Source organism: Stenella coeruleoalba (genome assembly GCF_951394435.1).
Source record: "Stenella coeruleoalba genome assembly, chromosome: 16".
Classification (NCBI taxonomy): domain Eukaryota; kingdom Metazoa; phylum Chordata; class Mammalia; order Artiodactyla; family Delphinidae; genus Stenella; species Stenella coeruleoalba.
Genome location: NC_137162.1, coordinates 67,701,681 through 67,770,053, shown reverse-complemented (window position 1 = coordinate 67,770,053; position 68,373 = coordinate 67,701,681).

Genomic DNA, 68,373 nt, shown 5'->3' with positions numbered 1-68,373 from the left:
TCAGGCTTCGGGGAAGGGTTAGGGTTAGGGTTCGGGCTAGGGTTAGTGTTAGGGGACGGGGACGGTTTAGGGTCCAGGTGACGGTATGACAACGCTTTAGGGGGAGCGTACGTGTGAGGGCGCGGGTTAGCGTTAGCGTACGGGTTAGGATTAGGGGACGGGTGAGGGTCAGGCTTCGGGGAAGGGTTAGGGTTAGGGTTCCGGCTAGGGTTAGGGTTCGGGGACGGAGACAGTTTAGGGTCCAGGTGAGGGTACGACAACGCTTTAGGGGGAGCGTACGTGTGAGGGCGTGGGTTAGCGTTAGCGTACGGTTTAGGATTAGGGGACGGGTGAGGGTCAGGCTTCGGGGAAGGGTTAGGGTTAGGGTTCGGGCTAGGGCTAGGGTTAGGGGACGGGGACGGTTTAGGGTCCAGGTGAGGGTACGACAACGCTTTAGGGGGAGCGCACGTGTGAGGGCATGGGTTAGCGTTAGGGTATGGGATAGGATTAGGGGACGGGTGAGGGTCAGGCTTCGGGGAAGGGTTAGGGTTAGGGTTCGGGCTAGGGTTAGGGTTAGGGGACGGGGACGGTTTAGGGTCCAGGTGAGGGTACGACAACGCTTTAGGGGGAGCGTACGTGTGAGAGCGCGGGTTAGCGTTAGCGTACGGGTTAAGATTAGGGGACGGGTGAGGGTCAGGCTTCGGGGAAGGGTTAGGGTTAGGGTTCGGGCTAGGGTTAGGGTTAGGGGACGGGGACGGTTTAGGGTCCAGGTGAGGGTACGACAACGCTTTAGGGGCAGCGTACGTGTGAGGGCGCGGGTTAGCGTTAGCGTACGGGTTAAGATTAGGGGACGGGTGAGGGTCAGGCTTCGGGGAAGGGTTAGGGTTAGGGTTCGGGCTAGGGTTAGGGTTAGGGGACGGGGACGGTTTAGGGTCCAGGTGAGGGTACGACAACGCTTTAGGGGGAGCGTACGTGTGAGGGCGCGGGTTAGCGTTAGCGTACGGGTTAGGATTAGGGGACGGGTGAGGGTCAGGCTTCGGGGTAGGGTTAGGGTTAGGGTTCGGGCTAGGGTTAGGGTTAGGGGACGGGGACGGTTTAGGGTCCAGGTGAGGGTACGACAACGCTTTAGGGGGAGCGTACATGTCAGGGCGCGGGGTAGCGTTAGTGTACGGGTTAGGATTAGGGGACGGGTGAGGGTCAGGCTTCGGGTAAGGGTTAGGGTTAGGGTTCGGGCTAGGGTTAGGGTTAGGGGACGGGGACGGTTTAGGGTCCAGGTGAGGGTACGACAACGCTTTGGGGGAGCGTACGTGTGAGGGCGCGGGTTAGCGTTAGCGTACGGGTTAGGATTAGGGGACGGGTGAGGGTCAGGCTTCGGGGAAGGGTTAGGGTTAGGGTACGGGCTAGGGTTAGGGTTAGAGGACGGGGACGGTTTAGGGTCCATGTGAGGGTACGACAACGCTTTAGGGGGAGCGTACGTGTTAGGGCGCGGGTTAGCGTTAGCGTACGGGTTAGGATTAGGGGACGGGTGAGGGTCAGGCTTCGGGGAAGGGTTAGGGTTAGGGTTCGGGCTAGGGTTAGGGTTAGGGGACGGGGACGGTTTAGGGTCCAGGTGAGGGTACGACAACACTTTAAGTGTTGCCTACGTGTGAGGGCGCGGGTTAGCCTTAGCGTACGATTTAGGATTAGGGTACGGGTGAGGGTCAGGCTTCGGGGAAGGGTTAGGGTTTGGGTTCGGGCTAGGGTTAGGGTTAGGGGACGGGGACGGTTTAGGGTCCAGGTGAGGGTACGACAACGCTTTGGGGGAGCGTACGTGTGAGGGCGCAGGTTAGCGTTAGCGTACGGGTTAGGATTAGGGGACAGGTGAGGGTCAGGCTTCGGGGAAGGGTTAGGGTTAGGGTTCGGGCTAGGGTTAGGGTTAGGGGACGGGGACGGTTTAGGGTCCAGGTGAGGGTACGACAACGCTTTAGGGGGAGCGTACGTGTGAGGGCGCGGGTTAGCGTTAGCGTACGGGTTAGGATTAGGGGACGGGTGAGGGTCAGGCTTCGGGGAAGGGTTAGGGTTAGGGTTCGGGCTAGGGTTAGGGTTAGGGGACGGGGACGGTTTAGGGTCCAGGTGAGGGTACGACAACGCTTTAGGGGGAGCGTACATGTGAAGGCGCGGGTTAGCGTTAGCGTACGGGTTAGGATTAGGGGAAGGGTGAGGGTCAGGCTTCGGGGAAGGGTTAGGGTTAGGGTTCGGGCTAGGGTTAGGGTTAGGGGACGGGGACGGTTTAGGGTCCAGGTGAGGGTACGACAACGCTTTAGGGGGAGCGTACGTGTGAGGGCGCGGGGTAGCGTTAGCGTACGGGTTAGGATTAGGGGACGGGTGAGGTTCAGGCTTCGGAGAAGGGTTAGGGTTAGGGTTTGGGCTAGGGTTAGGGTTAGGGGACGGGGACGGTTTAGGGTCCAGGTGAGGGTACGACAACACTTTAAGGGTTGCCTACGTGTGAGGGCGCGGGTTAGACTTAGCGTATGATTTAGGATTAGGGTACGGGTGAGGCTCAGGCTTCGGGGAAGGGTTAGGGTTTGGGTTCGGGCTAGGGTTAGGGTTAGGGGACGGGGACGGTTTAGGGTCCAGGTGAGGGTACGACAACGCTTTGGGGGAGCGTACGTGTGAGGGCGCAGGTTAGCGTTAGCGTACGGGTTAGGATTAGGGGACAGGTGAGGGTCAGGCTTCGGGGAAGGGTTAGGGTTAGGGTTCGGGCTAGGGTTAGGGTTAGGGGACGGGGACGGTTTAGGGTCCAGGTGAGGGTACAACAACGCTTTAGGGGGAGCGTACGTGTGAGGGCGCGGGTTAGCGTTAGCGTACGGGTTAGGATTAGGGGACGGGTGAGGGTCAGGCTTCGGGGAAGGGTTAGGGTTAGGGTTTGGGCTAGGGTTAGGTTTAGGGGACGGGGACGGTTTAGGGTCCAGGTGAGGGTACGACAACGCTTTAGGGGGAGCGTACGTGTGAGGGCGCGGGTTAGCGTTAGCGTACGGGTTAGGATTAGGGGACGGGTGAGGGTCAGGCTTCGGGGAAGGGTTAGGGTTAGGGTTCGGGCTAGGGTTAGGGTTAGGGGACGGGGACGGTTTAGGGTCCAGGTGAGGGTACGACAACGCTTTAGGGGGAGCGTACGTGTGAGGGCGCGGTTTAGCGTTACCGTACGGGTTAGGATTAGGGGACGGGTGAGGGTCAGGCTTCGGGGAAGGGTTAGGGTTAGGGTTCGGGCTAGGGTTAGGGTTAGGGGACGGGGACGGTTTAGGGTCCAGGTGAGGGTACGACAACGCTTTAGTGGGAGCGTACATGTGAGGGCGCGGGTTAGCGTTAGCGTACGGGTTAGGATTAGGGGACGGGTGAGGGTCAGGCTTCGGGGAAGGGTTAGGGTTAGGGTTCGGGCTAGGGTTAGGGTTAGGGGACGGGGACGGTTTAGGGTACAGGTGAGGGTACGACAACGCTTTAGGGGGAGCGTACGTGTGAGGGCGCGGGGTAGCGTTAGCGTACGGGTTAGGATTAGGGGACGGGTGAGGGTCAGGCTTCGGGGAAGGGTTAGGGTTAGGGTTCGGGCTAGGGTTAGGGTTAGGGGACTAGTACCGTTTAGGGTCCAGGTGAGGGTACGACAACGCTTTAGGGGGAACGTATGTGTGAGGGCGCGGGTTAGCGTTAGCGTACGGTTTAGGATTAGGGGACGGGTGAGTGTCAGGCTTCGGGGAAGGGTTAGGGTTAGGGTTCGGGCTAGGGTTAGTGTTAGGGGACGGGGACGGTTTAGGGTCCAGGTGACGGTATGACAACGCTTTAGGGGGAGCGTACGTGTGAGGGCGCGGGTTAGCGTTAGCGTACGGGTTAGGATTAGGGGACGGGTGAGGGTCAGGCTTCGGGGAAGGGTTAGGGTTAGGGTTCCGGCTAGGGTTAGGGTTCGGGGACGGAGACAGTTTAGGGTCCAGGTGAGGGTACGACAACGCTTTAGGGGGAGCGTACGTGTGAGGGCGCGGGTTAGCGTTAGCGTACGGTTTAGGATTAGGGGACGGGTGAGGGTCAGGCTTCGGGGAAGGGTTAGGGTTAGGGTTCGGGCTAGGGCTAGGGTTAGGGGACGGGGACGGTTTAGGGTCCAGGTGAGGGTACGACAACGCTTTAGGGGGAGCGCACGTGTGAGGGCATGGGTTAGCGTTAGGGTATGGGATAGGATTAGGGGACGGGTGAGGGTCAGGCTTCGGGGAAGGGTTAGGGTTAGGGTTCGGGCTAGGGTTAGGGTTAGGGGACGGGGACGGTTTAGGGTCCAGGTGAGGGTACGACAACGCTTTAGGGGGAGCGTACGTGTGAGAGCGCGGGTTAGCGTTAGCGTACGGGTTAGGATTAGGGGACGGGTGAGGGTCAGGGTTCGGGGAAGGGTTAGGGTTAGGGTTCGGGCTAGGGTTAGGGTTAGGGGACGGGGACGGTTTAGGGTCCAGGTGAGGGTACGACAACGCTTTAGGGGCAGCGTACGTGTGAGGGCGCGGGTTAGCGTTAGCGTACGGGTTAAGATTAGGGGACGGGTGAGGGTCAGGCTTCGGGGAAGGGTTAGGGTTAGGGTTCGGGCTAGGGTTAGGGTTAGGGGACGGGGACGGTTTAGGGTCCAGGTGAGGGTACGACAACGCTTTAGGGGGAGCGTACGTGTGAGGGCGCGGGTTAGCGTTAGCGTACGGGTTAGGATTAGGGGACGGGTGAGGGTCAGGCTTCGGGGTAGGGTTAGGGTTAGGGTTCGGGCTAGGGTTAGGGTTAGGGGACGGGGACGGTTTAGGGTCCAGGTGAGGGTACGACAACGCTTTAGGGGGAGCGTACATGTCAGGGCGCGGGGTAGCGTTAGTGTACGGGTTAGGATTAGGGGACGGGTGAGGGTCAGGCTTCGGGTAAGGGTTAGGGTTAGGGTTCGGGCTAGGGTTAGGGTTAGGGGACGGGGACGGTTTAGGGTCCAGGTGAGGGTACGACAACGCTTTGGGGGAGCGTACGTGTGAGGGCGCGGGTTAGCGTTAGCGTACGGGTTAGGATTAGGGGACGGGTGAGGGTCAGGCTTCGGGGAAGGGTTAGGGTTAGGGTACGGGCTAGGGTTAGGGTTAGAGGACGGGGACGGTTTAGGGTCCATGTGAGGGTACGACAACGCTTTAGGGGGAGCGTACGTGTGAGGGCGCGGGTTAGCGTTAGCGTACGGGTTAGGATTAGGGGACGGGTGAGGGTCAGGCTTCGGGGAAGGGTTAGGGTTAGGGTTCGGGCTAGGGTTAGGGTTAGGGGACGGGGACGGTTTAGGGTCCAGGTGAGGGTACGACAACACTTTAAGTGTTGCCTACGTGTGAGGGCGCGGGTTAGCCTTAGCGTACGATTTAGGATTAGGGTACGGGTGAGGGTCAGGCTTCGGGGAAGGGTTAGGGTTTGGGTTCGGGCTAGGGTTAGGGTTAGGGGACGGGGACGGTTTAGGGTCCAGGTGAGGGTACGACAACGCTTTGGGGGAGCGTACGTGTGAGGGCGCAGGTTAGCGTTAGCGTACGGGTTAGGATTAGGGGACAGGTGAGGGTCAGGCTTCGGGGAAGGGTTAGGGTTAGGGTTCGGGCTAGGGTTAGGGTTAGGGGACGGGGACGGTTTAGGGTCCAGGTGAGGGTACGACAACGCTTTAGGGGGAGCGTACGTGTGAGGGCGCGGGTTAGCGTTAGCGTACGGGTTAGGATTAGGGGACGGGTGAGGGTCAGGCTTCGGGGAAGGGTTAGGGTTAGGGTTCGGGCTAGGGTTAGGGTTAGGGGACGGGGACGGTTTAGGGTCCAGGTGAGGGTACGACAACACTTTTGGGGGAGCGTACGTGTGAAGGCGCGGGTTAGCGTTAGCGTACGGGTTAGGATTAGGGGACGGGTGAGGGTCAGGCTTCGGGGAAGGGTTAGGGTTAGGGTTCGGGCTAGGGTTAGGGTTAGGGGACGGGGACGGTTTAGGGTCCAGGTGAGGGTACGACAACGCTTTAGGGGGAGCGTACGTGTGAGGGCGCGGGGTAGCGTTAGCGTACGGGTTAGGATTAGGGGACGGGTGAGGTTCAGGCTTCGGAGAAGGGTTAGGGTTAGGGTTTGGGCTAGGGTTAGGGTTAGGGGACGGGGACGGTTTAGGGTCCACGTGAGGGTACGACAACACTTTAAGGGTTGCCTACGTGTGAGGGCGCGGGTTAGCCTTAGCGTACGATTTAGGATTAGGGTACGGGTGAGGGTCAGGCTTCGGGGAAGGGTTAGGGTTTGGGTTCGGGCTAGGGTTAGGGTTAGGGGACGGGGACGGTTTAGGGTCCAGGTGAGGGTACGACAACGCTTTGGGGGAGCGTACGTGTGAGGGCGCAGGTTAGCGTTAACGTACGGGTTAGGATTAGGGGACAGGTGAGGGTCAGGCTTCGGGGAAGGGTTAGGGTTAGGGTTCGGGCTAGGGTTAGGGTTAGGGGACGGGGACGGTTTAGGGTCCAGGTGAGGGTACAACAACGCTTTAGGGGGAGCGTACGTGTGAGGGCGCGGGTTAGCGTTAGCGTACGGGTTAGGATTAGGGGACGGGTGAGGGTCAGGCTTCGGGGAAGGGTTAGGGTTAGGGTTCGGGCTAGGGTTAGGGTTAGGGGACGGGGACGGTTTAGTGTCCAGGTGAGGGTACGACAACGCTTTAGGGGGAGCGTACGTGTGAGGGCGCGGGTTAGCGTTAGCGTACGGGTTAGGATTAGGGGACGGGTGAGGGTCAGGCTTCGGGGAAGGGTTAGGGTTAGGGTTCGGGCTAGGGTTAGGGTTAGGGGATGGGGACGGTTTAGGGTCCAGGTGAGGGTACGACAACGCTTTAGGGGGAGCGTACGTGTGAGGGCGCGGTTTAGCGTTACCGTACGGGTTAGGATTAGGGGACGGGTGAGGGTCAGGCTTCGGGGAAGGGTTAGGGTTAGGGTTCGGGCTAGGGTTAGGGTTAGGGGACGGGGACGGTTTAGGGTCCAGGTGAGGGTACGACAACGCTTTAGTGGGAGCGTACATGTGAGGGCGCGGGTTAGCGTTAGCGTACGGGTTAGGATTAGGGGACGGGTGAGGGTCAGGCTTCGGGGAAGGGTTAGGGTTAGGGTTCAGGCTAGGGTTAGGGTTAGGGGACGGGGACGGTTTAGGGTCCAGGTGAGGGTACGACAACGCTTTAGGGGGAGCGTACGTGTGAGAGCGCGGGTTAGCGTTAGCGTACGGGTTAGGATTAGGGGACGGGTGAGGGTCAGGCTTCGGGGAAGGGTTAGGGTTAGGGTTCGGGCTAGGGTTAGGGTTAGGGGACGGGGACGGTTTAGGGTCCAGGTGAGGGTACGACAACGCTTTAGGGGGAGCGTACGTGTGAGGGCGCGGGTTAGCGTTAGCGTACGGGTTAAGATTAGGGGACGGGTGAGGGTCAGGCTGCGGGGAAGGGTTAGGGTTAGGGTTCGGGCTAGGGTTAGGGTTAGGGGACAGGGACGGTTTAGGGTCCAGGTGAGGGTACGACAACGCTTTAGGGGGAGCGTACGTGTCAGGGCGCGGGGTAGCGTTAGCGTACGGGTTAGGATTAGGGGACGGGTGAGGGTCAGGCTTCGGGTAAGTGTTAGGGTTAGGGTTCGGGCTAGGGTTAGGGTTAGGGGACGGGGACGGTTTAGGGTCCAGGTGAGGGTACGACAACGCTTTAGGGGGAGCGTACGTGTGAGGGCGCAGGTTAGCGTTAGCGTACGGGTTAGGATTAGGGGACGGGTGAGGGTCAGGCTTCGGGGAAGGGTTAGGGTTAGGGTTCGGGCTAGGGTTAGGGTTAGGGGATGGGGACGGTTTAGGGTCCAGGTGAGGGTACGACAACGCTTTAGGGGGAGCGTACGTGTGAGGGCGCGGGTTAGCGTTACCGTACGGGTTAGGATTAGGGGACGGGTGAGGGTAAGGCTTCGGGGAAGGGTTAGGGTTAGGGTTCGGGCTAGGGTTAGGGTTAGGGGACGGGGACGGTTTAGGGTCCAGGTGAGGGTACGACAACGCTTTAGGGGGAGCGTACGTGTGAGGGCGCGGGTTAGTGTTAGCGTACGGGTTAGGATTAGGGGACGGGTGAGGGTCAGGCTTCGGGGAAGGGTTAGGGTTAGGGTTCGGGCTAGGGTTAGGGTTAGGGGACGGGGACGATTTAGGGTCCAGGTGAGGGTACGACAACGCTTTAGGGGGAGCGTACGTGTGAGAGCGCGGGTTAGCGTTAGCGTACGGGATAGGATTACGGGACGGGTGAGGGTCAGGCTTCGGGGAAGGGTTAGGGTTAGGGTTCGGGCTAGGGTTAGGGTTAGGGGACTAGTACCGTTTAGGGTCCAGGTGAGGGTACGACAACGCTTTAGGGGGAACGTATGTGTGAGGGCGCGGGTTAGCGTTAGCGTACGGTTTAGGATTAGGGGACGGGTGAGTGTCAGGCTTCGGGGAAGGGTTAGGGTTAGGGTTCGGGCTAGGGTTAGTGTTAGGGGACGGGGACGGTTTAGGGTCCAGGTGACGGTATGACAACGCTTTAGGGGGAGCGTACGTGTGAGGGCGCGGGTTAGCGTTAGCGTACGGGTTAGGATTAGGGGACGGGTGAGGGTCAGGCTTCGGGGAAGGGATAGGGTTAGGGTTCCGGCTAGGGTTAGGGTTCGGGGACGGAGACAGTTTAGGGTCCAGGTGAGGGTACGACAACGCTTTAGGGGGAGCGTACGTGTGAGGGCGCGGGTTAGCGTTAGCGTACGGTTTAGGATTAGGGGACGGGTGAGGGTCAGGCTTCGGGGAAGGGTTAGGGTTAGGGTTCGGGCTAGGGCTAGGGTTACGGGACGGGGACGGTTTAGGGTCCAGGTGAGGGTACGACAACGCTTTAGGGGGAGCGCACGTGTGAGGGCATGGGTTAGCGTTAGGGTATGGGATAGGATTAGGGGACGGGTGAGGGTCAGGCTTCGGGGAAGGGTTAGGGTTAGGGTTCAGGCTAGGGTTAGGGTTAGGGGACGGGGACAGTTTAGGGTCCAGGTGAGGGTACGACAACGCTTTAGGGGGAGCGTACGTGTGAGAGCGCGGGTTAGTGTTAGCGTACGGGTTAGGATTAGGGGACGGGTGAGGGTCAGGCTTCGGGGAAGGGTTAGGGTTAGGGTTCGGGCTAGGGTTAGGGTTAGGGGACGGGGACGGTTTAGGGTCCAGGTGAGGGTACGACAACGCTTTAGGGGGAGCGTACGTGTGAGGGCGCGGGTTAGCGTTAGCGTACGGGTTAAGATTAGGGGACGGTTGAGGGTCAGGCTGCGGGGAAGGGTTAGGGTTAGGGTTCGGGCTAGGGTTAGGGTTAGGGGACGGGGACGGTTTAGGGTCCAGGTGAGGGTACGACAACGCTTTAGGGGGAGCGTACGTGTGAGGGCGCGGGTTAGCGTTAGCGTACGGGTTAGGATTAGGGGACGGGTGAGGGTCAGGCTTCGGGGAAGGGTTAGGGTTAGGGTTCGGGCTAGGGTTAGGGTTAGGGGACGGGGACGGTTTAGGGTCCAGGTGAGGGTACGACAACGCTTTAGGGGGAGCGTACGTTTCAGGGCGCGGGGTAGCGTTAGCGTACGGGTTAGGATTAGGGGACGGGTGAGGGTCAGGCTTCGGGTAAGTGTTAGGGTTAGGGTTCGGGCTAGGGTTAGGGTTAGGGGACGGGGACGGTTTAGGGTCCAGGTGAGGGTACGACAACGCTTTAGGGGGAGCGTACGTGTGAGGGCGCGGGTTAGTGTTAGCGTACGGGTTAGGATTAGGGGACGGGTGAGGGTCAGGCTTCGGGGAAGGGTTAGGGTTAGGGTTCGGGCTAGGGTTAGGGTTAGGGGACGGGGACGATTTAGGGTCCAGGTGAGGGTACGACAACGCTTTAGGGGGAGCGTACGTGTGAGGGCGCGTGTTAGCGTTAGCGTACGGGATAGGATTACGGGACCGGTGAGGGTCAGGCTTTGGGGAAGGGTTAGGGTTAGGGTTCGGGCTAGGGTTAGGGTTAGGGGACTAGTACCGTTTAGGGTCCAGGTGAGGGTACGACAACGCTTTAGGGAGAACGTATGTGTGAGGGCGCGGGTTAGCGTTAGCGTACGGTTTAGGATTAGGGGACGGGTGAGTGTCAGGCTTCGGGGAAGTGTTAGGGTTAGGGTTCGGGCTAGGGTTAGTGTTAGGGGACGGGGACGGTTTAGGGTCCAGGTGACGGTATGACAACGCTTTAGGGGGAGCGTACGTGTGAGGGCGCGGGTTAGCGTTAGCGTACGGGTTAGGATTAGGGGACGGGTGAGGGTCAGGCTTCGGGGAAGGGTTAGGGTTAGGGTTCCGGATAGGGTTAGGGTTCGGGGACGGAGACGGTTTAGGGTCCAGGTGAGCGTACGACAACGCTTTAGGGGGAGCGTACGTGTGAGGGCGCGGGTTAGCGTTAGCGTACGGTTTAGGATTAGGGGACGGGTGAGGGTCAGGCTTCGGGGAAGTGTTAGGGTTAGGGTTCGGGCTAGGGCTAGGGTTAGGGGACGGGGACGGTTTAGGGTCCAGGTGAGGGTACGACAACGCTTTAGGGGGAGCGCACGTGTGAGGGCATGGGTTAGCGTTAGGGTATGGGATAGGATTAGGGGACGGGTGAGGGTCAGGCTTCGGGGAAGGGTTAGGGTTAGGGTTCAGGCTAGGGTTAGGGTTAGGGGACGGGGACGGTTTAGGGTCCAGGTGAGGGTACGACAACGCTTTGGGGGAGCGTACGTGTGAGGGCGCGGGTTAGCGTTAGCGTACGGGTTAGGATTAGGGGACGGGTGAGGGTCAGGCTTCGGGGAAGGGTTAGGGTTAGGGTACGGGCTAGGGTTAGGGTTAGAGGACGGGGACGGTTTAGGGTCCAGGTGAGGGTACGACAACGCTTTAGGGGGAGCGTACGTGTGAGGGCGCGGGTTAGCGTTAGCGTACGGGTTAGGATTAGGGGACGGGTGAGGGTCAGGCTTCGGGGAAGAGTTAGGGTTAGGGTTCGGGCTAGGGTTAGGGTTAGGGGACGGGGACGGTTTAGGGTCCAGGTGAGGGTACGACAACACTTTAAGGGTTGCCTACGTGTGAGGGCGCGGGTTAGCCTTAGCGTACGATTTAGGATTAGGGTACGGGTGAGGGTCAGGCTTCGGGGAAGGGTTAGGGTTTGGGTTCGGGCTAGGGTTAGGGTTAGGGGACGGGGACGGTTTAGGGTCCAGGTGAGGGTACGACAACGCTTTGGGGGAGCGTACGTGTGAGGGCGCAGGTTAGCGTTAGCGTACGGGTTAGGATTAGGGGACAGGTGAGGGTCAGACTTCGGGGAAGGGTTAGGGTTAGGGTTCGGGCTAGGGTTAGGGTTAGGGGACGGGGACGGTTTAGGGTCCAGGTGAGGGTACGACAACGCTTTAGGGGGAGCGTACGTGTGAGGGCGCAGGTTAGCGTTAGCGTACGGGTTAGGATTAGGGGACGGGTGAGGGTCAGGCTTCGGGGAAGGGTTAGGGTTAGGGTTCGGGCTAGGGTTAGGGTTAGGGGACGGGGACGGTTTAGGGTCCAGGTGAGGGTACGACAACGCTTTAGGGGGAGCGTACGTGTGAGGGCGCGGGTTAGCGTTAGCGTACGGGTTAGGATTAGGGGACGGGTGAGGGTCAGGCTTCGGGGAAGGGTTAGGGTTAGGGTTCGGGCTAGGGTTAGGGTTAGGGGACGGGGACGGTTTAGGGTCCAGGTGAGGGTACGACAACGCTTTAGTGGGAGCGTACATGTGAGGGCGCGGGGTAGCGTTAGCGTACGGGTTAGGATTAGGGGACGGGTGAGGGTCAGGCTTCGGGGAAGGGTTAGGGTTAGGGTTCGGGCTAGGGTTAGGGTTAGGGGACGGGGACGGTTTAGGGTCCAGGTGAGGGTACGACAACGCTTTAGGGGGAGCGTACGTGTGAGGGCGCGGGTTAGCGTTAGCGTACGGGTTAGGATTAGGGGACGGGTGAGGGTCAGGCTTCGGGGAAGGGTTAGGGTTAGGGTTCGGGCTAGGGTTAGGGTTAGGGGATGGGGACGGTTTAGGGTCCAGGTGAGGGTACGACAACGCTTTAGAGGGAGCGTACGTGTGAGGGCGCGGTTTAGCGTTACCGTACGGGTTAGGATTAGGGGACGGGTGAGGGTCAGGCTTCGGGGAAGGGTTAGGGTTAGGGTTCGGGCTAGGGTTAGGGTTAGGGGACGGGGACGGTTTAGGGTCCAGGTGAGGGTACGACAACGCTTTAGTGGGAGCGTACATGTGAGGGCGCGGGTTAGCGTTAGCGTACGGGTTAGGATTAGGGGACGGGTGAGGGTCAGGCTTCGGGGAAGGGTTAGGGTTAGGGTTCGGGCTAGGGTTAGGGTTAGGGGACGGGGACGGTTTAGGGTCCAGGTGAGGGTACGACAACGCTTTAGGGGGAGCGTACGTGTGAGGGCGCAGGTTAGCGTTAGCGTACGGGTTAGGATTAGGGGACGGGTGAGGGTCAGGCTTCGGGGAAGGGTTAGGGTTAGGGTTCGGGCTAGGGTTAGGGTTAGGGGATGGGGACGGTTTAGGGTCCAGGTGAGGGTACGACAACGCTTTAGGGGGAGCGTACGTGTGAGGGCGCGGGTTAGCGTTACCGTACGGGTTAGGATTAGGGGACGGGTGAGGGTCAGGCTTTGGGGAAGGGTTAGGGTTAGGGTTCGGGCTAGGGTTAGGGTTAGGGGACGGGGACGGTTTAGGGTCCAGGTGAGGGTATGACAACGCTTTAGGGGGAGCGTACGTGTGAGGGCGCGGGTTAGTGTTAGCGTACGGGTTAGGATTAGGGGACGGGTGAGGGTCAGGCTTCGGGGAAGTGTTAGGGTTAGGGTTCGGGCTAGGGTTAGGGTTAGGGGACGGGGACGATTTAGGGTCCAGGTGAGGGTACGACAACGCTTTAGGGGGAGCGTACGTGTGAGGGCGCGGATTAGCGTTAGCGTACGGGTTAGGATTAGGGGACGGGTGAGGGTCAGGCTTCGGGGAAGGGTTAGGGTTAGGGTTCGGGCTAGGGTTAGGGTTAGGGGACGGGGACGGTTTAGGGTCCAGGTGAGGGTACGACAATGCTTTAGGGGGAGCGTACGTGTGAGGGCGCGGGTTAGCGTTAGCGTACGGGATAGGATTACGGGACGGGTGAGGGTCAGGCTTCGGGGAAGGGTTAGGGTTAGGGTTCGGGCTAGGGTTAGGGTTAGGGGACTAGTACCGTTTAGGGTCCAGGTGAGGGTACGACAACGCTTTAGGGGGAACGTATGTGTGAGGACGCGGGTTAGCGTTAGCGTACGGTTTAGGATTAGGGGACGGGTGAGTGTCAGGCTTCGGGGAAGGGTTAGGGTTAGGGTTCGGGCTAGGGTTAGTGTTAGGGGACGGGGACGGTTTAGGGTCCAGGTGACGGTATGACAACGCTTTAGGGGGAGCGTACGTGTGAGGGCGCGGGTTAGCGTTAGCGTACGGGTTAGGATTAGGGGACGGGTGAGGGTCAGGCTTCGGGGAAGGGTTAGGGTTAGGGTTCCGGCTAGGGTTAGGGTTCGGGGACGGAGACAGTTTAGGGTCCAGGTGAGGGTACGACAACGCTTTAGGGGGAGCGTACGTGTGAGGGCGCAGGTTAGCGTTAGCGTACGGGTTAGGGTTAGAGAACGGGTGAGGGTCAGGCTTCGGGGAAGGGTTAGGGTTAGGGTTCGGGCTAGGGTTAGGGTTAGGGGACGGGGACGGTTTAGGGTCCAGGTGAGGGAACGACAACGCTTTAGGGGGAGCGTACGAGTGAGGGCGCGGGTTAGCGTTAGTGTACGGGTTAGGATTAGGGGACGGGTGAGTGTCAGGCTTCCGGGAAGGTTTAGGGTTAGGGTTCGAGCTAGGGTTAGGGTTAGGGGACGGGGACGGTTTAGGGTCCAGGTGAGGGTACGACAACGCTTTAGGAGGAGCGTACGTGTGAGGGCGCGGGTTAGCATTAGCGTACGGGTTAGGATTAGGGGACGGGTGAGGGTCAGGCTTCGGGGAAGTGTTAGGGTTAGGGTTCGGGCTAGGGTTAGGGTTAGGGGACGGGGACGGTTTAGGGTCCAGGTGAGGGTACGACAACGCTTTAGGGGGAGCGTACGTGTGAGGGCGCGGGTTAGCGTTAGCGTACGGGTTAGGATTAGGGGACGGGTTAGGGTCAGGCTTCGGGGAAGGGTTAGGGTTAGGGTTCGGGCTAGGGTTAGGGTTAGGGGACCGGGACGGTTTAGGGTCCAGGTGAGGGTACGACAACGCTTTAGGGGGAGCGTACGTGTGAGGGTGCGGGTTAGCGTTAGCGTACGGGTTAGGATTAGGGGACGGGTGAGGGTCAGGCTTCGGGGAAGGGTTTGGGTTAGGGTTCGGGCTAGGGTTAGGGTTAGGGGACGGGGACGGTTTAGGGTCCAGGTGAGGGTACGACAACGCTTTAGGGGGAGCGTACGTGTGAGGGCGCGGGTTAGCGTTAGCGTACGGGATACGATTACGGGACGGGTGAGGGTCAGGCTTCGGGGAAGGGTTAGGGTTAGGGTTCGGGCTAGGGTTAGGGTTAGGGGACGAGTACCGTTTAGGGTCCAGGTGAGGGTACGACAACGCTTTAGGGGGAACGTACGTGTGAGGGCGCGGGTTAGCGTTAGCGTACGGTTTAGGATTAGGGGACGGGTGAGAGTCAGGCTTCGGGGAAGGGTTAGGGTTAGGGTTCGGGCTAGGGTTAGGGTTAGGGGACGGGGACGGTTTACGGTCCAGGTGAGGGTACGACAATGTTTTAGGGGGAGCGTACGTGTGAGGGCGCGGGTTAGCGTTAGCGTACGGGTTAGGATTAGGGGACGGGTGAGGGTCAGGCTTCGGGGAAGGGTTAGGGTTAGGGTTCGGGCTAGAGTTAGTGTTAGGGGACGGGGACGGTTTAGGGTCCAGGTGACGGTATGACAACGCTTTAGGGGAAGCGTACGTGTGAGGGCGCGGGTTAGCGTTAGCGTACGGGTTAGGATTAGGGGACGGGTGAGGGCCAGGCTTCGGGGAAGGGTTAGGGTTAGGGTTCGGGCTAGGGTTAGGGTTCGGGGACGGAGACGGTTTAGGGTACAGGTGAGGGTACGACAACGCTTTAGGGGGAGCGTACGTGTGAGGGCGCGGGTTAGCGTTAGCGTACCGTTTAGGATTATGGGACGGGTGAGGGTCAGGCTTCGGGGAAGGGTTAGGGTTAGGGTACCGGATAGGGTTAGCGTTAGGGGACGGGGACGGTTTAGGGTCCAGGTGAGGGTATGACAACGCTTTAGGGGGAGCGTACGTGTGAGGGCGCGGGTTAGCATTAGCGTACGGGTTAGGATTAGGGGACGGGTGAGGGTCAGGCTTCGGGGAAGGGTTAGGGTTAGGGTTCGGGCTAGGGTTAGTGTTAGGGGACGGGGACGGTTTAGGGTCCAGGTGAGGGTACGACAACGCTTTAGGGGGAGCGGACGTGTGAGGGCGCGGGTTAGCATTAGCGTACGGGTTAGGATTAGGGGACGGGTGAGGGTCAGGCTTCGGGGAAGGGTTAGGGTTAGGGTTCGGGATAGGGTTAGGGTTAGGGGACGGGGACGGTTGAGGGTCCATGTGAGGGTACGACAACGCTTTAGGGGGAGCGTACGTGTGAGGGCGCGGGTTAGCGTTAGCGTACGGGTTAGGATTAGGGGACGGGTGAGGGTCAGGCTTCGGGGAAGGGTTAGGGTTAGGGTTCCGGATAGGGTTAGGGTTAGGGGACGGGGACGGTTTAGGGTCCAGGTGAGGGTATGACAACGCTTTAGGGGGAGCGTACGTGTGAGGGCGCGGGTTAGCATTAGCGTACGGGTTAGGATTAGGGGACGGGTGAGGGTCAGGCTTCGGGGAAGGGTTAGGGTTAGGGTTCGGGCTAGGGTTAGGGTTAGGGGACGGGGACGGTTTAGGGTCCAGGTGAGGGTACGACAACGCTTTAGGGGGAGCGTACGTGTGAGGGCGCGGGTTAGTGTTAGCGTACGGGTTAGGATTAGGGGACGGGTGAGGGTCAGGCTTCGGGGAAGTGTTAGGGTTAGGGTTCGGGATAGGGTTAGGGTTAGGGGACGGGGACGGTTGAGAGTCCATGTGAGGGTACGACAACGCTTTAGGGAGAGTGTACGTGTGAGGGCGCGGGTTAGCGTTAGCGTACGGGTTAGGATGAGGGGACGGGTGAGGGTCAGGCTTCGGGGAAGGGTTAGGGTTAGGGTTCCGGATAGGGTTAGGGTTAGGGGACGGGGACGGTTTAGGGTCCAGGTGAGGGTATGACAACGCTTTAGGGGGAGCGTACGTGTGAGGGCGCGGGTTAGCATTAGCGTACGGGTTAGGATTAGGGGACGGGTGAGGGTCAGGCTTCGGGGAAGGGTTAGGGTTAGGGTTAGGGTTCGGGCTAGGGTTAGGGTTAGGGGACGGGGACGGTTTAGGGTCCAGGTGAGGGTACGACAACGCTTTAGGGGGAGCATACGTGTGAGGGCGCGGGTTAGCGTTAGCGTACGGGTTAGGATTAGGGGACGGGTGAGGGTAAGGCTTCGGGGATGTGTTAGGGTTAGGGTTCGGGCTAGGGTTAGGGTTAGAGGACGGGGACGGTTTAGGGTCCAGGTGAGGGTACGACAACGCTTTAGGGGGAGCGTACGTGTGAGGACGCGGGTTAGCGTTAGCGTACGGGTTAGGATTAGGGGACGGGTGAGGGTCAGGCTTCGGGGAAGGGTTAGGGTTAGGGTTCGGGCTAGGGTTAGGGTTAGGGGACGGGGACGGTTTAGGGTCCAGGTGAGGGTACGACAACGCTTTAGGAGGAGCGTACGTGTGAGGGCGCGGGTTAGCGTTAGCGTTCGGGTTAGGATTAGGGGACGGTTGAGGGTCAGGCTTCGGGGAAGGGTTAGGGTTAGGGTTCGGGCTAGGGTTACGGTTAGGGGACGGGGACGGTTTAGGGTCCAGGTGAGGGTACGACAACGCTTTAGGGGGAGCATACGTGTGAGGGCGCGGGTTAGCGTTAGCGTACGGGTTAGGATTAGGGGACGGGTTAGTGTCAGGCTTCGGGGAAGGGTTAGGGTTAGGGTTCGGGCTAGGGTTAGGGTTAGGGGACGGGGACGGTTTAGGGTCCAGGTGAGGGTACGACAACGCTTTAGGAGGAGCGTACGTGTGAGGGCGCGGGTTAGCGTTAGCGTACGGGTTAGGATTAGGGGACGGGTGAGGGTCAGGCTTCGGGGAAGGGTTAGGGTTAGGGTTCGGGCTAGGGTTAGGGTTAGGGGACGGGGACGGTTTAGGGTCCAGGTGAGGGTACGACAACGCTTTAGTGGGAGCGTACGTGTGAGGGCGCGGGGTAGCGTTAGCGTACGGGTTAGGATTAGGGGACGGGTGAGGGTCAGGCTTCGGGGAAGGGTTAGGGTTAGGGTACGGGCTAGGGTTAGGGTTAGGGGACGGGGACGGTTTAGGGTCCAGGTGAGGGTACGACAACGCTTTAGTGGTAGCGTACGTGTGAGGGCGCGGGTTAGCGTTAGCGTACGGGTTAGGATTAGGGGACGGGTGAGGGTCAGGCTTCGGGGAAGGGTTAGGGTTAGGGTTCGGGCTAGGGTTAGGGTTAGGGGACGGGGACGCTTTAGGGTCCAGGTGAGGGTACGACAACGCTTTAGGGGGAGCGTACGTGTGAGGGCGCGGGTTAGCGTTACCGTACGGGTTAGGATTAGGGGACGGTTGAGGGTCAGGCTTCGGGGAAGGGTTAGGGTTAGGGTTCGGGCTAGGGTTAGGGTTAGGGGACGGGGACGGTTTAGGGTCCAGGTGAGGGTACGACAACGCTTTAGGGGGAGCGTACGTGTGAGGGCGCGGGTTAGTGTTAGCGTACGGGTTAGGATTAGGGGACGGGTGAGGGTCAGGCTTCAGGGAAGGGTTAGGGTTAGGGTTCGGGCTAGGGTTAGGGTTAGGGGACGGGGACGATTTAGGGTCCAGGTGAGGGTACGACAACGCTTTAGGGGGAGTGTACGTGTGAGGGCGCGGATTAGCGTTAGCGTACGGGTTAGGATTAGGGGACGGGTGAGGGTCAGGCTTCGGGGAAGGGTTAGGGTTAGGGTTCGGGCTAGGGTTAGTGTTAGGGGACGGGGACGGTTTAGGGTCCAGGTGAGGGTACGACAACGCTTTAGGGGGAGCGTACTTGTGAGGGCGCGGGTTAGCGTTAGCGTACGGGATAGGATTAGGGGACGGGTGAGGGTCAGGCTTCGGGGAAGGGTTAGGGTTAGGGTTCGGGCTAGGGTTAGGGTTAGGGGACGGGGACGGTTTAGGGTCCAGGTGAGGGTACGACAACGCTTTAGGGGGAGCGTACGTGTGAGGGCGCGGGTTAGCGTTAGCGTACGGGTTAGGATTAGGGGACGGGTGAGGGTCAGGCTTCGGGGAAGGGTTAGGGTTAGGGTTAGCGATAGGGTTAGGGTTAGGGGACGGGGACGGTTTAGGGTCCAGGTGAAGGTATGACAACGCTTTAGGGGGAGCGTATGTGTGAGGGCGCGGGTTAGCGTTAGCGTACGGGTTACGATTAGGGGACGGGTGAGGGTCAGGCTTCAGGGAAGGGTTAGGGTTAGGGTTCGGGCTAGGGTTAGGGTTAGGGGACGGGGACGGTTTAGGGTCCAGGTGAGGGTACGACAACGCTTTAGGGGGAGCGTACGTGTGAGGGCGCGGGTTAGCGTTAGCGTACAGGTTAGGATTAGGGGACGGGTGAGGGTCAGGCTTCGGGGAAGGGTTAGGGTTAGGGTTCGGGCTAGGGTTAGGGTTAGGGGACGGGGACGGTTTAGGGTCCAGGTGAGGGTACGACAACGCTTTAGGGGGAGCGTACGTGTGAGGGCGCGGGTTAACGTTAGCATACGGGTTAGGATTAGGGGACGGGTGAGGGTCAGGCTTCGGGGAAGGGTTAGGGTTAGGGTTCGGGCTAGGGTTAGGGTTAGGGGACGGGGACGGTTTAGGGTCCAGGTGAGGGTACGACAACGCTTTAGGGGAAGGGTATGTGTGAGGGCGCGGGTTAGTGTTAGCGTACGGGTTAGGATTAGGGGACGGGTGAGGGTCAGGCTTCGGGGAAGGCTGAGGGTTAGGGTTCGGGCTAGGGTTAGGGTTAGGGGACGGGGACGGTTTAGGGTCCAGGTGAGGGTACGACAACGCTTTAGGGGGAGCGTACGTGTGAGGGCGCGGGTTAGCGTTAGCGTACGGGTTAGGATTAGGGGACGGGTGAGGGTCAGGCTTCGGGGAAGGGTTAGGGTTAGGGTTCGGGCTAGGGTTAGGGTTCGGGGACGGGGACGGTTTAGGGTCCAGGTGAGGGTACGACAACGCTTTAGGGGGAGCGTACGTGTGAGGGCGCGGGTTAACGTTAGCGTACGGGTTAGGATTAGGGGACGGGTGAGGGTCAGGCTTCGGGGAAGGGTTAGGGTTAGGGTTTGGGCTAGGGTTAGGGTTAGGGGACGGGGACGGTTTAGGGTCCAGGTGAGGGTACGACAACGCTTTAGGGGGAGCGTACGTGTGAGGGCGCGGGTTAGCGTTAGCGTACGGGTTAGGATTAGGGGACGGGTGAGGGTCAGGCTTCGGGGAAGGCTGAGGCTTATGGTTCGGGCTAGGGTTAGGGTTAGGGGACGGGGACGGTTTAGGGTCCAGGTGAGGGTACGACAACGCTTTAGGGGGAGCGTACGTGTGAGGGCGCGGGTTAGCGTTAGCGTACGGGTTAGGATTAGGGGACGGGTGAGTGTCAGGCTTCGGGGAAGGGTTAGGGTTAGGGTTCGGGCTAGGGTTAGGGTTAGGGGACGGGGACGGTTTAGGGTCCAGGTGAGGGTATGACAACGCTTTAGGGGGAGTGTACGTGTGAGGGTGCGGGTTAGCGTTAGCGTACGGGTTAGGATTAGGGGACGGGTGAGGGTCAGGCTTCGGGGAAGGGTTAGGGTTAGGGTTCGGGCTAGGGTTAGGGTTAGGGGACGGGGACGGTTTAGGGTCCAGGTGAGGTTACGACAACGCTTTAGGGGGAGCGTACGTGTGAGGGCGCGGGTTAGCGTTAGCGTACGGGTTAGGATTAGGGGACGGGTGAGGGTCAGGCTTCGGGGAAGGGTTAGGGTTAGGGTTCGGGCTAGGGTTAGGGTTAGGGGACGGGGACGGTTTAGGGTCCAGGTGAGGGTACGACAACGCTTTAGGGGGAGCGTACGTGTGAGAGCGCGGGTTAGCGTTAGCGTACGGGTTAGGATTAGGGGATGGGTGAGGGTCAGGCTTCGGGGAAGGGTTAGGGTTAGGGTTCGGGCTAGGGTTAGGGTTAGGGGACGGGGACAGTTTAGGGTCCAGGTGAGGGTACGACAACGCTTTAGGGGGAGCGTACGTGTGAGGGCGCGGGTTAGCGTTAGCGTACGGGTTAAGATTAGGGGACGGGTGAGGGTCAGGCTTCGGGGAAGGGTTAGTGTTAGGGTTCGGGCTAGGGTTAGGGTTAGGGGACGGGGACGGTTTAGGGTCCAGGTGAGGGTACGACAACGCTTTAGGGGGAGCGTACGTGTGAGGGCGCGGGTTAGCGTTAGTGTACGGGTTAGGATTAGGGGACGGGTGAGGGTCAGGCTTCGGGGAAGGTTTAGGGTTAGGGTTCGGGCTAGGGTTAGGGTTAGGGGACGGGGACGGTTTAGGGTCCAGGTGAGGGTACGACAACGCTTTAGGAGGAGCGTACGTGTGAGGGCGCGGGTTAGCGTTAGCGTACGGGTTAGGATTAGGGGACGGTTGAGGGTCAGGCTTCGGGGAAGGGTTAGGGTTAGGGGACGGGGACGGTTTAGGGTCCAGGTGAGGGTACGACAACGCTTTAGGGGGAGCGTACGTGTGAGGGCGCGGGTTAGCGTTAGCGTACGGGTTAGGATTAGGGGACGGGTGAGGGTCAGGCTTCGGGGAAGGGTTAGGGTTAGGGTTCGGGCTAGGGTTAGGGTTAGGGGACGGGGACGGTTTAGGGTCCAGGTGAGGGTACGACAACGCTTTAGGAGGAGCGTACGTGTGAGGGCGCGGGTTAGCGTTAGCGTACGGGTTAGGATTAGGGGACGGGTGAGGGTCAGGCTTCGGGGAAGGGTTAGGGTTAGGGTTCGGGCTAGGGTTAGGGTTAGGGGACGGGGACGGTTTAGGGTCCAGGTGAGGGTACGACAACGCTTTAGTGGGAGCGTACGTGTGAGGGCGCGGGGTAGCGTTAGCGTACGGGTTAGGATTAGGGGACGGGTGAGGGTCAGGCTTCGGGGAAGGGTTAGGGTTAGGGTACGGGCTAGGGTTAGGGTTAGGGGACGGGGATGGTTTAGGGTCCAGGTGAGGGTACGACAACGCTTTAGTGGTAGCGTACGTGTGAGGGCGCGGGTTAGCGTTAGCGTACGGGTTAGGATTAGGGGACGGGTGAGGGTCAGGCTTCGGGGAAGGGTTAGGGTTAGGGTTCGGGCTAGGGTTAGGGTTAGGGGATGGGGACGCTTTAGGGTCCAGGTGAGGGTACGACAACGCTTTAGGGGGAGCGTACGTGTGAGGGCGCGGGTTAGCGTTACCGTACGGGTTAGGATTAGGGGACGGGTGAGGGTCAGGCTTCGGGGAAGGGTTAGGGTTAGGGTTCGGGCTAGGGTTAGGGTTAGGGGACGGGGACGGTTTAGGGTCCAGGTGAGGGTACGACAACGCTTTAGGGGGAGCGTACGTGTGAGGGCGCGGGTTAGTGTTAGCGTACGGGTTAGGATTAGGGGACGGGTGAGGGTCAGGCTTCAGGGAAGGGTTAGGGTTAGGGTTCGGGCTAGGGTTAGGGTTAGGGGACGGGGACGATTTACGGTCCAGGTGAGGGTACGACAACGCTTTAGGGGGAGCGTACGTGTGAGGGCGCGGGTTAGCGTTAGCGTACGGGTTAGGATTAGGGGACGGGTGAGGGTCAGGCTTCGGGGAAGGGTTAGGGTTAGGGTTCGGGCTAGGGTTAGTGTTCGGGGACGGAGATGGTTTAGGGTCCAGGTGAGGGTACGACAACGCTTTAGGGGGAGCGTACGTGTGAGGGCGCGGGTTAGCGTTAGCGTACGGGTTAGGATTAGGGGACGGGTGAGTGTCAGGCTTCGGGGAAGGGTTAGGGTTAGGGTTCGGGATAGGGTTAGGGTTAGGGGACGGGGACGGTTGAGGGTCCATGTGAGGGTACGACAACGCTTTAGGGGGAGCGTACGTGTGAGGGCGCGGGTTAGCGTTAGCGTACGGGTTAGGATTAGGGGACGGGTGAGGGTCAGGCTTCGGGGAAGGGTTAGGGTTAGGGTTCGGGCTAGGGTTAGGGTTAGGGGACGGGGACGGTTTAGTGTCCAGGTGAGGGTACGACAACGCTTTAGGGGGAGCGTACGTGTGAGGGCGCGGGTTCGCGTTAGCGTACGGGTTAGGATTAGGGGACGGGTGCGAGTAAGACTTCGGGGAAGTGTTACGGTTAGGGTTCGGGCTAGGGTTAGGGTTAGAGGACGGGGACGGTTTAGGGTCCAGGTGAGGGTACGACAACGCTTTAGGGGGAGCGTACGTGTGAGGGCGCGGTTTAGCGTTAGCGTACGGGTTAGGATTAGGGGACGGGTGAGGGTCAGGCTTCGGGGAAGGGTTAGGGTTAGGGTTCGGGCTAGGGTTAGGGTTCGGGGATGGAGACGGTTTAGGGTCCAGGTGAGGGTACGACAACGCTTTAGGGGGAGCGTACGTGTGAGGGCGCGGGTTAGCGTTAGCGTACGGGTTAGGATTAGGGGACGGGTGAGGGTCAGGCTTCGGGGAAGTGTTAGGGTTAGGGTTCGGGATAGGGTTAGGGTTAGGGGACGGGGACGGTTGAGGGTCCATGTGAGGGTACGACAACGCTTTAGGGGGAGTGTACGTGTGAGGGCGCGGGTTAGCGTTAGCGTACGGGTTAGGATTAGGGGACGGGTGAGGGTCAGGCTTCGGGGAAGGGTTAGGGTTAGGGTTCCGGATAGGGTTAGGGTTAGGGGACGTGGACGGTTTAGGGTCCAGGTGATTGTATGACAACGCTTTAGGGGGAGCGTACGTGTGAGGGCGCGGGTTAGCATTAGCGTACGGGTTAGGATTAGGGGACGGGTGAGGGTCAGGCTTCGGGGAAGGGTTAGGGTTAGGGTTCGGGCTAGCGTTAGGGTTAAGGGACGGGGACGGTTTAGGGTCCAGGTGAGGGTACGACAACGCTTTAGGGGGAGCGTACGTGTGAGGGCGCGGGTTAGCGTTAGCGTACGGGTTAGGATTAGGGGACGGGTGAGGGTCAGGCTTCGGGGAAGTGTTAGGGTTAGGGTTCGGGCTAGGGTTAGGGTTAGAGGACGGGAACGGTTTAGGGTCCAGGTGAGGGTACGACAACGCTTTAGGGGGAGCGTACGTGTGAGAGCGCGGGTTAGCGTTAGCGTACGGGTTAGGATTAGGGGACGGGTGAGGGTCAGGCTTCGGGGAAGGGTTAGGGTTAGGGTTCGGGCTAGGGTTAGGGTTCGGGGACGGAGACGGTTTAGGGTCCAGGTGAGGGTACGACAACGCTTTAGGGGGAGCGTACGTGTGAGGGCGCGGGTTAGCGTTAGCGTACGGGTTAGGATTAGGGGACGGGTGAGGGTCAGGCTTCGGGGAAGTGTTAGGGTTAGGGTTCGGGATAGGGTTAGGGTTAGGGGACGGGGACGGTTGAGGGTCCATGTGAGGGTACGACAACGCTTTAGGGGGAGTGTACGTGTGAGGGCGCGGGTTAGCGTTAGCGTACGGGTTAGGATTAGGGGACGGGTGAGGGTCAGGCTTCGGGGAAGGGTTAGGGTTAGGGTTCCGGATAGGGTTAGGTTTAGGGGACGGGGACGGTTTAGGGTCCAGGTGAGGGTATGACAACGCTTTAGGGGGAGCGTACGTGTGAGGGCGCGGGTTAGCATTAGCGTACGGGTTAGGATTAGGGGACGGGTGAGGGTCAGGCTTCGGGGAAGGGTTAGGGTTAGGGTTCGGGCTAGGGTTAGGGTTAAGGGACGGGGACGGTTTAGGGTCCAGGTGAGGGTACGACAACGCTTTAGGGGGAGCGTACGTGTGAGGGCGCGGGTTAGCGTTAGCGTACGGGTTAGGATTAGGGGACGGGTGAGGGTAAGGCTTCGGGGAAGTGTTAGGATTAGGGTTCGGGCTAGGGTTAGCGTTAGAGGACGGGGACGGTTTAGGGTCCAGGTGAGGGTACGACAACGCTTTAGGGGGAGCGTACGTGTGAGGGCGCGGGTTAGCGTTAGCGTACGGGTTAGGATTAGGGGACGGGTGAGTGTCAGGCTTCGGGGAAGTGTTAGGGTTAGGGTTCGGGATAGGGTTAGGGTTAGGGGACGGGGACGGTTTAGGGTCCAGGTGAGGGTACGACAACGCTTTAAGGGTTGCCTACGTGTGACGGCGCGGGTTAGCCTTAGCGTACGATTTAGTATTAGGGGACAGGTGAGGGTCAGGCTTCGGGGAAGGGTTAGGGTTAGGGTTCGGGCTAGGGTTAGGGTTAGGGGACGGGGACGGTTTAGGGTCCAGGTGAGGGTACGACAACGCTTTAGGGGGAGCGTACGTGTGAGGGCGCGGGTTAGCGTTAGCGTACGGGTTAGGATTAGGGGACGGGTGAGGGTAAGGCTTCGGGGAAGTGTTAGGGTTACGGTTCGGGCTAGGGTTAGGGTTAGAGGACGGGGACGGTTTAGGGTCCAGGTGAGGGTACGACAACGCTTTAGGGGGAGCGTACGTGTGAGGGCGCGGGTTAGCGTTAGCGTACGGGTTAGGATTAGGAAACGGGTGAGGGTCAGGCTTCGGGGAAGGGTTAGGGTTAGGGTTCGGACTAGGGTTAGTGTTAGGGGACGGGGACGGTTTAGGGTCCAGGTGACGGTATGACAACGCTTTAGGGGGAGCGTACGTGTGAGGGCGCGGGTTAGCGTTAGCGTACGTGTTAGGATTAGGGGACGGGTGAGGGTCAGGCTTCGGGGAAGGGTTAGGGTTAGGGTTCGGGCTAGGGTTAGGGTTCGGGGACGGAGACGGTTTAGGGTCCAGGTGAGGGTACGACAACGCTTTAGGGGGAGCGTACGTGTGAGGGCGCGGGTTAGCGTTAGCGTACGGGTTAGGATTAGGGGACGGGTGAGGGTCAGGCTTCGGGGAAGGGTTAGGGTTAGGGTTCGGGCTAGGGCTAGGGTTAGGGGACGGGGACGGTTTAGGGTCCAGGTGAGGGTACGACAACGCTTTAGGGGGAGCGCACGTGTGAGGGCATGGGTTAGCGTTAGGGTATGGGATAGGATTAGGTGACGGGTGAGGGTCAGGCTTCGGGGAAGGGTTAGGGTTAGGGTTCGGGCTAGGGTTAGGGTTAGGGGACGGGGACGGTTTAGGGTCCAGGTGAGGGTACGACAACGCTTTAGGGGGAGCGTACATGTGAGGGCGCGGGTTACCGTTAGCGTACGGGTTAAGATTAGGGGACGGGTGAGGGTCATGCTTCGGGGAAGGGTTAGGGTTAGGGTTCGGGCTAGGGTTAGGGTTAGGGGACGGGGACGGTTTAGGGTCCAGGTGAGGGTACGACAACGCTTTAGGGGGAGCGTACGTGTGAGGGCGCGGGTTAGCGTTAGCGTACGGGTTAGGATTAGGGGACGGGTGAGGGTCAGGCTTCGGGGAAGGGTTAGGGTTAGGGTTCGGGCTAGGGTTAGGGTTAGGGGACGGGGACGGTTTAGGGTCCAGGTGAGGGTACGACAACGCTTTAGGGGGAGCGTACATGTCAGGGCGCGGGGTAGCGTTAGCGTACGGGTTAGGATTAGGGGACGGGTGAGGGTCAGGCTTCGGGTAAGGGTTAGGGTTAGGGTTCGGGCTAGGGTTAGGGTTAGGGGACGGGGACGGTTTAGGGTCCAGGTGAGGGTACGACAACGCTTTGGGGGAGCGTACGTGTGAGGGCGCGGGTTAGCGTTAGCGTACGGGTTAGGATTAGGGGACGGGTGAGGGTCAGGCTTCGGGGAAGGCTAAGGGTTAGGGTTCGGGCTACGGTTAGGGTTAGGGGACGGGGACGGTTTAGGGTCCAGGTGAGGGTACGACAACGCTTTAGGGGGAGCGTACGTGTGAGGGCGCAGGTTAGCGTTAGCGTACGGGTTAGGGTTAGGGGACGGGTGAGGGTCAGGCTTCGGGGAAGGGTTAGTGTTAGGGTTCGGGCTAGGGTTAGGGTTAGGGGACGGGGACGGTTTAGGGTCCAGGTGAGGGTACGACAACGCTTTAGGGGGAGCGTACGTGTGAGGGCGCGGGTTAGCGTTAGTGTACGGGTTAGGATTAGGGGACGGGTGAGGGTCAGGCTTCGGGGAAGGTTTAGGGTTAGGGTTCGGGCTAGGGTTAGGGTTAGGGGACGGGGACGGTTTAGGGTCCAGGTGAGGGTACGACAACGCTTTAGGAGGAGCGTACGTGTGAGGGCGCGGGTTAGCGTTAGCGTACGGGTTAGGATTAGGGGACGGTTGAGGGTCAGGCTTCGGGGAAGGGTTAGGGTTAGGGTTCGGGCTAGGGTTAGGGTTAGGGGACGGGGACGGTTTAGGGTCCAGGTGAGGGTACGACAACGCTTTAGGGGGAGCGTACGTGTGAGGGCGCGGGTTAGCGTTAGCGTACGGGTTAGGATTAGGGGACGGGTGAGGGTCAGGCTTCGGGGAAGGGTTAGGGTTAGGGTTCGGGCTAGGGTTAGGGTTAGGGGACGGGGACGGTTTAGGGTCCAGGTGAGGGTACGACAACGCTTTAGGAGGAGCGTACGTGTGAGGGCGCGGGTTAGCGTTAGCGTACGGGTTAGGATTAGGGGACGGGTGAGGGTCAGGCTTCGGGGAAGGGTTAAGGTTAGGGTTCGGGCTAGGGTTAGGGTTAGGGGACGGGGACGGTTTAGGGTCCAGGTGAGGGTACGACAACGCTTTAGTGGGAGCGTACGTGTGAGGGCGCGGGGTAGCGTTAGCGTACGGGTTAGGATTAGGGGACGGGTGAGGGTCAGGCTTCGGGGAAGGGTTAGGGTTAGGGTACGGGCTAGGGTTAGGGTTAGGGGACGGGGACGGTTTAGGGTCCAGGTGAGGGTACGACAACGCTTTAGTGGTAGCGTACGTGTGAGAGCGCGGGTTAGCGTTAGCGTACGGGTTAGGATTAGGGGACGGGTGAGGGTCAGGCTTCGGGGAAGGGTTAGGGTTAGGGTTTGGGCTAGGGTTAGGGTTAGGGGACGGGGACGGTTTAGGGTCCAGGTGAGGGTACGACAACGCTTTAGGGGGAGCGTACGTGTGAGGGCGCGGGTTAGCGTTAGCGTACGGGTTAGGATTAGGGGACGGGTGAGGGTCAGGCTTCGGGGAAGGGTTAGGGTTAGGGTTCGGGCTAGGGTTAGGGTTAGGGGACGGGGACGGTTGAGGGTCCAGGTGAGGGTACGACAACGCTTTAGGGGGAGCGTACGTGTGAGGGCGCGGGTTAGCGTTAGCGTACGGGTTAGGATTAGGGGACGGGTGAGGGTCAGGCTTCGGGGAAGGGTTAGGGTTAGGGTTCGGGCTAGGGTTAGGGTTAGGGGACGGGGACGGTTTAGGGTCCAGGTGAGGGTACGACAACGCTTTAGGGGGAGCGTACGTGTGAGGGCACGGGTTCGCGTTAGCGTACGGGTTAGGATTAGGGGACGGGTGAGGGTAAGGCTTCGGGGAAGTGTTAGGGTTAGGGTTCGGGCTAGGGTTAGGGTTAGAGGACGGGGACGGTTTAGGGTCCAGGTGAGGGTACGACAACGCTTTAGGGGGAGCGTACGTGTGAGGGCGCGGGTTAGCGTTAGCGTACGGGTTAGGATTAGGGGACGGGTGAGGGTCAGGCTTCGGGGAAGGGTTAGGGTTAGGGTTCGGGCTAGGGTTAGGGTTCGGGGACGGAGACGGTTTAGGGTCCAGGTGAGGGTACGACAACGCTTTAGGGGGAGCGTACGTGTGAGGGCGCGGGTTAGCGTTAGCGTACGGGTTAGGATTAGGGGACGGGTGAGGGTCAGGCTTCGGGGAAGTGTTAGGGTTTGGGTTCGGGATAGGGTTAGGGTTAGGGGACGGGGACGGTTGAGGGTCCATGTGAGGGTACGACAACGCTTTAGGGGGAGTGTACGTGTGAGGGCGCGGGTTAGCGTTAGCGTACGGGTTAGGATTAGGGGACGGGTGAGGGTCAGGCTTCGGGGAAGGGTTAGGGTTAGGGTTCCGGATAGGGTTAGGGTTAGGGGACGGGGACGGTTTAGGGTCCAGGTGAGGGTATGACAACGCTTTAGGGGGAGCGTACGTGTGAGGGCGCGGGTTAGCATTAGCGTACGGGTTAGGATTAGGGGACGGGTGAGGGTCAGGCTTCGGGGAAGGGTTAGGGTTAGGGTTCGGGCTAGGGTTAGGGTTAAGGGACGGGGACGGTTTAGGGTCCAGGTGAGGGTACGACAACGCTTTAGGGGGAGCGTATGTGTGAGGGCGCGGGTTAGCGTTAGCGTACGGGTTAGGATTAGGGGACGGGTGAGGGTAAGGCTTCGGGGAAGTGTTAGGGTTAGGGTTCGGGCTAGGGTTAGCGTTAGAGGACGGGGACGGTTTAGGGTCCAGGTGAGGGTACGACAACGCTTTAGGGGGAGCGTACGTGTGAGGGCGCGGGTTAGCGTTAGCGTACGGGTTAGGATTAGGGGACGGGTGAGTGTCAGGCTTCGGGGAAGTGTTAGGGTTAGGGTTCGGGATAGGGTTAGGGTTAGGGGACGGGGACGGTTTAGGGTCCAGGTGAGGGTACGACAACGCTTTAAGGGTTGCCTACGTGTGACGGCGCGGGTTAGCCTTAGCGTACGATTTAGTATTAGGGGACAGGTGAGGGTCAGGCTTCGGGGAAGGGTTAGGGTTAGGGTTCGGGCTAGGGTTAGGGTTAGGGGACGGGGACGGTTTAGGGTCCAGGTGAGGGTACGACAACGCTTTAGGGGGAGCGTACGTGTGAGGGCGCGGGTTAGCGTTAGCGTACGGGTTAGGATTAGGGGACGGGTGAGGGTAAGGCTTCGGGGAAGTGTTAGGGTTACGGTTCGGGCTAGGGTTAGGGTTAGAGGACGGGGACGGTTTAGGGTCCAGGTGAGGGTACGACAACGCTTTAGGGGGAGCGTACGTGTGAGGGCGCGGGTTAGCGTTAGCGTACGGGTTAGGATTAGGGAACGGGTGAGGGTCAGGCTTCGGGGAAGGGTTAGGGTTAGGGTTCGGACTAGGGTTAGTGTTAGGGGACGGGGACGGTTTAGGGTCCAGGTGACGGTATGACAACGCTTTAGGGGGAGCGTACGTGTGAGGGCGCGGGTTAGCGTTAGCGTACGTGTTAGGATTAGGGGACGGGTGAGGGTCAGGCTTCGGGGAAGGGTTAGGGTTAGGGTTCGGGCTAGGGTTAGGGTTCGGGGACGGAGACGGTTTAGGGTCCAGGTGAGGGTACGACAACGCTTTAGGGGGAGCGTACGTGTGAGGGCGCGGGTTAGCGTTAGCGTACGGGTTAGGATTAGGGGACGGGTGAGGGTCAGGCTTCGGGGAAGGGTTAGGGTTAGGGTTCGGGCTAGGGCTAGGGTTAGGGGACGGGGACGGTTTAGGGTCCAGGTGAGGGTACGACAACGCTTTAGGGGGAGCGCACGTGTGAGGGCATGGGTTAGCGTTAGGGTATGGGATAGGATTAGGGGACGGGTGAGGGTCAGGCTTCGGGGAAGGGTTAGGGTTAGGGTTCGGGCTAGGGTTAGGGTTAGGGGACGGGGACGGTTTAGGGTCCAGGTGAGGGTACGACAACGCTTTAGGGGGAGCGTACATGTGAGGGCGCGGGTTAGCGTTAGCGTACGGGTTAAGATTAGGGGACGGGTGAGGGTCAGGCTTCGGGGAAGGGTTAGGGTTAGGGTTCGGGCTAGGGTTAGGGTTAGGGGACGGGGACGGTTTAGGGTCCAGGTGAGGGTACGACAACGCTTTAGGGGGAGCGTACGTGTGAGGGCGCGGGTTAGCGTTAGCGTACGGGTTAGGATTAGGGGACGGGTGAGGGTCAGGCTTCGGGGAAGGGTTAGGGTTAGGGTTCGGGCTAGGGTTAGGGTTAGGGGACGGGGACGGTTTAGGGTCCAGGTGAGGGTACGACAACGCTTTAGGGGGAGCGTACATGTCAGGGCGCGGGGTAGCGTTAGCGTACGGGTTAGGATTAGGGGACGGGTGAGGGTCAGGCTTCGGGGAAGGGTTAGGGTTAGGGTACGGGCTAGGGTTAGGGTTAGGGGACGGGGACGGTTTAGGGTCCAGGTGAGGGTACGACAACGCTTTAGTGGTAGCGTAAGTGTGAGGGCGCGGGTTAGCGTTAGCGTACGGGTTAGGATTAGGGGACGGGTGAGGATCAGGCTTCGGGGAAGGGTTAGGGTTAGGGTTCGGGCTAGGGTTAGGGTTAGGGGATGGGGACGCTTTAGGGTCCAGGTGAGGGTACGACAACGCTTTAGGGGGAGCGTACGTGTGAGGGCGCGGGTTAGCGTTACCGTACGGGTTAGGATTAGGGGACGGGTGAGGGTCAGGCTTCGGGGAAGGGTTAGGGTTAGGGTTCGGGCTAGGGTTAGGGTTAGGGGACGGGGACGGTTTAGGGTCCAGGTGAGGGTACGACAACGCTTTAGGGGGAGCGTACGTGTGAGGGCGCGGGTTAGTGTTAGCGTACGGGTTAGGATTAGGGGACGGGTGAGGGTCAGGCTTCAGGGAAGGGTTAGGGTTAGGGTTCGGGCTAGGGTTAGGGTTAGGGGACGGGGACGATTTAGGGTCCAGGTGAGGGTACGACAACGCTTTAGGGGGAGTGTACGTGTGAGGGCGCGGATTAGCGTTAGCGTACGGGTTAGGATTAGGGGACGGGTGAGGGTCAGGCTTCGGGGAAGGGTTAGGGTTAGGGTTCGGGCTAGGGTTAGTGTTAGGGGACGGGGACGGTTTAGGGTCCAGGTGAGGGTACGACAACGCTTTAGGGGGAGCGTACGTGTGAGGGCGCGGGTTAGCGTTAGCGTACGGGATAGGATTAGGTGACGGGTGAGGGTCAGGCTTCGGGGAAGGGTTAGGGTTAGGGTTCGGGCTAGGGTTAGGGTTAGGGGACGGGGACGGTTTAGGGTCCAGGTGAGTGTACGACAACGCTTTAGGGGGAGCGTACGTGTGAGGGCGCGGGTTAGCGTTAGCGTACGGGTTAGGATTAGGGGACGGGTGAGGGTCAGGCTTCGGGGAAGGGTTAGGGTTAGGGTTAGCGATAGGGTTAGGGTTAGGGGACGGGGACGGTTTAGGGTCCAGGTAAAGGTATGACAACGCTTTAGGGGGAGCGTATGTGTGAGGGCGCGGGTTAGCGTTAGCGTACGGGTTACGATTAGGGGACGGGTGAGGGTCAGGCTTCAGGGAAGGGTTAGGGTTAGGGTTCGGGCTAGGGTTAGGGTTAGGGGACGGGGACGGTTTAGGGTCCAGGTGAGGGTACGACAACGCTTTAGGGGGAGCGTACGTGTGAGGGCGCGGGTTAGCGTTAGCGTACAGGTTAGGATTAGGGGACGGGTGAGGGTCAGGCTTCGGTGAAGGGTTAGGGTTAGGGTTCGGGCTAGGGTTAGGGTTAGGGGACGGGGACGGTTTAGGGTCCAGGTGAGGGTACGACAACGCTTTAGGGGGAGCGTACGTGTGAGGGCGCGGGTTAACGTTAGCATACGGGTTAGGATTAGGGGACGGGTGAGGGTCAGGCTTCGGGGAAGGGTTAGGGTTAGGGTTCGGGCTAGGGTTAGGGTTAGGGGACGGGGACGGTTTAGGGTCCAGGTGAGGGTACGACAACGCTTTAGGGGAAGGGTATGTGTGAGGGCGCGGGTTAGTGTTAGCGTACGGGTTAGGATTAGGGGACGGGTGAGGGTCAGGCTTCGGGGAAGGCTGAGGGTTAGGGTTCGGGCTAGGGTTAGGGTTAGGGGACGGGGACGGTTTAGGGTCCAGGTGAGGGTACGACAACGCTTTAGGGGGAGCGTACGTGTGAGGGCGCGGGTTAGCGTTAGCGTACGGGTTAGGATTAGGGGACGGGTGAGGGTCAGGCTTCGGGGAAGGGTTAGGGTTAGGGTTCGGGCTAGGGTTAGGGTTCGGGGACGGGGACGGTTTAGGGTCCAGGTGAGGGTACGACAACGCTTTAGGGGGAGCGTACGTGTGAGGGCACGGGTTAACGTTAGCGTACGGGTTAGGATTAGGGGACGGGTGAGGGTCAGGCTTCGGGGAAGGGTTAGGGTTAGGGTTTGGGCTAGGGTTAGGGTTAGGGGACGGGGACGGTTTAGGGTCCAGGTGAGGGTACGACAACGCTTTAGGGGGAGCGTACGTGTGAGGGCGCGGGTTAGCGTTAGCGTACGGGTTAGGATTACGGGACGGGTGAGGGTCAGGCTTCGGGGAAGGCTGAGGCTTAGGGTTCGGGCTAGGGTTAGGGTTAGGGGACGGGGACGGTTTAGGGTCCAGGTGAGGGTACGACAACGCTTTAGGGGGAGCGTACGTGTGAGGGCGCGGCTTAGCGTTAGCGTACGGGTTAGGATTAGGGGACGGGTGAGGGTCAGGCTTCGGGGAAGGGTTAGGGTTAGGGTTCGGGCTAGGGTTAGGGTTAGGGGACGGGGACGGTTTAGGGTCCAGGTGAGGGTATGACAACGCTTTAGGGGGAGTGTACGTGTGAGGGTGCGGGTTAGCGTTAGCGTACGGGTTAGGATTAGGGGACGGGTGAGGGTCAGGCTTCGGGGAAGGGTTAGGGTTAGGGTTCGGGCTAGGGTTAGGGTTAGGGGACGGGGACGGTTTAGGGTCCAGGTGAGGTTACGACAACGCTTTAGGGGGAGCGTACGTGTGAGGGCGCGGGTTAGCGTTAGCGTACGGGTTAGGTTTAGGGGACGGGTGAGGGTCAGGCTTCGGGGAAGGGTTAGGGTTAGGGTTCGGGCTAGGGTTAGGGTTAGGGGACGGGGACGGTTTAGGGTCCAGGTGAGGGTACGACAACGCTTTAGGGGGAGCGTACGTGTGAGAGCGCGGGTTAGCGTTAGCGTACGGGTTAGGATTAGGGGATGGGTGAGGGTCAGGCTTCGGGGAAGGGTTAGGGTTAGGGTTCGGGCTAGGGTTAGGGTTAGGGGACGGGGACAGTTTAGGGTCCAGGTGAGGGTACGACAACGCTTTAGGGGGAGCGTACGTGTGAGGGCGCGGGTTAGCGTTAGCGTACGGGTTAAGATTAGGGGACGGGTGAGGGTCAGGCTTCGGGGAAGGGTTAGTGTTAGGGTTCGGGCTAGGGTTAGGGTTAGGGGACGGGGACGGTTTAGGGTCCAGGTGAGGGTACGACAACGCTTTAGGGGGAGCGTACGTGTGAGGGCGCGGGTTAGCGTTAGTGTACGGGTTAGGATTAGGGGACGGGTGAGGGTCAGGCTTCGGGGAAGGTTTAGGGTTAGGGTTCGGGCTAGGGTTAGGGTTAGGGGACGGGGACGGTTTAGGGTCCAGGTGAGGGTACGACAACGCTTTAGGAGGAGCGTACGTGTGAGGGTGCGGGTTAGCGTTAGCGTACGGGTTAGGATTAGGGGACGGTTGAGGGTCAGGCTTCGGGGAAGGGTTAGGGTTAGGGTTCGGGCTAGGGTTAGGGTTAGGGGACGGGGACGGTTTAGGGTCCAGGTGAGGGTACGACAACGCTTTAGGGGGAGCGTACGTGTGAGGGCGCGGGTTAGCGTTAGCGTACGGGTTAGGATTAGGGGACGGGTGAGGGTCAGGCTTCGGGGAAGGGTTAGGGTTAGGGTTCGGGCTAGGGTTAGGGTTAGGGGACAGGGACGGTTTAGGGTCAACGTGAGGGTACGACAACGCTTTAGGAGGAGCGTACGTGTGAGGGCGCGGGTTAGCGTTAGCGTACGGGTTAGGATTAGGGGACGGGTGAGGGTCAGGCTTCGGGGAAGGGTTAGGGTTAGGGTTCGGGCTAGGGTTAGGGTTAGGGGACGGGGACGGTTTAGGGTCCAGGTGAGGGTACGACAACGCTTTAGTGGGAGCGTACGTGTGAGGGCGGGGGGTAGCGTTAGCGTACGGGTTAGGATTAGGGGACGGGTGAGGGTCAGGCTTCGGGGAAGGGTTAGGGTTAGGGTACGGGCTAGGGTTAGGGTTAGGGGACGGGGACGGTTTAGGGTCCAGGTGAGGGTACGACAACGCTTTAGTGGTAGCGTACGTGTGAGGGCGTGGGTTAGCGTTAGCGTACGGGTTAGGATTAGGGGACGGGTGAGGGTCAGGCTTCGGGGAAGGGTTAGGGTTAGGGTTCGGGCTAGGGTTAGGGTTAGGGGATGGGGACGCTTTAGGGTCCAGGTGAGGGTACGACAACGCTTTAGGGGGAGCGTACGTGTGAGGGCGCGGGTTAGCGTTAGCGTACGGGTTAGGATTAGGGGACGGGTGAGGGTCAGGCTTCGGGGAAGGGTTAGGGTTAGGGTTCGGGCTAGGGTTAGGGTTAGGGGACGGGGACGGTTTAGGGTCCAGGTGAGGGTACGACAACGCTTTAGGGGGAGCGTACGTGTGAGGGCGCGGGTTAGTGTTAGCGTACGGGTTAGGATTAGGGGACGGGTGAGGGTCAGGCTTCAGGGAAGGGTTAGGGTTAGGGTTCGGGCTAGGGTTAGGGTTAGGGGACGGGGACGATTTACGGTCCAGGTGAGGGTACGACAACGCTTTAGGGGGAGTGTACGTGTGAGGGCGCGGATTAGCGTTAGCGTACGGGTTAGGATTAGGGGACGGGTGAGGCTCAGGCTTCGGGGAAGGGTTAGGGTTAGGGTTCGGGCTAGGGTTAGTGTTAGGGGACGGGGACGGTTTAGGGTCCAGGTGAGGGTACGACAACGCTTTAGGGGGAGCGTACGTGTGAGGGCGCGGGTTAGCGTTAGCGTACGGGATAGGATTAGGGGACGGGTGAGGGTCAGGCTTCGGGGAAGGGTTAGGGTTAGGGTTCGGGCTAGGGTTAGGGTTAGGGGACGGGGACGGTTTAGGGTCCAGGTGAGCGTACGACAACGCTTTAGGGGGAGCGTACGTGTGAGGGCGCGGGTTAGCGTTAGCGTACGGGTTAGGATTAGGGGACGGGTGAGGGTCAGGCTTCGGGGAAGGGTTAGGGTTAGGGTTAGCGATAGGGTTAGGGTTAGGGGACGGGGACGGTTTAGGGTCCAGGTGAAGGTATGACAACGCTTTAGGGGGAGCGTATGTGTGAGGGCGCGGGTTAGCGTTAGCGTACGGGTTACGATTAGGGGACGGGTGAGGGTCAGGCTTCAGGGAAGGGTTAGGGTTAGGGTTCGGGCTAGGGTTAGGGTTAGGGGACGGGGAGGGTTTAGGGTCCAGGTGAGGGTACGACAACGCTTTAGGGGGAGCGTACGTGTGAGGGCGCGGGTTAGCGTTAGCGTACGGGTTAGGATTAGGGGACGGGTGAGGGTCTGGCTTCGGGGAAGGGTTAGGGTTAGGGTTCGGGCTAGGGTTAGGGTTAGGGTACGGGGACGGTTTAGGGTCCAGGTGAGGGTACGACAACGCTTTAGGGGGAGCGTACGTGTGAGGGCGCGGGTTAACGTTAGCATACGGGTTAGGATTAGGGGACGGGTGAGGGTCAGGCTTCGGGGAAGGGTTAGGGTTAGGGTTCGGGCTAGGGTTAGGGTTAGGGGACGGGGACGGTTTAGGGTCCAGGTGAGGGTACGACAACGCTTTAGGGGAAGGGTATGTGTGAGGGCGCGGGTTAGTGTTAGCGTACGGGTTAGGATTAGGGGACGGGTGAGGGTCAGGCTTCGGGGAAGGCTGAGGGTTAGGGTTCGGGCTAGGGTTAGGGTTAGGGGACGGGGACGGTTTAGGGTCCAGGTGAGGGTACGACAACGCTTTAGGGGGAGCGTACGTGTGAGGGCGCGGGTTAGCGTTAGCGTACGTGTTAGGATTAGGGGACGGGTGAGGGTCAGGCTTCGGGGAAGGGTTAGGGTTAGGGTTCGGGCTAGGGTTAGGGTTCGGGGACGGGGACGGTTTAGGGTCCAGGTGAGGGTACGACAACGCTTTAGGGGGAGCGTACGTGTGAGGGAGCGGGTTAACGTTAGCGTACGGGTTAGGATTAGGGGACGGGTGAGGGTCAGGCTTCAGGGAAGGGTTAGGGTTAGGGTTTGGGCTACGGTTAGGGTTAGGGGACGGGGACGGTTTAGGGTCCAGGTGAGGGTACGACAACGCTTTAGGGGGAGCGTACGTGTGAGGGCGCGGGTTAGCGTTAGCGTACGGGTTAGGATTAGGGGACGGGTGAGGGTCAGGCTTCGGGGAAGGCTGAGGCTTAGGGTTCGGGCTAGGGTTAGGGTTAGGGGACGGGGACGGTTTAGGGTCCGGGTGAGGGTACGACAACGCTTTAGGGGGAGCGTACGTGTGAGGGCGCGGGTTAGCGTTAGCGTACGGGTTAGGATTAGGGAACGGGTGAGTGTCAGGCTTCGGGGAAGGGTTAGGGTTAGGGTTCGGGCTAGGGTTAGGGTTAGGGGACGGGGACGGTTTAGGGTCCAGGTGAGGTTACGACAACGCTTTAGGGGGAGCGTACGTGTGAGGGCGCGGGTTAGCGTTAGCGTACGGGTTAGGATTAGGGGACGGGTGAGGGTCAGGCTTCGGGGAAGGGTTAGGGTTAGGGTTCGGGCTAGGGTTAGGGTTAGGGGACGGGGACGGTTTAGGGTCCAGGTGAGGGTACGACAACGCTTTAGGGGGAGCGTACGTGTGAGGGCGCCGGTTAGCGTTAGCGTACGGGTTAGGATTAGGGGACGGGTGAGGGTCAGGCTTCGGCGAAGGCTTAGGGTTAGGGTTCGGGCTAGGGTTAGGGTTAGGGGACGGGGACGGTTTAGGGTCCAGGTGAGGGTACGACAACGCTTTAGGGGGAGCGTACGTGTGAGGGCGCGGGTTAGCGTTAGCGTACGGGTTAGGATTAGGGGACGGGTGAGGGTCAGGCTTCGGGGAAGGGTTAGGGTTAGGGTTCGGGCTAGGGTTAGGGTTAGGGGACGGGGACGGTTTAGGGTCCAGGTGAGGGTACAACAACGCTTTAGGGGGAGCGTACGTGTGAGGGTGCGGGTTAGCATTAACGTACGGGTTAGGATTAGGGGACGGGTGAGGGTCAGGCTTCGGGGAAGGGTTAGGGTTAGGGTTCGGGCTAGGGTTAGGGTTAGGGGACGGGGACGGTTTAGGGTCCAGGTGAGGGTTCAACGCTTTAGGGGGAGCGTACGTGTGAGGGCGCCGGTTAGCGTTAGCGTACGGGTTAGGATTAGGGGACGGGTGAGGGTCAGGCTTCGGGGAAGGCTTAGGGTTAGGGTTCGGGCTAGGGTTAGGGTTAGGGGACGGGGACGGTTTAGGGTCCAGGTGAGGGTACGACAACGCTTTAGGGGGAGCGTACGTGTGAGGGCGCGGGTTAGCGTTAGCGTACGGGTTAGGATTAGGGGACGGGTGAGGGTCAGGCTTCGGGAAAGGGTTAGGGTTAGGGTTCGGGCTAGGGTTAGGGTTAGGGGACAGGGACGGTTTAGGGTCAACGTGAGGGTACGACAACGCTTTAGGAGGAGCGTACGTGTGAGGGCGCGGGTTAGCGTTAGCGTACGGGTTAGGATTAGGGGACGGGTGAGGGTCAGGCTTCGGGGAAGGGTTAGGGTTAGGGTTCGGGCTAGGGTTAGGGTTAGGGGACGGGGACGGTTTAGGGTCCAGGTGAGGGTACGACAACGCTTTAGTGGGAGCGTACGTGTGAGGGCGGGGGGTAGCGTTAGCGTACGGGTTAGGATTAGGGGACGGGTGAGGGTCAGGCTTCGGGGAAGGGTTAGGGTTAGGGTACGGGCTAGGGTTAGGGTTAGGGGACGGGGACGGTTTAGGGTCCAGGTGAGGGTACGACAACGCTTTAGTGGTAGCGTACGTGTGAGGGCGTGGGTTAGCGTTAGCGTACGGGTTAGGATTAGGGGACGGGTGAGGGTCAGGCTTCGGGGAAGGGTTAGGGTTAGGGTTCGGGCTAGGGTTAGGGTTAGGGGATGGGGACGCTTTAGGGTCCAGGTGAGGGTACGACAACGCTTTAGGGGGAGCGTACGTGTGAGGGCGCGGGTTAGCGTTAGCGTACGGGTTAGGATTAGGGGACGGGTGAGGGTCAGGCTTCGGGGAAGGGTTAGGGTTAGGGTTCGGGCTAGGGTTAGGGTTAGGGGACGGGGACGGTTTAGGGTCCAGGTGAGGGTACGACAACGCTTTAGGGGGAGCGTACGTGTGAGGGCGCGGGTTAGTGTTAGCGTACGGGTTAGGATTAGGGGACGGGTGAGGGTCAGGCTTCAGGGAAGGGTTAGGGTTAGGGTTCGGGCTAGGGTTAGGGTTAGGGGACGGGGACGATTTACGGTCCAGGTGAGGGTACGACAACGCTTTAGGGGGAGTGTACGTGTGAGGGCGCGGATTAGCGTTAGCGTACGGGTTAGGATTAGGGGACGGGTGAGGCTCAGGCTTCGGGGAAGGGTTAGGGTTAGGGTTCGGGCTAGGGTTAGTGTTAGGGGACGGGGACGGTTTAGGGTCCAGGTGAGGGTACGACAACGCTTTAGGGGGAGCGTACGTGTGAGGGCGCGGGTTAGCGTTAGCGTACGGGATAGGATTAGGGGACGGGTGAGGGTCAGGCTTCGGGGAAGGGTTAGGGTTAGGGTTCGGGCTAGGGTTAGGGTTAGGGGACGGGGACGGTTTAGGGTCCAGGTGAGCGTACGACAACGCTTTAGGGGGAGCGTACGTGTGAGGGCGCGGGTTAGCGTTAGCGTACGGGTTAGGATTAGGGGACGGGTGAGGGTCAGGCTTCGGGGAAGGGTTAGGGTTAGGGTTAGCGATAGGGTTAGGGTTAGGGGACGGGGACGGTTTAGGGTCCAGGTGAAGGTATGACAACGCTTTAGGGGGAGCGTATGTGTGAGGGCGCGGGTTAGCGTTAGCGTACGGGTTACGATTAGGGGACGGGTGAGGGTCAGGCTTCAGGGAAGGGTTAGGGTTAGGGTTCGGGCTAGGGTTAGGGTTAGGGGACGGGGAGGGTTTAGGGTCCAGGTGAGGGTACGACAACGCTTTAGGGGGAGCGTACGTGTGAGGGCGCGGGTTAGCGTTAGCGTACGGGTTAGGATTAGGGGACGGGTGAGGGTCTGGCTTCGGGGAAGGGTTAGGGTTAGGGTTCGGGCTAGGGTTAGGGTTAGGGTACGGGGACGGTTTAGGGTCCAGGTGAGGGTACGACAACGCTTTAGGGGGAGCGTACGTGTGAGGGCGCGGGTTAACGTTAGCATACGGGTTAGGATTAGGGGACGGGTGAGGGTCAGGCTTCGGGGAAGGGTTAGGGTTAGGGTTCGGGCTAGGGTTAGGGTTAGGGGACGGGGACGGTTTAGGGTCCAGGTGAGGGTACGACAACGCTTTAGGGGAAGGGTATGTGTGAGGGCGCGGGTTAGTGTTAGCGTACGGGTTAGGATTAGGGGACGGGTGAGGGTCAGGCTTCGGGGAAGGCTGAGGGTTAGGGTTCGGGCTAGGGTTAGGGTTAGGGGACGGGGACGGTTTAGGGTCCAGGTGAGGGTACGACAACGCTTTAGGGGGAGCGTACGTGTGAGGGCGCGGGTTAGCGTTAGCGTACGTGTTAGGATTAGGGGACGGGTGAGGGTCAGGCTTCGGGGAAGGGTTAGGGTTAGGGTTCGGGCTAGGGTTAGGGTTCGGGGACGGGGACGGTTTAGGGTCCAGGTGAGGGTACGACAACGCTTTAGGGGGAGCGTACGTGTGAGGGAGCGGGTTAACGTTAGCGTACGGGTTAGGATTAGGGGACGGGTGAGGGTCAGGCTTCAGGGAAGGGTTAGGGTTAGGGTTTGGGCTACGGTTAGGGTTAGGGGACGGGGACGGTTTAGGGTCCAGGTGAGGGTACGACAACGCTTTAGGGGGAGCGTACGTGTGAGGGCGCGGGTTAGCGTTAGCGTACGGGTTAGGATTAGGGGACGGGTGAGGGTCAGGCTTCGGGGAAGGCTGAGGCTTAGGGTTCGGGCTAGGGTTAGGGTTAGGGGACGGGGACGGTTTAGGGTCCGGGTGAGGGTACGACAACGCTTTAGGGGGAGCGTACGTGTGAGGGCGCGGGTTAGCGTTAGCGTACGGGTTAGGATTAGAGAACGGGTGAGTGTCAGGCTTCGGGGAAGGGTTAGGGTTAGGGTTCGGGCTAGGGTTAGGGTTAGGGGACGGGGACGGTTTAGGGTCCAGGTGAGGTTACGACAACGCTTTAGGGGGAGCGTACGTGTGAGGGCGCGGGTTAGCGTTAGCGTACGGGTTAGGATTAGGGGACGGGTGAGGGTCAGGCTTCGGGGAAGGGTTAGGGTTAGGGTTCGGGCTAGGGTTAGGGTTAGGGGACGGGGACGGTTTAGGGTCCAGGTGAGGGTACGACAACGCTTTAGGGGGAGCGTACGTGTGAGGGCGCCGGTTAGCGTTAGCGTACGGGTTAGGATTAGGGGACGGGTGAGGGTCAGGCTTCGGCGAAGGCTTAGGGTTAGGGTTCGGGCTAGGGTTAGGGTTAGGGGACGGGGACGGTTTAGGGTCCAGGTGAGGGTACGACAACGCTTTAGGGGGAGCGTACGTGTGAGGGCGCGGGTTAGCGTTAGCGTACGGGTTAGGATTAGGGGACGGGTGAGGGTCAGGCTTCGGGGAAGGGTTAGGGTTAGGGTTCGGGCTAGGGTTAGGGTTAGGGGACGGGGACGGTTTAGGGTCCAGGTGAGGGTACAACAACGCTTTAGGGGGAGCGTACGTGTGAGGGTGCGGGTTAGCATTAACGTACGGGTTAGGATTAGGGGACGGGTGAGGGTCAGGCTTCGGGGAAGGGTTAGGGTTAGGGTTCGGGCTAGGGTTAGGGTTAGGGGACGGGGACGGTTTAGGGTCCAGGTGAGGGTTCAACGCTTTAGGGGGAGCGTACGTGTGAGGGCGCCGGTTAGCGTTAGCGTACGGGTTAGGATTAGGGGACGGGTGAGGGTCAGGCTTCGGGGAAGGCTTAGGGTTAGGGTTCGGGCTAGGGTTAGGGTTAGGGGACGGGGACGGTTTAGGGTCCAGGTGAGGGTACGACAACGCTTTAGGGGGAGCGTACGTGTGAGGGCGCGGGTTAGCGTTAGCGTACGGGTTAGGATTAGGGGACGGGTGAGGGTCAGGCTTCGGGAAAGGGTTAGGGTTAGGGTTCGGGCTAGAGTTAGGGTTAGGGGACGGGGACGGTTTAGGGTCCAGGTGAGGGTACGACAACGCTTTAGAGGGAGCGTACATGTGAGGGCGCGGGTTAGCGTTAGCGTACGGGTTAGGGTTAGGGGACGGGTGAGGGTCAGGCTTCGGGGAAGTGTTAGGGTTAGGGTTCGGGCTAGGGTTAGGGTTAGGGGACGGGGACGGTTTAGGGTCCAGGTGAGGGTACGACAACGCTTTATGGGGAGCGTACGTGTGAGGGTGCGGGTTAGCGTTAGTGTACAGGTTAGGATTAGGGGACGGGTGAGGGTCAGGCTTCGGGGAAGTGTTAGGGTTAGGGTTCGGGCTAGGGTTAGGGTTAGGGGACGGGGACGGTTTAGGGTCCAGGTGAGGGTACGACAACGCTTTAGGGGGAGCGTACGTGTGAGGGCGCGGGTTAGCGTTAGCGTACGGGTTAGGATTAGGGGACGGGTGAGGTTCAGGCTTCGGGGAAGGGTTAGGGTTAGGGTTCGGGCTAGGGTTAGGGTTAGGGGACGGGGACGGTTTAGGGTCCAGGTGAGGGTATGACAACGCTTTAGTGGGAGCGCACATGTCAGGGCGCGGGGTAGCGTTAGCGTACGGGTTAGGATTAGGGGACGGGTGAGGGTCAGGCTTCGGGGAAGGCTGAGGGTTAGGGTTCGGGCTAGGGTTAGGGTTAGGGGACGGGGACGGTTTAGGATCCAGGTGAGGGTACGACAATGCTTTAGGGGTAGCGTACGTGTGAGGGCGCGGGTTAGCGTTAGCGTATGGGTTAGGATTAGGGGACGGGTGAGTGTCAGGCTTCAGGGAAGGGTTAGGGTTAGGGTTCGGGCTAGGGTTACGGTTAGGGGATGGGGACGGTTTAGAGTCCAGGTGAGGGTACGACAACGCTTTAGGGGGAGCGTACGTGTGAGGGCGTGGGTTAGCGTTACCGTATGGGTTAGGATTAGGGGACGGGTGAGGGTCAGGCTTCGGGGAAGGGTTAGGGTTAGGGTTCGGGCTAGGGTTAGGGTTAGGGGACGGGGACGGTTTAGGGTCCAGGTGAGGGTACGACAACACTTTAGTGGGAGCGTACGTGTGAGGGCGCGGGTTAGTGTTAGCGTACGGGTTAGGATTAGGGGACGGGTGAGGGTCAGGCTTCGGGGAAGGGTTAGGGTTAGGGTTCGGGCTAGGGTTAGGGTTAGGGGACGGGGACGGTTTAGGGTCCAGGTGAGAGTACGACAACGCTTTAGGGGGAGCGTACGTGTGAGGGCGCGGGTTCGCGTTAGCGTACGGGTTAGGATTAGGGGACGGGTGAGTGTCAGGCTTCGGGGAAGGGTTAGGGTTAGGGTTCGGGCTAGGGTAAAGGTTAGGGGACGGGGACGGTTTAGGGTCCAGGTGAGGGTACGACAACGCTTTAGGGGGAGCGTACGTGTGAGGGTGCGGGTTTGCGTTAGCGTACGGGTTAGGATTAGGGGACGGGTGAGGGTCAGGCTTCGGGGAAGGGTTAGGGTTAGGGTTCGGGCTAGGGTTAGGGTTAGGGGACGGGGACGGTTTAGGGTCCAGGTGAGGGTACGACAACGCTTTAGTGGGAGCGTACGTGTGAGGGCGCGGGGTAGCGTTAGCGTACGGGTTAGGATTAGGGGACGGGTGAGGGTCAGGCTTCGGGGAAGGGTTAGGGTTAGGGTTCGGGCTAGGGTTAGGGTTAGGGGACGGGGACGGTTTAGGGTCCAGGTGAGGGTACGACAACGCTTTAGGGGGAGCGTACGTGTGAGGGCGCGGGTTAGCGTTAGCGTACGGGTTAGGATTAGGGGACGGGTGAGGGTCAGGCTTCGGGGAAGGGTTAGGGTTAGGGTTCGGGCTAGGGTTAGGGTTAGGGGATGGGGACGGTTTAGGGTCCAGGTGAGGGTACGACAACGCTTTAGGGGGAGCGTACGTGTGAGGGCGCGGGTTAGCGTTACCGTACGGGTTAGGATTAGGGGACGGGTGAGGGTCAGGTTTCGGGGAAGGGTTAGGGTTAGGGTTCGGGCTAGGGTTAGGGTTAGGGGACGGGGACGGTTTAGGGTCCAGGTGAGGGTACGACAACGCTTTAGGGGGAGCGTACGTGTGAGGGCGCGGGTTAGTGTTAGCGTACGGGTTAGGATTAGGGGACGGGTGAGGGTCAGGCTTCGGGGAAGGGTTAGGGTTAGGGTTCGGGCTAGGGTTAGTGTTAGGGGACGGGGACGGTTTAGGGTCCAGGTGACGGTATGACAACGCTTTAGGAGAAGCGTACGTGTGAGGGCGCGGGTTAGCGTTAGCGTACGGGTTAGGATTAGGGGACGGGTGAGGGCCAGGCTTCGGGGAAGGGTTAGGGTTAGGGTTCGGGCTAGGGTTAGGGTTCGGGGACAGACACGGTTTAGGGTACAGGTGAGGGTACGACAATGCTTTAGGGGGAGCGTACGTGTGAGGGCGCGGGTTAGCGTTAGCGTACGGGTTAGGATTAGGGGACGGGTGAGGGTCAGGCTTCGGGGAAGGGTTAGGGTTAGGGTTCGGGATTGGGTTAGGGTTAGGGGACGGGGACGGTTGAGGGTCCATGTGAGGGTACGACAACGCTTTAGGGGGAGCATACGTGTGAGGGCGCGGGTTAGCGTTAGCGTACGGGTTAGGATTAGGGGACGGGTGAGGGTCAGGCTTCGGGGAAGGGTTAGGGTTAGGGTACCGGATAGGGTTAGCGTTAGGGGACGGGGACGGTTTAGGGTCCAGGTGAGGGTATGACAACGCTTTAGGGGGAGCGTACGTGTGAGGGCACGGGTTAGCGTTAGGATACGGGTTAGGATTAGGGGACGGGTGAGGGTCAGGCTTCGGGGAAGGGTTAGGGTTAGGGTACGGGCTAGGGTTAGGGTTAGGGGACGGGGACGGTTTAGGGTCCAGGTGAGGGTACGACAACGCTTTAGGGGGAGCGTACGTGTGAGGGCGCGGGTTAGCGTTAGCGTACGGGTTAGGATTAGGGGACGGGTGAGGGTCAGGCTTCGGGGAAGTGTTAGGGTTAGGGTTCGGGCTAGGGTTAGGGTTAGAGGACGGGGACGGTTTAGGGTCCAGGTGAGGGTACGACAACGCTTTAGGGGGAGCGTACGTGTGAGGGCGCGGGTTAGCGTTAGCGTACGGGTTAGGATTAGGGAACGGGTGAGGGTCAGGCTTCGGGGAAGGGTTAGGGTTAGGGTTCGGGCTAGGGTTAGTGTTAGGGGACGGGGACGGTTTAGGGTCCAGGTGACGGTATGACAACGCTTTAGGGGGAGCGTACGTGTGAGGGCGCGGGTTAGCGTTAGCGTACGGGTTAGGATTAGGGGACGGGTGAGGGTCAGGCTTCGGGGAAGGGTTAGGGTTAGGGTTCGGGCTAGGGTTAGGGTTCGGGGACGGAGACGGTTTAGGGTCCAGGTGAGGGTACGACAACGCTTTAGGGGGAGCGTACGTGTGAGGGCGCGGGTTAGCGTTAGCGTACGGGTTAGGATTAGGGGACGGGTGAGTGTCAGGCTTCGGGGAAGGGTTAGGGTTAGGGTTCGGGATAGGGTTAGGGTTAGGGGACGGGGACGGTTGAGGGTCCATGTGAGGGTACGACAACGCTTTAGGGGGAGCGTACGTGTGAGGGCGCGGGTTAGCGTTAGCGTACGGGTTAGGATTAGGGGACGGGTGAGGGTCAGGCTTCGGGGAAGGGTTAGGGTTAGGGTTCGGGCTAGGGTTAGGGTTAGGGGACGGGGACGGTTTAGTGTCCAGGTGAGGGTACGACAACGCTTTAGGGGGAGCGTACGTGTGAGGGCGCGGGTTCGCGTTAGCGTACGGGTTAGGATTAGGGGACGGGTGCGAGTAAGGCTTCGGGGAAGTGTTAGGGTTAGGGTTCGGGCTAGGGTTAGGGTTAGAGGACGGGGACGGTTTAGGGTCCAGGTGAGGGTACGACAACGCTTTAGGGGGAGCGTACGTGTGAGGGCGCGGGTTAGCGTTAGCGTACGGGTTAGGATTAGGGGACGGGTGAGGGTCAGGCTTCGGGGAAGGGTTAGGGTTAGGGTTCGGGCTAGGGTTAGGGTTAGGGGACGGGGACGGTTTAGGGTCCAGGTGATTTTATGACAACGCTTTAGGGGGAGCGTACGTGTGAGGGCGCGGGTTAGCATTAGCGTACGGGTTAGGATTAGGGGACGGGTGAGGGTCAGGCTTCGGGGAAGGGTTAGGGTTAGGGTTCGGGCTAGGGTTAGGGTTAAGGGACGGGGACGGTTTAGGGTCCAGGTGAGGGTACGACAACGCTTTAGGGGGAGCGTACGTGTGAGGGCGCGGGTTAGCGTTAGCGTACGGGTTAGGATTAGGGGACGGGTGAGGGTCAGGCTTCGGGGAAGTGTTAGGGTTAGGGTTCGGGCTAGGGTTAGGGTTAGAGGACGGGGACGGTTTAGGGTCCAGGTGAGGGTACGACAACGCTTTAGGGGGAGCGTACGTGTGAGGGCGCGGGTTAGCGTTAGCGTACGGGTTAGGAGTAGGGAACGGGTGAGGGTCACGCTTCGGGGAAGGGTTAGGGTTAGGGTTCGGGCTAGGGTGAGTGTTAGAGGACGGGGACGGTTTAGGGTCCAGGTGACGGTATGACAACGCTTTAGGGGGAGCGTACGTGTGAGGGCGCGGGTTAGCGTTAGCGTACGGGTTAGGATTAGGGGACAGGTGAGGGTCAGGCTTCGGGGAAGGGTTAGGGTTAGGGTTCGGGCTAGGGTTAGGGTTCGGGGACGGAGACGGTTTAGGGTCCAGGTGAGGGTACGACAACGCTTTAGGGGGAGCGTACGTGTGAGGGCGCGGGTTAGCGTTAGCGTACGGGTTAGGATTAGGGGACGGGTGAGGGTCAGGCTTCGGGGAAGGGTTAGGGTTAGGGTTCGGGCTAGGGTTAGGGTTAGGGGACGGGGACGGTTGAGGGTCCATGTGAGGGTACGACAACGCTTTAGGGGGAGCGTACGTGTGAGGGCGCGGGTTAGCGTTAGCGTACGGGTTAGGATTAGGGGACGGGTGAGGGTCAGGCTTCGGGGAAGGGTTAGGGTTAGGGTTCGGGCTAGGGTTAGGGTTAGGGGACGGGGACGGTTTAGGGTCCAGGTGAGGGTACGACAACGCTTTAGGGGGAGCGTACGTGTGAGGGCACGGGTTCGCGTTAGCGTACGGGTTAGGATTAGGGGACGGGTGAGGGTAAGGCTTCGGGGAAGTGTTAGGGTTAGGGTTCGGGCTAGGGTTAGGGTTAGAGGACGGGGACGGTTTAGGGTCCAGGTGAGGGTACGACAACGCTTTAGGGGGAGCGTACGTGTGAGGGCGCGGGTTAGCGTTAGCGTACGGGTTAGGATTAGGGGACGGGTGAGGGTCAGGCTTCGGGGAAGGGTTAGGGTTAGGGTTCGGGCTAGAGTTAGGGTTCGGGGACGGAGACGGTTTAGGGTCCAGGTGAGGGTACGACAACGCTTTAGGGGGAGCGTACGTGTGAGGGCGCGGGTTAGCGTTAGCGTACGGGTTAGGATTAGGGGACGGGTGAGGGTCAGGCTTCGGGGAAGTGTTAGGGTTAGGGTTCGGGATAGGGTTAGGGTTAGGGGACGGGGACGGTTGAGGGTCCATGTGAGGGTACGACAACGCTTTAGGGGGAGTGTACGTGTGAGGGCGCGGGTTAGCGTTAGCGTACGGGTTAGGATTAGGGGACGGGTGAGGGTCAGGCTTCGGGGAAGGGTTAGGGTTAGGGTTCCGGATAGGGTTAGGGTTAGGGGACGGGGACGGTTTAGGGTCCAGGTGAGGGTATGACAACGCTTTAGGGGGAGCGTACGTGTGAGGGCGCGGGTTAGCATTAGCGTACGGGTTAGGATTAGGGGACGGGTGAGGGTCAGGCTTCGGGGAAGGGTTAGGGTTAGGGTTCGGGCTAGGGTTAGGGTTAAGGGACGGGGACGGTTTAGGGTCCAGGTGAGGGTACGACAACGCTTTAGGGGGAGCGTACGTGTGAGGGCGCGGGTTAGCGTTAGCGTACGGGTTAGGATTAGGGGACGGGTGAGGGTAAGGCTTCGGGGAAGTGTTAGGGTTAGGGTTCGGGCTAGGGTTAGGCTTAGAGGACGGGGACGGTTTAGGGTCCAGGTGAGGGTACGACAACGCTTTAGGGGGAGCGTACGTGTGAGGGCGCGGGTTAGCGTTAGCGTACGGGTTAGGATTAGGGGACGGGTGAGTGTCAGGCTTCGGGGAAGTGTTAGGGTTAGGGTTCGGGATAGGGTTAGGGTTAGGGGACGGGGACGGTTTAGGGTCCAGGTGAGGGTACGACAACGCTTTAAGGGTTGCCTACGTGTGACGGCGCGGGTTAGCCTTAGCGTACGATTTAGTATTAGGGGACAGGTGAGGGTCAGGCTTCGGGGAAGGGTTAGGGTTAGGGTTCGGGCTAGGGTTAGGGTTAGGGGACGGGGACGGTTTAGGGTCCAGGTGAGGGTACGACAACGCTTTAGGGGGAGCGTACGTGTGAGGGCGCGGGTTAGCGTTAGCGTACGGGTTAGGATTAGGGGACGGGTGAGGGTAAGGCTTCGGGGAAGTGTTAGGGTTAGGGTTCGGGCTAGGGTTAGGGTTAGAGGACGGGGACGGTTTAGGGTCCAGGTGAGGGTACGACAACGCTTTAGGGGGAGCGTACGTGTGAGGGCGCGGGTTAGCGTTAGCGTACGGGTTAGGATTAGGGAACGGGTGAGGGTCAGGCTTCGGGGAAGGGTTAGGGTTAGGGTTCGGGCTAGGGTTAGTGTTAGGGGACGGGGACGGTTTAGGGTCCAGGTGACGGTATGACAACGCTTTAGGGGGAGCGTACGTGTGAGGGCGCGGGTTAGCGTTAGCGTACGTGTTAGGTTTAGGGGACGGGTGAGGGTCAGGCTTCGGGGAAGGGTTAGGGTTAGGGTTCGGGCTAGGGTTAGGGTTCGGGGACGGAGACGGTTTAGGGTCCAGGTGAGGGTACGACAACGCTTTAGGGGGAGCGTACGTGTGAGGGCGCGGGTTAGCGTTAGCGTACGGGTTAGGATTAGGGGACGGGTGAGGGTCAGGCTTCGGGGAAGGGTTAGGGTTAGGGTTCGGGATAGGGTTAGGGTTAGGGGACGGGGACGGTTGAGGGTCCATGTGAGGGTACGACAACGCTTTAGGGGGAGCGTACGTGTGAGGGCGCGGGTTAGCGTTAGCGTACGGGTTAGGATTAGGGGACGGGTGAGGGTCAGGCTTCGGGGAAGGGTTAGGGTTAGGGTTCCGGATAGGGTTAGGGTTAGGGGACGGGGACGGTTTAGGGTCCAGGTGAGGGTATGACAACGCTTTAGGGGGAGCGTACGTGTGAGGGCGCGGGTTAGCATTAGCGTACGGGTTAGGATTAGGGGACGGGTGAGGGTCAGGCTTCGGGGAAGGGTTAGGGTTAGGGTTCGGGCTAGGGTTAGGGTTAGGGGACGGGGACGGTTTAGGGTCCAGGTGAGGGTACGACAACGCTTTAGGGGGAGCGTACGTGTGAGGGCACGGGTTCGCGTTAGCGTACGGGTTAGGATTAGGGGACGGGTGAGGGTAAGGCTTCGGGGAAGTGTTAGGGTTAGGGTTCGGGCTAGGGTTAGGGTTAGAGGACGGGGACGGTTTAGGGTCCAGGTGAGGGTACGACAACGCTTTAGGGGGAGCGTACGTGTGAGGGCGCGGGTTAGCGTTAGCGTACGGGTTAGGATTAGGGGACGGGTGAGGGTCAGGCTTCGGGGAAGGGTTAGGGTTAGGGTTCGGGCTAGGGTTAGGGTTCGGGGACGGAGACGGTTTAGGGTCCAGATGAGGGTACGACAACGCTTTAGGGGGAGCGTACGTGTGAGGGCGCGGGTTAGCGTTAGCGTACGGGTTAGGATTAGGGGACGGGTGAGGGTCAGGCTTCGGGGAAGTGTTAGGGTTAGGGTTCGGGATAGGGTTAGGGTTAGGGGACGGGGACGGTTTAGGGTCCAGGTGAGGGTACGACAACGCTTTAGGGGGAGCGTACGTGTGAGGGTGCGGGTTAGCGTTAGCGTACGGTTTAGGATTAGGGGACGGGTGAGGGTCAGGCTTCGGGGAAGGGTTAGGGTTAGGGTTCGGGCTAGGGCTAGGGTTAGGGGACGGGGACGGTTTAGGGTCCAGGTGAGGGTACGACAACGCTTTAGGGGGAGCGTACGTGTGAGGGCGCGGGTTAGCGTTAGCGTACGGGTTAGGATTAGGGGACGGGTGAGGGTAAGGCTTCGGGGAAGTGTTAGGGTTAGGGTTCGGGCTAGGGTTAGGCTTAGAGGACGGGGACGGTTTAGGGTCCAGGTGAGGGTACGACAACGCTTTAGGGGGAGCGTACGTGTGAGGGCGCGGGTTAGCGTTAGCGTACGGGTTAGGATTAGGGGACGGGTGAGTGTCAGGCTTCGGGGAAGTGTTAGGGTTAGGGTTCGGGATAGGGTTAGGGTTAGGGGACGGGGACGGTTTAGGGTCCAGGTGAGGGTACGACAACGCTTTAAGGGTTGCCTACGTGTGACGGCGCGGGTTAGCCTTAGCGTACGATTTAGTATTAGGGGACAGGTGAGGGTCAGGCTTCGGGGAAGGGTTAGGGTTAGGGTTCGGGCTAGGGTTAGGGTTAGGGGACGGGGACGGTTTAGGGTCCAGGTGAGGGTACGACAACGCTTTAGGGGGAGCGTACGTGTGAGGGCGCGGGTTAGCGTTAGCGTACGGGTTAGGATTAGGGGACGGGTGAGGGTAAGGCTTCGGGGAAGTGTTAGGGTTAGGGTTCGGGCTAGGGTTAGGGTTAGAGGACGGGGACGGTTTAGGGTCCAGGTGAGGGTACGACAACGCTTTAGGGGGAGCGTACGTGTGAGGGCGCGGGTTAGCGTTAGCGTACGGGTTAGGATTAGGGAACGGGTGAGGGTCAGGCTTCGGGGAAGGGTTAGGGTTAGGGTTCGGGCTAGGGTTAGTGTTAGGGGACGGGGACGGTTTAGGGTCCAGGTGACGGTATGACAACGCTTTAGGGGGAGTGTACGTGTGAGGGCGCGGGTTAGCGTTAGCGTACGTGTTAGGTTTAGGGGACGGGTGAGGGTCAGGCTTCGGGGAAGGGTTAGGGTTAGGGTTCGGGCTAGGGTTAGGGTTCGGGGACGGAGACGGTTTAGGGTCCAGGTGAGGGTACGACAACGCTTTAGGGGGAGCGTACGTGTGAGGGCGCGGGTTAGCGTTAGCGTACGGGTTAGGATTAGGGGACGGGTGAGGGTCAGGCTTCGGGGAAGGGTTAGGGTTAGGGTTCGGGATAGGGTTAGGGTTAGGGGACGGGGACGGTTGAGGGTCCATGTGAGGGTACGACAACGCTTTAGGGGGAGCGTACGTGTGAGGGCGCGGGTTAGCGTTAGCGTACGGGTTAGGATTAGGGGACGGGTGAGGGTCAGGCTTCGGGGAAGGGTTAGGGTTAGGGTTCCGGATAGGGTTAGGGTTAGGGGACGGGGACGGTTTAGGGTCCAGGTGAGGGTATGACAACGCTTTAGGGGGAGCGTACGTGTGAGGGCGCGGGTTAGCATTAGCGTACGGGTTAGGATTAGGGGACGGGTGAGGGTCAGGCTTCGGGGAAGGGTTAGGGTTAGGGTTCGGGCTAGGGTTAGGGTTAGGGGACGGGGACGGTTTAGGGTCCAGGTGAGGGTACGACAACGCTTTAGGGGGAGCGTACGTGTGAGGGCACGGGTTCGCGTTAGCGTACGGGTTAGGATTAGGGGACGGGTGAGGGTAAGGCTTCGGGGAAGTGTTAGGGTTAGGGTTCGGGCTAGGGTTAGGGTTAGAGGACGGGGACGGTTTAGGGTCCAGGTGAGGGTACGACAACGCTTTAGGGGGAGCGTACGTGTGAGGGCGCGGGTTAGCGTTAGCGTACGGGTTAGGATTAGGGGACGGGTGAGGGTCAGGCTTCGGGGAAGGGTTAGGGTTAGGGTTCGGGCTAGGGTTAGGGTTCGGGGACGGAGACGGTTTAGGGTCCAGATGAGGGTACGACAACGCTTTAGGGGGAGCGTACGTGTGAGGGCGCGGGTTAGCGTTAGCGTACGGGTTAGGATTAGGGGACGGGTGAGGGTCAGGCTTCGGGGAAGTGTTAGGGTTAGGGTTCGGGATAGGGTTAGGGTTAGGGGACGGGGACGGTTTAGGGTCCAGGTGAGGGTACGACAACGCTTTAGGGGGAGCGTACGTGTGAGGGTGCGGGTTAGCGTTAGCGTACGGTTTAGGATTAGGGGACGGGTGAGGGTCAGGCTTCGGGGAAGGGTTAGGGTTAGGGTTCGGGCTAGGGCTAGGGTTAGGGGACGGGGACGGTTTAGGGTCCAGGTGAGGGTACGACAACGCTTTAGGGGGAGCGCACGTGTGAGGGCATGGGTTAGCGTTAGGGTACGGGATAGGATTAGGGGACGGGTGAGGGTCAGGCTTCGGGGAAGGGTTAGGGTTAGGGTTCGGTCTAGGGTTAGGGTTAGGGGACGGGGACGGTTTAGGGTCCAGGTGAGGGTACGACAACGCTTTAGGGGGAGCGTACGTGTGAGGGCGCGGCTTAGCGTTAGCGTACGGGTTAAGTTTAGGGGACGGGTGAGGGTCAGGCTTCGGGGAAGGGTTAGGGTTAGGGTTCGGGCTAGGGTTAGGGTTAGGGGACGGGGACGGTTTAGGGTCCAGGTGAGGGTACGACAACGCTTTAGGGGGAGCGTACGTGTGAGGGCACGGGTTAGCGTTAGCGTACGGGTTAGGATTAGGGGACGGGTGAGGGTCAGGCTTCGGGGAAGGGTTAGGGTTAGGGTTCGGGCTAGGGTTAGGGTTAGGGGACGGGAACGGTTTAGGGTCCAGGTGAGGGTACGACAACGCTTTAGGGGGAGCGTACGTGTGAGGGCGCGGGTTAGCGTTAGCGTACGGGTTAGGATTAGGGGACGGGTGAGGGTCAGGCTTCGGGGAAGGGTTAGGGTTAGGGTTCGGGCTAGGGTTAGGGTTAGGGGATGGGGACGGTTTAGGGTCCAGGTGAGGGTACGACAACGCTTTAGGGGGAGCGTACGTGTGAGGGCGCGGGTTAGCGTTACCGTACGGGTTAGGATTAGGGGACGGGTGAGGGTCAGGCTTCGGGGAAGGGTTAGGGTTAGGGTTCGGGCTAGGGTTAGGGTTAGGGGACGGGGACGGTTTAGGGTCCAGGTGAGGGTACGACAACGCTTTAGGGGGAGCGTACGTGTGAGGGCGCGGATTAGTGTTAGCGTACGGGTTAGGATTAGGGGACGGGTGAGGGTCAGGCTTCGGGGAAGGGTTAGGGTTAGGGTACGGGCTAGGGTTAGGGTTAGGGGACGGGGACGATTTAGGGTCCAGGTGAGGGTACGACAACGCTTTAGGGGGAGCGTACGTGTGAGGGCGCGGATTAGCGTTAGCGTACGGGTTAGGATTAGGGGACGGGTGAGGGTCAGGCTTCGGGGAAGTGTTAGGGTTAGGGTTCGGGCTAGGGTTAGGGTTATGGGACGGGGACGGTTTAGGGTCCAGGTGAGGGTACGACAACGCTTTAGGGGGAGCGTACGTGTGAGGGCGCGGGTTAGCGTTAGCGTACGGGATAGGATTACGGGACGGGTGAGGGTCAGGCTTCGGGGAAGGGTTAGGGTTAGGTTTCGGGCTAGGGTTAGGGTTAGGGGACGAGTACCGTTTAGGGTCCAGGTGAGGGTACGACAACGCTTTAGGGGGAACGTATGTGTGAGGGCGCGGGTTAGCGTTAGCGTACGGTTTAGGATTAGGGGACGGGTGAGGGTCAGGCTTCGGGGAAGTGTTAGGGTTAGGGTTCGGGCTAGGGTTAGTGTTAGGGGACGGGGACGGTTTAGGGTCCAGGTGACGGTATGACAACGCTTTAGGGGGAGCGTACGTGTGACGGCGCGGGTTAGCGTTAGCGTACGGGTTAGGATTAGGGGACGGGTGAGGGTCAGGCTTCGGGGAAGGGTTAGGGTTAGGGTTCCGGCTAGGGTTAGTGTTCGGGGACGGAGACAGTTTAGGGTCCAGGTGAGGGTACGACAACGCTTTAGGGGGAGCGTACGTGTGAGGGCGCAGGTTAGCGTTAGCGTACGGGTTAGGATTAGAGGACGGGTGAGGGTCAGGCTTCGGGGAAGTGTTAGGGTTAGGGTTCGGGCTAGGGTTAGGGTTAGGGGATGGGGACGGTTTAGGGTCCAGGTGAGGGTACGACAACGCTTTAGGGGGAGCGTACGTGTGAGGGCGCGGGTTAGCGTTACCGTACGGGTTAGGATTAGGGGACGGGTGAGGGTCAGGCTTCGGGGAAGGGTTAGGGTTAGGGTTCGGGCTAGGGTTAGGGTTAGGGGACGGGGACGGTTTAGGGTCCAGGTGAGGGTACGACAACGCTTTAGGGGGAGCGTACGTGTGAGGGCGCGGGTTAGCGTTAGCGTACGGGTTAGGATTAGGGGACGGGTGAGGGTCAGGCTTCGGGGAAGGGTTAGGGTTAGGGTTCGAGCTAGGGTTAGGGTTAGGGGACGGGGACGGTTTAGGGTCCAGGTGAGGGTATGACAACGCTTTGGGGGAGCGTACGTGTGAGGGCGCGGGTTAGCGTTAGCGTACGGGTTAGGATTAGGGGACGGGTGAGGGTCAGGCTTCGGGGAAGGCTGAGGGTTAGGGTTCGGGCTACGGTTAGGGTTAGGGGACAGGGACGGTTTAGGGTCCAGGTGAGGGTACGACAACGCTTTGGGGGAGCGTACGTGTGAGGGCGCGGGTTAGCGTTAGCGTACGGGTTAGGATTAGGGGACGGGTGAGGGTCAGGCTTCGGGGAAGGGTTAGGGTTAGGGTTCGGGCTAGGGTTAGGGTTAGGGGACGGGGACGGTTTAGGGTCCAGGTGAGGGTACGACAACGCTTTAGGGGGAGCGTACGTGTGAGGGCGCGGGTTAGCGTTAGCGTACGGGTTAGGATTAGGGGACGGTTGAGGGTCAGGCTTCGGGGAAGGGTTAGGGTTAGGGTTCGGGCTAGGGTTAGGGTTAGGGGACGGGGACGGTTTAGGGTCCAGGTGAGGGTACGACAACGCTTTAGGGGGAGCGTACGTGTGAGGGCGCGGGTTAGCGTTAGCGTACGGGTTAGGATTAGGGGACGGGTGAGGGTCAGGCTTCGGGGAAGGTTTAGGGTTAGGGTTCGGGCTAGGGTTAGGGTTAGGGGACGGGGACGGTTTAGGGTCCAGGTCAGGGTACGACAACGCTTTAGTGGGAGCGTACATGTCAGGGCGCGGGGTAGCGTTAGCGTACGGGTTAGGATTAGGGGACGGGTGAGGGTCAGGCTTCGGGGAAGGGTTAGGGTTAGGGTTCGGGCTAGGGTTGGGTTAGGGGACGGGGACGGTTTAGGGTCCAGGTGAGGGTACGACAACGCTTTAGGGGGAGCGTACGTGTGAGGGCGCGGGTTAGCGTTAGCGTACGGGTTAGGATTAGGGGACGGGTGAGGGTAAGGCTTCGGGGAAGTGTTAGGGTTAGGGTTCGGGCTAGGGTTAGGGTTAGAGAACGGGGACGGTTTAGGGTCCAGGTGAGGGTACGACAACGCTTTAGGGGGAGCGTACGTGTGAGGGCGCGGGTTAGCGTTAGCGTACGGGTTAGGATTAGGGGACGGGTGAGTGTCAGGCTTCGGGGAAGGGTTAGGGTTAGGGTTCGGGATATGGTTAGGGTTAGGGGACGGGGACGGTTTAGGGTCCAGGTGAGGGTACGACAACGCTTTAAGGGTTGCCTACGTGTGACGGCGCGGGTTAGCCTTAGCGTACGATTTAGTATTAGGGGACAGGTGAGGGTCAGGCTTCGGGGAAGGGTTAGGGTTAGGGTTCGGGCTAGGGTTAGGGTTAGGGGACGGGGACGGTTTAGGGTCCAGGTGAGGGTACGACAACGCTTTAGGGGGAGCGTACGTGTGAGGGCGCGGGTTAGCGTTAGCGTACGGGTTAGGATTAGGGGACGGGTGAGGGTCAGGCTTCGGGGAAGGGTAAGGGTTAGGGTTCGGGCTAGGGTTAGGGTTAGGGGACGGGGACGGTTTAGGGTCAGGCTTCGGGGAGGGGTTAGGGTTAGGGTTTGGGATAGGGTTAGGGGACGGGGACGGGGACGGTTTAGGGTCCAGGTGAGGGTACGACAACACTTTAAGGGTTGCCTACGTGTGAGGGCGCGGGTTAGCCTTAGCGTACGATTTAGGATTAGGGTACGGGTGAGGGTCAGGCTTCGGGGAAGGGTTAGGGTTAGGGTTCGGGCTAGGGTTAGGGTTAGGGGACAGGGACTGTTTAGGGTCCAGGTGAGGGTACGACAACGCTTTGGGGGAGCGTACGTGTGAGGGCGCAGGTTAGCGTTAGCGTACGGGTTAGGATTAGGGGACAGGTGAGGGTCAGGCTTCGGGGAAGGGTTAGGGTTAGGGTTTGGGATAGGGTTAGGGTTAGAGGACGGGGACGGTTTAGGGTCCAGGTGCGGGTACGACAACACTTTAAGGGTTGCCTACGTGTGAGAGCGCGGGTTAGCCTTAGCGTACGATTTAGGATTAGGGTACGGGTGAGGGTCAGGCTTCGGGGAAGGTTTAGGGTTAGGGTTCGGGCTAGGGTTAGGATTAGGGGACGGGGACGGTTTAGGGTCCAGGTGAGGGTACGACAACGCTTTAGGAGGAGCGTACGTGTGAGGGCGCGGGTTAGCATTAGCGTACGGGTTAGGATTAGGGGACGGTTGAGGGTCAGGCTTCGGGGAACGGTTAGGGTTAGGGGACGGGGACAGTTTAGGGTCCAGGTGAGGGTACGACAACGCTTTAGGGGGAGCGTACGTGTGAGGGCGCGGGTTAGTGTTAGCGTACGGGTTAGGATTAGGGGACGGGTGAGGGTCAGGCTTCAGGGAAGGGTTAGGGTTAGGGTTCGGGCTAGGGTTAGGGTTAGGGGACGGGGACGATTTAGGGTCCAGGTGAGGGTACGACAACGCTTTAGGGGGAGCGTACGTGTGAGGGCGCGGATTAGCGTTAGCGTACGGGTTAGGATTAGGGGACGGGTGAGGGTCAGGCTTCGGGGAAGGGTTAGGGTTAGGGTTCGGGCTAGGGTTAGGGTTAGGGGACGGGGACGGTTTAGGGTCCAGGTGAGGGTACGACAACGCTTTAGGGGGAGCGTACGTGTGAGGGCGCGGGTTAGCGTTAGCGTACGGGATAGGATTAGGGGACGGGTGAGGGTCAGGCTTCGGGGAAGGGTTAGGGTTAGGGTTCCGGATAGGGTTAGGGTTAGGGGACGGGGACGGTTTAGGGTCCAGGTGAGGGTATGACAACGCTTTAGGGGGAGCGTACGTGTGAGGGCGCGGGTTAGCATTAGCGTACGGGTTAGGATTAGGGGACGGGTGAGGGTCAGGCTTCGGGGAAGGGTTAGGGTTAGTGTTCGGGCTAGGGTTAGGGTTAAGGGACGGGGACGGTTTAGGGTCCAGGTGAGGGTACGACAACGCTTTAGGGGGAGCGTACGTGTGAGGGCGCGGGTTAGCGTTAGCGTACGGGTTAGGATTAGGGGACGGGTGAGGGTAAGGCTTCGGGGAAGTGTTAGGGTTAGGGTTCGGGCTAGGGTTAGGGTTAGAGGACGGGGACGGTTTAGGGTCCAGGTGAGGGTACGACAACGCTTTAGGGGGAGCGTACGTGTGAGGGCGCGGCTTAGCGTTAGCGTACGGGTTAGGATTAGGGGACGGGTGAGGGTCAGGCTTCGGGGAAGGGTTAGGGTTAGGGTTCGGGCTAGGGTTAGGGTTAGGGGACGGGGACGGTTTAGGGTCCAGGTGAGGGTATGACAACGCTTTAGGGGGAGTGTACGTGTGAGGGTGCGGGTTAGCGTTAGCGTACGGGTTAGGATTAGGGGACGGGTGAGGGTCAGGCTTCGGGGAAGGGTTAGGGTTAGGGTTCGGGCTAGGGTTAGGGTTAGGGGACGGGGACGGTTTAGGGTCCAGGTGAGGTTACGACAACGCTTTAGGGGGAGCGTACGTGTGAGGGCGCGGGTTAGCGTTAGCGTACGGGTTAGGTTTAGGGGACGAGTGAGGGTCAGGCTTCGGGGAAGGGTTAGGGTTAGGGTTCGGGCTAGGGTTAGGGTTAGGGGACGGGGACGGTTTAGGGTCCAGGTGAGGGTACGACAACGCTTTAGGGGGAGCGTACGTGTGAGAGCGCGGGTTAGCGTTAGCGTACGGGTTAGGATTAGGGGATGGGTGAGGGTCAGGCTTCGGGGAAGGGTTAGGGTTAGGGTTCGGGCTAGGGTTAGGGTTAGGGGACGGGGACAGTTTAGGGTCCAGGTGAGGGTACGACAACGCTTTAGGGGGAGCGTACGTGTGAGGGCGCGGGTTAGCGTTAGCGTACGGGTTAAGATTAGGGGACGGGTGAGGGTCAGGCTTCGGGGAAGGGTTAGTGTTAGGGTTCGGGCTAGGGTTAGGGTTAGGGGACGGGGACGGTTTAGGGTCCAGGTGAGGGTACGACAACGCTTTAGGGGGAGCGTACGTGTGAGGGCGCGGGTTAGCGTTAGTGTACGGGTTAGGATTAGGGGACGGGTGAGGGTCAGGCTTCGGGGAAGGTTTAGGGTTAGGGTTCGGGCTAGGGTTAGGGTTAGGGGACGGGGACGGTTTAGGGCCCAGGTGAGGGTACGACAACGCTTTAGGAGGAGCGTACGAGTGAGGGTGCGGGTTAGCGTTAGCGTACGGGTTAGGATTAGGGGACGGTTGAGGGTCAGGCTTCGGGGAAGGGTTAGGGTTAGGGTTCGGGCTAGGGTTAGGGTTAGGGGACGGGGACGGTTTAGGGTCCAGGTGAGGGTACGACAACGCTTTAGGGGGAGCGTACGTGTGAGGGCGCGGGTTAGCGTTAGCGTACGGGTTAGGATTAGGGGACGGGTGAGGGTCAGGCTTCGGGGAAGGGTTAGGGTTAGGGTTCGGGCTAGGGTTAGGGTTAGGGGACAGGGACGGTTTAGGGTCCACGTGAGGGTACGACAACGCTTTAGGAGGAGCGTACGTGTGAGGGCGCGGGTTAGCGTTAGCGTACGGGTTAGGATTAGGGGACGGGTGAGGGTCAGGCTTCGGGGAAGGGTTACGGTTAGGGTTCGGGCTAGGGTTAGGGTTAGGGGACGGGGACGGTTTAGGGTCCAGGTGAGGGTACGACAACGCTTTAGTGGGAGCGTACGTGTGAGGGCGGGGGGTAGCGTTAGCGTACGGGTTAGGATTAGGGGACGGGTGAGGGTCAGGCTTCGGGGAAGGGTTAGGGTTAGGGTACGGGCTAGGGTTAGGGTTAGGGGACGGGGACGGTTTAGGGTCCAGGTGAGGGTACGACAACGCTTTAGTGGTAGCGTACGTGTGAGGGCGCGGGTTAGCGTTAGCGTACGGGTTAGGATTAGGGGACGGGTGAGAGTCAGGCTTCGGGGAAGGGTTAGGGTTAGGGTTCGGGCTAGGGTTAGGGTTAGGGGATGGGGACGCTTTAGGGTCCAGGTGAGGGTACGACAACGCTTTAGGGGGAGCGTACGTGTGAGGGCGCGGGTTAGCGTTAGCGTACGGGTTAGGATTAGGCGACGGGTGAGGGTCAGGCTTCGGGGAAGGGTTAGGGTTAGGGTTCGGGCTAGGGTTAGGGTTAGGGGACGGGGACGGTTTAGGGTCCAGGTGAGGGTACGACAACGCTTTAGGGGGAGCGTACGTGTGAGGGCGCGGGTTAGTGTTAGCGTACGGGTTAGGATTAGGGGACGGGTGAGGGTCAGGCTTCAGGGAAGGGTTAGGGTTAGGGTTCGGGCTAGGGTTAGGGTTAGGGGACGGGGACGATTTACGGTCCAGGTGAGGGTACGACAACGCTTTAGGGGGAGTGTACGTGTGAGGGCGCGGATTAGCGTTAGCGTACGGGTTAGGATTAGGGGACGGGTGAGGCTCAGGCTTCGGGGAAGAGTTAGGGTTAGGGTTCGGGCTAGGGTTAGTGTTAGGGGACGGGGACGGTTTAGGGTCCAGGTGAGGGTACGACAACGCTTTAGGGGGAGCGTACGTGTGAGGGCGCGGGTTAGCGTTAGCGTACGGGATAGGATTAGGGGACGGGTGAGGGTCAGGCTTCGGGGAAGGGTTAGGGTTAGGGTTCGGGCTAGGGTTAGGGTTAGGGGACGGGGACGGTTTAGGGTCCAGGTGAGCGTACGACAACGCTTTAGGGGGAGCGTACGTGTGAGGGTGCGGGTTAGCGTTAGCGTACGGGTTAGGATTAGGGGACGGGTGAGGGTCAGGCTTCGGGGAAGGGTTAGGGTTAGGGTTAGCGATAGGGTTAGGGTTAGGGGACGGGGACGGTTTAGGGTCCAGGTGAAGGTATGACAACGCTTTAGGGGGAGCGTATGTGTGAGGGCGCGGGTTAGCGTTAGCGTACGGGTTACGATTAGGGGACGGGTGAGGGTCAGGCTTCAGGGAAGGGTTAGGGTTAGGGTTCGGGCTAGGGTTAGGGTTAGGGGACGGGGAGGGTTTAGGGTCCAGGTGAGGGTACGACAACGCTTTAGGGGGAGCGTACGTGTGAGGGCGCGGGTTAGCGTTAGCGTACGGGTTAGGATTAGGGGACGGGTGAGGGTCTGGCTTCGGGGAAGGGTTAGGGTTAGGGTTCGGGCTAGGGTTAGGGTTAGGGTACGGGGACGGTTTAGGGTCCAGGTGAGGGTACGACAACGCTTTAGGGGGAGCGTACGTGTGAGGGCGCGGGTTAACGTTAGCATACGGGTTAGGATTAGGGGACGGGTGAGGGTCAGGCTTCGGGGAAGGGTTAGGGTTAGGGTTCGGGCTAGGGTTAGGGTTAGGGGACGGGGACGGTTTAGGGTCCAGGTGAGGGTACGACAACGCTTTAGGGGAAGGGTATGTGTGAGGGCGCGGGTTAGTGTTAGCGTACGGGTTAGGATTAGGGGACGGGTGAGGGTCAGGCTTCGGGGAAGGCTGAGGGTTAGGGTTCGGGCTAGGGTTAGGGTTAGGGGACGGGGACGGTTTAGGGTCCAGGTGAGGGTACGACAACGCTTTAGGGGGAGCGTACGTGTGAGGGCGCGGGTTAGCGTTAGCGTACGGGTTAGGATTAGGGGACGGGTGAGGGTCAGGCTTCGGGGAAGGGTTAGGGTTAGGGTTCGGGCTATGGTTAGGGTTCGGGGACGGGGACGGTTTAGGGTCCAGGTGAGGGTACGACAACGCTTTAGGGGGAGCGTACGTGTGAGGGAGCGGGTTAACGTTAGCGTACGGGTTAGGATTAGGGGACGGGTGAGGGTCAGGCTTCAGGGAAGGCTTAGGGTTAGGGTTTGGGCTACGGTTAGGGTTAGGGGACGGGGACGGTTTAGGGTCCAGGTGAGGGTACGACAACGCTTTAGGGGGAGCGTACGTGTGAGGGCGCGGGTTAGCGTTAGCGTACGGGTTAGGATTAGGGGACGGGTGAGGGTCAGGCTTCGGGGAAGGCTGAGGCTTAGGGTTCGGGCTAGGGTTAGGGTTAGGGGACGGGGACGGTTTAGGGTCCGGGTGAGGGTACGACAACGCTTTAGGGGGAGCGTACGTGTGAGGGCGCGGGTTAGCGTTAGCGTACGGGTTAGGATTAGGGAACGGGTGAGTGTCAGGCTTCGGGGAAGGGTTAGGGTTAGGGTTCGGGCTAGGGTTAGGGTTAGGGGACGGGGACGGTTTAGGGTCCAGGTGAGGTTACGACAACGCTTTAGGGGGAGCGTACGTGTGAGGGCGCGGGTTAGCGTTAGCGTACGGGTTAGGATTAGGGGACGGGTGAGGGTCAGGCTTCGGGGAAGGGTTAGGGTTAGGGTTCGGGCTAGGGTTAGGGTTAGGGGACGGGGACGGTTTAGGGTCCAGGTGAGGGTACGACAACGCTTTAGGGGGAGCGTACGTGTGAGGGCGCCGGTTAGCGTTAGCGTACGGGTTAGGATTAGGGGACGGGTGAGGGTCAGGCTTCGGCGAAGGCTTAGGGTTAGGGTTCGGGCTAGGGTTAGGGTTAGGGGACGGGGACGGTTTAGGGTCCAGGTGAGGGTACGACAACGCTTTAGGGGGAGCGTACGTGTGAGGGCGCGGGTTAGCGTTAGCGTACGGGTTAGGATTAGGGGACGGGTGAGGGTCAGGCTTCGGGGAAGGGTTAGGGTTAGGGTTCGGGCTAGGGTTAGGGTTTGGGGACGGGGACGGTTTAGGGTCCAGGTGAGGGTACAACAACGCTTTAGGGGGAGCGTACGTGTGAGGGTGCGGGTTAGCATTAACGTACGGGTTAGGATTAGGGGACGGGTGAGGGTCAGGCTTCGGGGAAGGGTTAGGGTTAGGGTTCGGGCTAGGGTTAGGGTTAGGGGACGGGGACGGTTTAGGGTCCAGGTGAGGGTTCAACGCTTTAGGGGGAGCGTACGTGTGAGGGCGCCGGTTAGCGTTAGCGTACGGGTTAGGATTAGGGGACGGGTGAGGGTCAGGCTTCGGGGAAGGCTTAGGGTTAGGGTTCGGGCTAGGGTTAGGGTTAGGGGACGGGGACGGTTTAGGGTCCAGGTGAGGGTACGACAACGCTTTAGGGGGAGCGTACGTGTGAGGGCGCGGGTTAGCGTTAGCGTACGGGTTAGGATTAGGGGACGGGTGAGGGTCAGGCTTCGGAAAGGGTTAGGGTTAGGGTTCGGGCTAGAGTTAGGGTTAGGGGACGGGGACGGTTTAGGGTCCAGGTGAGGGTACGACAACGCTTTAGAGGGAGCGTACATGTGAGGGCGCGGGTTAGCGTTAGCGTACGGGTTAGGGTTAGGGGACGGGTGAGGGTCAGGCTTCGGGGAAGTGTTAGGGTTAGGGTTCGGGCTAGGGTTAGGGTTAGGGGACGGGGACGGTTTAGGTTCCAGGTGAGGGTACGACAACGCTTTATGGGGAGCGTACGTGTGAGGGTGCGGGTTAGCGTTAGTGTACAGGTTAGGATTAGGGGACGGGTGAGGGTCAGGCTTCGGGGAAGTGTTAGGGTTAGGGTTCGGGCTAGGGTTAGGGTTAGGGGACGGGGACGGTTTAGGGTCCAGGTGAGGGTACGACAATGCTTTAGGGGGAGCGTACGTGTGAGGGCGCGGGTTAGCGTTAGCGTACGGGTTAGGATTAGGGGACGGGTGAGGTTCAGGCTTCGGGGAAGGGTTAGGGTTAGGGTTCGGGCTAGGGTTAGGGTTAGGGGACGGGGACGGTTTAGGGTCCAGGTGAGGGTATGACAACGCTTTAGTGGGAGCGCACATGTCAGGGCGCGGGGTAGCGTTAGCGTACGGGTTAGGATTAGGGGACGGGTGAGGGTCAGGCTTCGGGGAAGGCTGAGGGTTAGGGTTCGGGCTAGGGTTAGGGTTAGGGGACGGGGACGGTTTAGGATCCAGGTGAGGGTACGACAATGCTTTAGGGGTAGCGTACGTGTGAGGGCGCGGGTTAGCGTTAGCGTATGGGTTAGGATTAGGGGACGGGTGAGTGTCAGGCTTCGGGGAAGGGTTAGGGTTAGGGTTCGGGCTAGGGTTACGGTTAGGGGATGGGGACGGTTTAGAGTCCAGGTGAGGGTACGACAACGCTTTAGGGGGAGCGTACGTGTGAGGGCGTGGGTTAGCGTTACCGTATGGGTTAGGATTAGGGGACGGGTGAGGGTCAGGCTTCGGGGAAGGGTTAGGGTTAGGGTTCGGGCTAGGGTTAGGGTTAGGGGACGGGGACGGTTTAGGGTCCAGGTGAGGGTACGACAACACTTTAGTGGGAGCGTACGTGTGAGGGCGCGGGTTAGTGTTAGCGTACGGGTTAGGATTAGGGGACGGGTGAGGGTCAGGCTTCGGGGAAGGGTTAGGGTTAGGGTTCGGGCTAGGGTTAGGGTTAGGGGACGGGGACGGTTTAGGGTCCAGGTGAGAGTACGACAACGCTTTAGGGGGAGCGTACGTGTGAGGGCGCGGGTTCGCGTTAGCGTACGGGTTAGGATTAGGGGACGGGTGAGTGTCAGGCTTCGGGGAAGGGTTAGGGTTAGGGTTCGGGCTAGGGTAAAGGTTAGGGGACGGGGACGGTTTAGGGTCCAGGTGAGGGTACGACAACGCTTTAGGGGGAGCGTACGTGTGAGGGTGCGGGTTTGCGTTAGCGTACGGGTTAGGATTAGGGGACGGGTGAGGGTCAGGCTTCGGGGAAGGGTTAGGGTTAGGGTTCGGGCTAGGGTTAGGGTTAGGGGACGGGGACGGTTTAGGGTCCAGGTGAGGGTACGACAACGCTTTAGTGGGAGCGTACGTGTGAGGGCGCGGGGTAGCGTTAGCGTACGGGTTAGGATTAGGGGACGGGTGAGGGTCAGGCTTCGGGGAAGGGTTAGGGTTAGGGTTCGGGCTAGGGTTAGGGTTAGGGGACGGGGACGGTTTAGGGTCCAGGTGAGGGTACGACAACGCTTTAGGGGGAGCGTACGTGTGAGGGCGCGGGTTAGCGTTAGCGTACGGGTTAGGATTAGGGGACGGGTGAGGGTCAGGCTTCGGGGAAGGGTTAGGGTTAGGGTTCGGGCTAGGGTTAGGGTTAGGGGATGGGGACGGTTTAGGGTCCAGGTGAGGGTACGACAACGCTTTAGGGGGAGCGTACGTGTGAGGGCGCGGGTTAGCGTTACCGTACGGGTTAGGATTAGGGGACGGGTGAGGGTCAGGCTTCGGGGAAGGGTTAGGGTTAGGGTTCGGGCTAGGGTTAGGGTTAGGGGACGGGGACGGTTTAGGGTCCAGGTGAGGGTACGACAACGCTTTAGGGGGAGCGTACGTGTGAGGGCGCGGGTTAGTGTTAGCGTACGGGTTAGGATTAGGGGACGGGTGAGGGTCAGGCTTCGGGGAAGGGTTAGGGTTAGGGTTCGGGCTAGGGTTAGTGTTAGGGGACGGGGACGGTTTAGGGTCCAGGTGACGGTATGACAACGCTTTAGGAGAAGCGTACGTGTGAGGGCGCGGGTTAGCGTTAGCGTACGGGTTAGGATTAGGGGACGGGTGAGGGCCAGGCTTCGGGGAAGGGTTAGGGTTAGGGTTCGGGCTAGGGTTAGGGTTCGGGGACAGACACGGTTTAGGGTACAGGTGAGGGTACGACAATGCTTTAGGGGGAGCGTACGTGTGAGGGCGCGGGTTAGCGTTAGCGTACGGGTTAGGATTAGGGGACGGGTGAGGGTCAGGCTTCGGGGAAGGGTTAGGGTTAGGGTTCGGGATTGGGTTAGGGTTAGGGGACGGGGACGGTTGAGGGTCCATGTGAGGGTACGACAACGCTTTAGGGGGAGCATACGTGTGAGGGCGCGGGTTAGCGTTAGCGTACGGGTTAGGATTAGGGGACGGGTGAGGGTCAGGCTTCGGGGAAGGGTTAGGGTTAGGGTACCGGATAGGGTTAGCGTTAGGGGACGGGGACGGTTTAGGGTCCAGGTGAGGGTATGACAACGCTTTAGGGGGAGCGTACGTGTGAGGGCACGGGTTAGCGTTAGGATACGGGTTAGGATTAGGGGACGGGTGAGGGTCAGGCTTCGGGGAAGGGTTAGGGTTAGGGTACGGGCTAGGGTTAGGGTTAGGGGACGGGGACGGTTTAGGGTCCAGGTGAGGGTACGACAACGCTTTAGGGGGAGCGTACGTGTGAGGGCGCGGGTTAGCGTTAGCGTACGGGTTAGGATTAGGGGACGGGTGAGGGTCAGGCTTCGGGGAAGTGTTAGGGTTAGGGTTCGGGCTAGGGTTAGGGTTAGAGGACGGGGACGGTTTAGGGTCCAGGTGAGGGTACGACAACGCTTTAGGGGGAGCGTACGTGTGAGGGCGCGGGTTAGCGTTAGCGTACGGGTTAGGATTAGGGAACGGGTGAGGGTCAGGCTTCGGGGAAGGGTTAGGGTTAGGGTTCGGGCTAGGGTTAGTGTTAGGGGACGGGGACGGTTTAGGGTCCAGGTGACGGTATGACAACGCTTTAGGGGGAGCGTACGTGTGAGGGCGCGGGTTAGCGTTAGCGTACGGGTTAGGATTAGGGGACGGGTGAGGGTCAGGCTTCGGGGAAGGGTTAGGGTTAGGGTTCGGGCTAGGGTTAGGGTTCGGGGACGGAGACGGTTTAGGGTCCAGGTGAGGGTACGACAACGCTTTAGGGGGAGCGTACGTGTGAGGGCGCGGGTTAGCGTTAGCGTACGGGTTAGGATTAGGGGACGGGTGAGGGTCAGGCTTCGGGGAAGGGTTAGGGTTAGGGTTCGGGATAGGGTTAGGGTTAGGGGACGGGGACGGTTGAGGGTCCATGTGAGGGTACGACAACGCTTTAGGGGGAGCGTACGTGTGAGGGCGCGGGTTAGCGTTAGCGTACGGGTTAGGATTAGGGGACGGGTGAGGGTCAGGCTTCGGGGAAGGGTTAGGGTTAGGGTTCGGGCTAGGGTTAGGGTTAGGGGACGGGGACGGTTTAGTGTCCAGGTGAGGGTACGACAACGCTTTAGGGGGAGCGTACGTGTGAGGGCGCGGGTTCGCGTTAGCGTACGGGTTAGGATTAGGGGACGGGTGCGAGTAAGGCTTCGGGGAAGTGTTAGGGTTAGGGTTCGGGCTAGGGTTAGGGTTAGAGGACGGGGACGGTTTAGGGTCCAGGTGAGGGTACGACAACGCTTTAGGGGGAGCGTACGTGTGAGGGCGCGGGTTAGCGTTAGCGTACGGGTTAGGATTAGGGGACGGGTGAGGGTCAGGCTTCGGGGAAGGGTTAGGGTTAGGGTTCGGGCTAGGGTTAGGGTTAGGGGACGGGGACGGTTTAGGGTCCAGGTGATTGTATGACAACGCTTTAGGGGGAGCGTACGTGTGAGGGCGCGGGTTAGCATTAGCGTACGGGTTAGGATTAGGGGACGGGTGAGGGTCAGGCTTCGGGGAAGGGTTAGGGTTAGGGTTCGGGCTAGGGTTAGGGTTAAGGGACGGGGACGGTTTAGGGTCCAGGTGAGGGTACGACAACGCTTTAGGGGGAGCGTACGTGTGAGGGCGCGGGTTAGCGTTAGCGTACGGGTTAGGATTAGGGGACGGGTGAGGGTCAGGCTTCGGGGAAGTGTTAGGGTTAGGGTTCGGGCTAGGGTTAGGGTTAGAGGACGGGGACGGTTTAGGGTCCAGGTGAGGGTACGACAACGCTTTAGGGGGAGCGTACGTGTGAGGGCGCGGGTTAGCGTTAGCGTACGGGTTAGGAGTAGGGAACGGGTGAGGGTCACGCTTCGGGGAAGGGTTAGGGTTAGGGTTCGGGCTAGGGTGAGTGTTAGAGGACGGGGACGGTTTAGGGTCCAGGTGACCGTATGACAACGCTTTAGGGGGAGCGTACGTGTGAGGGCGCGGGTTAGCGTTAGCGTACGGGTTAGGATTAGGGGACGGGTGAGGGTCAGGCTTCGGGGAAGGGTTAGGGTTAGGGTTCGCGCTAGGGTTAGGGTTCGGGGACGGAGACGGTTTAGGGTCCAGGTGAGGGTACGACAACGCTTTAGGGGGAGCGTACGTGTGAGGGCGCGGGTTAGCGTTAGCGTACGGGTTAGGATTAGGGGACGGGTGAGGGTCAGGCTTCGGGGAAGGGTTAGGGTTAGGGTTCGGGCTAGGGTTAGGTTTAGGGGACGGGGACGGTTGAGGGTCCATGTGAGGGTACGACAACGCTTTAGGGGGAGCGTACGTGTGAGGGCGCGGGTTAGCGTTAGCGTACGGGTTAGGATTAGGGGACGGGTGAGGGTCAGGCTTCGGGGAAGGGTTAGGGTTAGGGTTCGGGCTAGGGTTAGGGTTAGGGGACGGGGACGGTTTAGGGTCCAGGTGAGGGTACGACAACGCTTTAGGGGGAGCGTACGTGTGAGGGCACGGGTTCGCGTTAGCGTACGGGTTAGGATTAGGGGACGGGTGAGGGTAAGGCTTCGGGGAAGTGTTAGGGTTAGGGTTCGGGCTAGGGTTAGGGTTAGAGGACGGGGACGGTTTAGGGTCCAGGTGAGGGTACGACAACGCTTTAGGGGGAGCGTACGTGTGAGGGCGCGGGTTAGCGTTAGCGTACGGGTTAGGATTAGGGGACGGGTGAGGGTCAGGCTTCGGGGAAGGGTTAGGGTTAGGGTTCGGGCTAGAGTTAGGGTTCGGGGACGGAGACGGTTTAGGGTCCAGGTGAGGGTACGACAACGCTTTAGGGGGAGCGTACGTGTGAGGGCGCGGGTTAGCGTTAGCGTACGGGTTAGGATTAGGGGACGGGTGAGGGTCAGGCTTCGGGGAAGTGTTAGGGTTAGGGTTCGGGATAGGGTTAGGGTTAGGGGACGGGGACGGTTGAGGGTCCATGTGAGGGTACGACAACGCTTTAGGGGGAGTGTACGTGTGAGGGCGCGGGTTAGCGTTAGCGTACGGGTTAGGATTAGGGGACGGGTGAGGGTCAGGCTTCGGGGAAGGGTTAGGGTTAGGGTTCCGGATAGGGTTAGGGTTAGGGGACGGGGACGGTTTAGGGTCCAGGTGAGGGTATGACAACGCTTTAGGGGGAGCGTACGTGTGAGGGCGCGGGTTAGCATTAGCGTACGGGTTAGGATTAGGGGACGGGTGAGGGTCAGGCTTCGGGGAAGGGTTAGGGTTAGGGTTCGGGCTAGGGTTAGGGTTAAGGGACGGGGACGGTTTAGGGTCCAGGTGAGGGTACGACAACGCTTTAGGGGGAGCGTACGTGTGAGGGCGCGGGTTAGCGTTAGCGTACGGGTTAGGATTAGGGGACGGGTGAGGGTAAGGCTTCGGGGAAGTGTTAGGGTTAGGGTTCGGGCTAGGGTTAGGCTTAGAGGACGGGGACGGTTTAGGGTCCAGGTGAGGGTACGACAACGCTTTAGGGGGAGCGTACGTGTGAGGGCGCGGGTTAGCGTTAGCGTACGGGTTAGGATTAGGGGACGGGTGAGTGTCAGGCTTCGGGGAAGTGTTAGGGTTAGGGTTCGGGATAGGGTTAGGGTTAGGGGACGGGGACGGTTTAGGGTCCAGGTGAGGGTACGACAACGCTTTAAGGGTTGCCTACGTGTGACGGCGCGGGTTAGCCTTAGCGTACGATTTAGTATTAGGGGACAGGTGAGGGTCAGGCTTCGGGGAAGGGTTAGGGTTAGGGTTCGGGCTAGGGTTAGGGTTAGGGGACGGGGACGGTTTACGGTCCAGGTGAGGGTACGACAACGCTTTAGGGGGAGCGTACGTGTGAGGGCGCGGGTTAGCGTTAGCGTACGGGTTAGGATTAGGGGACGGGTGAGGGTAAGGCTTCGGGGAAGTGTTAGGGTTAGGGTTCGGGCTAGGGTTAGGGTTAGAGGACGGGGACGGTTTAGGGTCCAGGTGAGGGTACGACAACGCTTTAGGGGGAGCGTACGTGTGAGGGCGCGGGTTAGCGTTAGCGTACGGGTTAGGATTAGGGAACGGGTGAGGGTCAGGCTTCGGGGAAGGGTTAGGGTTAGGGTTCGGGCTAGGGTTAGTGTTAGGGGACGGGGACGGTTTAGGGTCCAGGTGACGGTATGACAACGCTTTAGGGGGAGCGTACGTGTGAGGGCGCGGGTTAGCGTTAGCGTACGTGTTAGGTTTAGGGGA